The 72,089-nt window shown below is 44.1% G+C and overlaps 1 protein-coding gene across 2 annotated transcripts; it reads left to right on the top strand.

Annotated features, from left to right (window-relative positions):
• Positions 1–27,545: 27,545 nt before the first annotated feature.
• Positions 27,546–57,266, top strand: BUB3 (BUB3 mitotic checkpoint protein). 2 transcript variants are annotated; one of them, XM_082268487.1, is made up of 7 exons: positions 27,546–27,659; positions 47,202–47,396; positions 47,522–47,591; positions 50,363–50,514; positions 54,219–54,377; positions 54,821–54,998; positions 56,595–57,265. In XM_082268487.1, the coding sequence occupies exons 2-7, from the start codon at positions 47,202–47,204 to the stop codon at positions 56,813–56,815; spliced, it is 975 nt and encodes a 324-aa protein (XP_082124613.1). In that variant the 5' UTR covers positions 27,546–27,659; the 3' UTR covers positions 56,816–57,265. The 2 variants fall into 2 exon arrangements, with proteins under 2 accessions (XP_082124613.1, XP_082124614.1); XM_082268488.1 differs by having other exon boundaries at positions 27,649–27,668; positions 56,595–57,266.
• Positions 57,267–72,089: the final 14,823 nt, after the last annotated feature.

Here is a 72,089-nt window from a genome sequence, read left to right as displayed (position 1 = left end):
CAGAGGTTGTCTTTGGGAAATAGACGTATGAGTGCGGCCAGTATTGCTGCAGAGGTTGAAAGGGTGGGGGGTCAGCCTGTCAGTGCTCAGACCACACACTGCATTAAATTTGCCTGCATGGCTGTCATCCCAGAAGGAAGCCTCTTCTAAAGATGATGCACAAGAAAGCCCGCAAACAGTTTGCTGAAGACAAGCAGACTAAGACATGGATTACTGGAACCATCTCATGTGGTCTGATGAGACCAAGATAAACTTATTTGGTTTAGATGGTGCAAGAGTGTGTGGCGGCAACCAGGTGAGGAGTACAAAGACAAGTGTGTCTTGCCTACAGTCAAGAATGATGGTGGGAGTGTCTTGGTCTGGGGCTGTATGAGTGCTGCGGGCAATGGGGAGCTACAGTTCATTGAGGGAACCATGAATGCCAACATGTACTGTGACATACTGAAGTAGAGCATGATCGCCCTCCCTTCGGAGACTGGGCTGCAGGGCAGTGTTCCAACATGATATTGACTCCAAACACATCTACAAGACAACCACTGCCTTGCAAAAGAAGTTGAGGGTAAAGGTGATGGACTGGCCAAGCATGTCTCCAGACCTAAACCCTATTGAGCATCTGTGGGAAGGAGCGTAAGGTCTCTAACATTCACCAGCTCTGTGATGTCGTCATGGAGGAGCGGAAGAGAACTCCAGTGGCAACCTGTGAAGCTCTGGTGAACTCCATGCCCAAGAGCGTTAAGGCGGTGCTGGAAAATAATGGTGGCCACACAAAATATTGACACTTTGGGCCCAATTTAGACATTTCTACTAAGGGGTGTACTCACTTTTGTTGCCAGCGGTTTAAGCATTAATGGCTGTGTGTTGAGTTATTTTGAGGGGACAGCAAATATGCACTGTTATACAAGTTATACACTCACTACTTTACATTGTAGCAAAGTGTCATTTCTTCAGTGTTGTCACATGAAAAGATATAATAAAATATTTACAAAAAGGTGAGGGGTGTACTCACTTTTGTGAGATACTGTAGGTCTAGAATCCTGTAATGCAGGGATGTCAAACTCTATTTCACTGCGTGCCACATCAGCATTATGGTTAAGCTCAAAAGACTGGTTGTATATGTAAGTGTAGCAAGGTTTCCAGGCCTGTGGCCTGATGTGGGTCTGCCATTAGAACCGGTACTCTCTCCAGCCCATGTGAGCTGTGACCCTGGGTGTGACAACTGAAGTAGCGACAACTCCGGCATCTTTGTTTGTGGTTTTAATTTGATTTAAAGGGGATGGGAGAAAGGAATGTGTGGGATACTCCTTGCGGCTCAAACTAATTACACGTGGGACTTTGTTTCTGAAAAATGCCCGTTGGCGCTTCCTTGACGTCAGCCGGTGCCAGCCAACGCTCACTAACTCTTAGAACTCTCTGTGTATCCTAAGACGTGTTGAAACGTAAGACTGAGAGCTGTAGACTGCAAACACAAAAAAGGTGAACCAGCCTAGCGCATTATCCTCAGTTAGGCCTCTTTCACACGGCCGCTCCGCTGTTTTTGTCCGCTGCGGGACTTTTTTTTTTTTTTTCACGGAGCGGATGACACTTGTGTCATCCGCTCCGTATGTCCGCATATCATCCCATCCGTTTGTGATGATATGCGGACATAATTTAAGTCTATGGGCATTGCGGATGTCAGCGGATGACACGGCTGACATCCGATTTTGCTTCCTTTCCGTTTTTTGAACGGAGGAAAAATAGGGTTCTGTTCCGTTCCAAAAAACGGAACAGAACTGAAAGGAAGAAAATCGGATGTCAGCGGATGGAATTCCGCTGACATCCGCAATGCCATTGACTTACATTATGTCTGTAAATCATCCGCAAAAAAATAGGATGATTTGAGGACATACGGAGCGCCCGTGTGAAAGGGCCCTTAGGCTTTTATTTGTAACAAATTTGTGTTTGTGTTTGCAGTGTTGTGTCGATCACCCCTGTCGTAGAGGGCAGCAAGGTTTAGCCATTGGGGATGCCAAGTATGAGCCCCGTGACAGGAGTAGTCTGAGAGCCTTGTCTCTGAGCGCAGGAGTAAGGTGCCAAGCATCGTAAATTTCTTTTGGAGCAGATGAGAACTGTAGACTCCTGACACTGCTGTGCTGTGGAAGTCACTAAATACTTGGTACAGCTTGAGGTAGTATCTTGTAGAACTTTGTGTAACTGTCGCTTCACTGACACTTTCTGTACAATTCAGGGCCCAGACTGCCGGTACCCCCTTTACAACTTCAGGGTCCTCTATCTAGGCACCCCTTTACAGCTAGCTGACACTGGATTCCAGAACCTCTTCCGGAGTGGTCCCCTCTAACACTTCAGGTGAACCCCAGGGGCAATCCTCAGTACTCACGACCTGTGTAGGCTTTCCTGGGACTGGACCCCTCTCTCTCTCTCTCCACAGGTTCTCGGCACACCGGATCCCCTCAGCTCAACTCAGCACTCTCTGGATACTCAGGCGACACCCCGAGACATCCACCTTCCTCAGACAGGAGGAGAGACAGCCACACTCTCCTTCCTGGGACTCTGCTCCCGCCAAAGACAACCTGTCACGCACTTCCCCCAGACTTATACCCACTCCCAGAATCCTTTGCAGCCTAATCTGCCTTCTGGGGTAGTTACAAGTTGGGATGTGTCCCCTGATTGGGCTTCCCATACTGCCCTATGAGAAACCTCTCACAGGAGCCAGTGGGGATACTTCTCCCCTCAGCAGGCACATCTGGAAGTCCTGACACCCTACCTAACAAATCACAGCCCTGCAGTTAGGCAGACAAGGTCCAATATACATTTTACCTAGCACCTACCTGTAGGGTGCTACATAAGACTATAAATATACACATTTATCCAGGGCTTTTTAACCCAGAGAATAGGTGCAGGAACTCAACCACTCCCCCCCCCGGCCTGCATCGAACAGTGGTGTGGCCAAATTGAGCTAACAATGGGAGGATCTTAAAGGGGCAATAATTACCAGGATTGCTTTATGTGCAGAGTTTAGGTGTGCACTGTGTACAGAGTGCAGGGTTTAGGTGTGCACTGTGTACAGAGTGCAGGGTTTAGGTGTGCACTGTGTACATAGTGCAGGGTTTAGGGGTGCACTGTGTCCAGAGTGCAGGGTTTAGGGGTGCACTGTGTGCAGAGTGCAGGGTTTAGGGGTGCACTGTGTCCAGAGTGCAGGGTTGAGGGGTACACTGTGTAAAGAGTGCAGGGTTTAGGGGTGCACTGTGTCCAGAGTGCAGGGTTTCGGGGTGCACTGTGTACTGATTGCAGAGTTTAGGGGTGCACTGTGTACAGAGTGCAGGGTTTAGGGGTGCACTGTGTACTGAGTGCAGGCTTTAGGGGTACACTGTGTACAGAGTGCAGGGTTTAGGTGTGCACTGTGTCCAGAGTGCAGGGTTTAGGGGTGCACTGTGTACTGAGTGCATAGTTTAGGGGTGCACTGTGTACAGAGTGCAGGGTTTAGGGGTGCACTGTGTACTGAGTGCATCGTTTAGGGGTGCAGTGTGTACAGAGTGCAGGGTTTAGGGGTGCACTGTGTACAGAATGCAGGGTTTAGGGGTGCACTGTGTACTGAGTACAGAGTTTAGGGGTGCACTGTGTACAGAGTGCAGGGTTTAGGGGTGTGCTAAATACAGTGTGCAGGATTCAGCTCTCTTTCACAGGCTATTCATATCTCAGTTTAATTTTTTAATTTGACTGGAGCATGTCCTAAAGCATATCTAAACTCTGTGATACTTACCCATCCATCAATGGTCCAACGTCCCTTGCCGATGCTGGCTTCTTCTTCCGGGTGTCGGGCTGTGGCGGTGTTGATTGCCCGGTGCAGAATGACGTCACTCCTGTGCACATGGAGAAGTACAGTCGTCCCGGCACACAGGCGCTGTGCCGGAAGGTAAGCTGAGCTGCACAAGGCCACAAGCAGGCAGGTAGGTTTATTTTAGTGCAGAAAAAAACAATGCATGTCTCTTCTGCAATAAAGAGCTTGCCTGCTCACAGTTTTTCAAAGCAGGACTTTAGTTCCCAAAAAACATGAAAATCTCAGCATGAGTTCTTCACACTGAACTGATATGGGCAATGTTTCCTCTGGATAGTCTTCAATGGACATCACCTTCGCCTTGCTATTGTAACATAGTTACATAGTTACATAGTAGGTGGGGTTGAATAAAGACAATAGTCCATCCAGTGCAACCTGTGTAGGTGTGTGTGGACCTATTCATTTCTCATACCCCTGAATGTTTCGATCCTTGAGATGTATGTCCAAGAGTCTTTTAAAAGTAGCCATACTCTCCGCAGTTACTACCATTTGTGGCAGGGAATTCCACAGTCTTGTAGCCCTTACAGTAAAGAACCCCCTGCGTAGCCTGAGGTTAAATCTCTTCTCCTCTAAACGCATTGTATGACCTTGTGTCCTCATGCATTCCTTGTGACTGAATAGTTTTTTTTCTATGCTCTGATCACCGTTGAGGTATTTGTAAATTGCTATCATGTCCCCTCTCAGGCATCTCTTCTCCAGGGAGAATAAATCTAGTGCTTCTAAACGCGCTTCGTAATTAAGGTCTTCTAATCCCCTAATAAGTTTTGTTGCCCTTCTCTGTACTCTCTCAAGCTCCAATACATCCCTTCTGAGGACTGGCGACCAGAACTGGGCAGAATACCCCAAATGCGGTCGGACCAGAGTTTTATAAAGTGGTAGGATTATAGTTTTATCTCTGGAATACATCCCCTTCCTTATGCATGCCAAAATTTTGCCGGCTTTGGCAGCTGCAGCTTGACATTGCATGCTATTGCCTAATCTATCTTCCACTAAGACCCCCTGATCTTTCTCCATTTTTGATACCCTCAGAGGTTTCCCCCCCCCCCCTAGCTTGTATATTGCTTTTATGTTATTGGTCCCTAAGTGCAAAACCTTGCACTTATCCACATTAAACCTGATGTGATTATCAGTAAGAGCCATATTCTAATTATTCGTTCTTTTTATTTTAATCTCCAAGTTAAGATAAAATGTTTACAAACATAGTTTTATCTCTTTAATTATGTAGAATGTGTCAGAAGTATGGTACTTAATATGCTGAATGTGAAAAAGAGTTGGTGTGAGCAGCTCTATGTGACTGGTAAACCCATTTATAAGACTGATTGTGGATGCTATTGTAGTGCTGTTAGGTTAACATGATCAGTTTTGATTATTTACTTTGTATTCCGATGTTACAGTTTATGGATTTTGGTTTCCGCCTTTAGCTCACATGTGTGAAATGAGGGCACCCCCCCCCCCTCCTCTCTGCCTCCACCTTGTCTCAGGAGTCAGCAGCAGAGAGGAGGAGAGATGTCCTCTGCCGGATCCTGCATTTCTCTGTGTAGCCGTACCAGCCCTTCAACTCTGCCTCCCCTGGTCTCAGCATTCAGCAGGCTCCAGCCCTTCTCTGGTCCTCCTCCAGACCCTGCACTTTCTGATTCCCAGTTTTGCCCCCAGCTTCCTTCCGGGAGCATCACATGATAAGGGGGGTGCACTGTGAAGTGTAAGGGAGGGTGGATGAGTCTTGACTTTTGATGAAGAGGGGGGCTCTTGACACCTGATGTAAGGGATGGTGGGGGTGCTCTAGCCATCTAGTCTTACAGATACAAACGGCCCTTTGAGGGCGACCATAATGTTGATGTGGCCCGTGATGAAATTGAGTTTGACACCCCTGCTTTAGCTGGCTAAAGCATTACCAAAGTACAGTGCCTTGAAAAAGTATTCATACCCCTTGAAATTTTCCACATTTTGTCATGTTACAACCAAATAGATACAGGATGAGCCTCTAGGGTCAAAAAGTAGGTGGTACCATCATCCAAATAGTAATACAAAACTAAAAGAGGAGACAGTTTCCCCAAAACAGTCTCCAAAGAGAAGGGAGGGGGAGAAAAAAAACTGGATTTTCTCAGTACCTGAAGCTGGATACACACTGGATAAAAATAAAAATATAATTTTTATTTATATTACAACATAATAAAATCACATATCTCAACAGATTTTTCAAAAAAGTACAAATAGTGTATAAAACAACGGACTACGTCTAACAGTGTCCTACTAATACTTGGTGCACTCCAATAAGGAGGCAAAATTAGTAATGGATCCTCACTGGGCACATACTCTTCTACATGTTTTGCGGTTGAAACCCACTTCTTCGGGAGGAAATGATGTACAAACACTCTGAAACATAACATTATGATACAGATAATATACACGAGACAATATACAGTACATGGCATCAGTGCTGTATCTTGGCCTAGGCCAACAAGGCCCAGGCCTAGGGCAGCACTTTGCAGGGGGGCAGCAAAAAAGCTGCACCACACACGAGAAAAAAACAGCCTCCTCCCGCCTCCCCCACTAAAAAGAGTCCCTGACGGCTTGCGCTACACACTTTTAGTATAGTGCCAGTCTTAAAGGGCGAATTGGGCTAGAGGGCAGGGTCCAGGAGGCAAATCAGTCTGGCACCCCCATAAAACGGTCATACTGCTACCTCCTGGTATGATATTGTATGATATGATGGTATGATGATGGGCACTGTTGAGGCTGACCTTATGGGAACTGATGAGGCTACACTAATGGGCACTGATAGACTGTGGTTGTGGTTTACAGATGACAGGGCGGGTCATAAACAGGAAGAGGTGTGGCCTTTACAGGAAGGGGTGGGTCATATTTAAATTAGGGGGTGCACAAGTTTAGTCAGACCTAGGGCAGCACAAAACCTAAATATACCACTGCATGGCATGTACAACAGTAAAAGGGACACAGTACAGAGGGGAAAAAGGGGACAATGGTGCTTACCATAGAAGACATACACCACCAAGATTAGACAATGGCTCAGCCAAAAAACACAAAGTTGGCTGAGCCATTGTCTATACATTTATACACTATTTGTACTTTTTTGAAAAATCTGTTCAGATATGTGATTTTATCTTGTTGTATAAATAAAAATTATATTTTTATTTTTATCTGGTGTGTATCAAGCTTCAGGTACCGAGAAAGTCCAATTTCTTCTCCCCTCCTCTCTCTTTGGAGACTGTTTTGGGGAAATTGTCTCCTCTTCTAGTTTTATGTTACAACCAAAAACAAAAATGTATTTTATTGGGATTTTATGTTATAAATAGACCAACACAAAGTGGCACATAATTGTGAAGTGGAAGGAAAATGATAAATGGTTTTCAATGTTTTTACAAATAAATATCTGAAAAGTGTGGCATGCATTTGTAATCAGCCCCCTTTACTCTGATACCCCTAACTAAAATACAGTGGAACCAATCACCTTCAGAAGTCACCCAATCAGTAAATTGAGTCCACCTGTGTGTAATTAAATCTTAGTATAAATACAGCTGTTCTGTGAAGCCCTCAGAGATTTGTTAGAGAACTTAAGTGAACAAACAGCATCATGAATGCCAAGGAACACACCAGACAGCTCAGGGATAAAATTGTGGAGAAGTTTAAAGCAGGGTTAGGTTATAAAAAAATATCCCAAGCTTTGAACATCTTACGGAGCACTGTTCAATCCATCATCTGACAATGGAAAGACTATGGCACAACTGCAACCCTACCAAGATATGGCCGTCCACCTAAACTGACAGGCTGTGCAAGAAGAGCAATAATCAGAGAAGCAGCCAAGAGGCCCATAGTAACTCTGGAGGAGCTGCAGAGATCCAAAGCTCAGGTTGGAGAACCTGTCCACAGGACAACTATTAGTCTTGCACTCCAGAGTTGCAAGAAGAAAGTCATTGTTGAAAGAAAGCCATAAGAAGTCCCGTTTTCCGTTTGTTAAAGCCCTGTTGGGGACACAGTAAACATGTGAAAGAAGGTGCCCTGGTCAGATGAGGCCAAAATTGAACTTTTTGGCCTAAAAGCAAAGCGCTATATGTGGCGGAAAACGAACACTGCACATCTCCCTGAACACACCATCCCCATTGTGAAACATGGTGGTGGCAGCATCATGTTGTGGGATGATTTTCTACAGCAGGGACAATGAAGCTGGTCAGAGTTGATGAGAAGATGGATAGAGCCAAATATCCAATTACAGGGCAATCTTTGAAGAAAATCTGTTATAGTCGGCAAAAGACTTGAGACTGGGGCAGAGGTTCACCTTCCAGCAAGACAATGACCATATGCATACAGCCAGAGCTACAATGGAATGGTTTAGATCAAAGCACATTCATGTGTTAGAATGGCCCAGTCAAAGTCCAGACCTAAATCCAATATAGAATATGTGGCAGGACTTGAAAATTGATGTTCACGGACATTATCCATCCAATCTGACAGAGCTTGAGCTATTTTGCAAAGAAGAATGGGCATATTTCACTCTCTAGATGAGCAAAGCTGGTAGAGACATCCCCAAAAAGACCTGCAACTGTAATTGCAGGGAAAGGTGGTTCTACAAAGTATTGATCAGGGGGACTGAATACAAATGTCTGCCACACTTTTTAGATATATATTTGCAAAAATTTTGAAAATCATTTATCATTTTCCCTACACTTCACAATGATCTGCCACTTTGTGTTGGTCCATCACATAAAATCCCAATAAAATACATTTAAGTTTTTGGTTGTAACATGACAAAATGTGTAAAATTTCAAGGGGTATGAATACTTTTTCTAGGAACTGTAAATATAGTCTTGAGTTCCATCATCTCCCTTAACTAACATGGCCGTGTTTCTGTGCATGCTGGGAAATTTAGAATATTCACTAATTTCCCCAGCTGCAACAATAGTGATTTGAGACAGGCCCTGCAGCTGGCCATTAGTTGGAGTGACTGGCAGTTAATTTGCTTTGCCTTCCAACTGACTACCCAGTGGTAAAATATCTCCTGCAGGTCATTTTTAGATAACTTTGGATGTTGTCAATAACCTATGCAAAAAGGAAAGAGAGATGTGCAATAGGTGGTAACCCATTGAACCAATTTCGACTTCAGTTTAACCACTTGCCGACCGCCGCAAGTACACATACTGCGCCGGTCAGCCCCTCACAGGCAGAGTGACGTATATATACGTCACTAGCCTGTGAGGCTCTGGGGAGCGAGCACGCGCCGCCGGCGGTGCACTCCCGCTCACGCGCGGTCACGGGCCCCCCCCATGCTTGTGACCGGCGGACCCGATGTCCGCCGGTCACTCTGCGATCGTCGATTCAGAGGGAGAAAGGCAGGCGGCTAGTGTAAATTCTCCCCTGTGTAGAAACAATGATCATACGGTTCTACTATGTAGGACCGTTGATCACTGTTCCTACAGCTCAAGCCACAGCCAATCACAGTTAGAATCACGCCCCTAGGGACACACACAGCCCCTCCCTCTCAAATAAAGTTAACCCCTTCACTGCCAGTGTAATTTTACAGTAACAGTGCATATGTATTGCACTCATTACTGCAGTAATGTCACTGGTAATCCCAAAAGTGTAAAAAATGTCAGTCAAGGGTCCGATCTGTCCGCCGCAATGTCGCAGTACCGCAAAAAAAATCGCAGATCGCCGCCATTACGCGTTAACAACAAAAATTACAGAAATCTTTCCCTTTGTTAGTAAACGCGATAACTTTTGCGCAAACCAATCAAAATACGCTTTTTGCGATTTTTTTTACCAAACATATGTAGCATAAAACAAATTGGCCGAAAATGTTAAAAAATGTTGATTTTTACTTTTTTTTTTGGGGGGAATTTCATATAAAAAAATGTGAAAAATATTGTTATTTTTGCAAAATTGACGCTCTTTTTTTGTTTATAGCGCATGATCAAAAAATCGCACAGGTGATCAAATACCACCAAAAGAAAGCTCTGTTTGTGGGAAAAAAAGGACGTCAAATTCGTTTAGGTACAGCGTCGCACAACCGCACAATTGTCCGTTAAAGTCACGCAGTGCCGAATCGCAAAATACCCCCTGGTCAGGAAGGGGGTAAAATCTTCCGGGGCTTAAGTGGTTAATAGCATCAGATCAGCTAGGAAGTGATTTAATTTCTGTTTACTTTAAATTAATACACTTTGTATCATGGCTGGGATGGTTATGTCATGAACATCGCTGGGACAATTCAACAGGGATAATGAAAGTGATAATTCCAGGGGCAATTGGGTAGTGAAGGGGGTGTATTAGCAGAGGCAATGGTAAGTCAGGGATTTCTGGGAGTGGAGAAACAAAGACATTTCCAGGAACATTCAACTGGGTTTGAGGGATATCGGAGGTGGGGGGGGGGGTAATGGTATTTGCAGGGGAACTGTTGAACTGGGGGACATAGAGATTTCAAGGTACAGTGTGTGGCTAAATTAATGATGGAGAAACACGGACATGGGTACCCTGAGGCTCCATTCACATTACCGCGACTTGTCAGGCGACTTGTCGCGGTCCCTCGCGGTCCATTGACTGCTACAGGACCCGTACTAATCTTACTACTTCGGGGCGACCTCGGAGCGACTTGCATAGACATTCATTATATGAAGTCCATGCAAGTCGCACCGAAGTCGCGGTTCACCGGTCGTCCCCCGAAGTCGTGCAGGAGTCGTGCCGCTTCAGTGTGAATGCGGTCTAAGGCTGATCAGGAAAATTGTAGAAGAAAAACAAAGGTTTAAAATAAAGTGTATAGGTAATTTTCCCTCCATTTTACCATTCAGTGAACTGGTACACTTATGCTAAATGTAAAAAAAAAAACGTCCTTAGCAGCCAGATCGTGCAAGAACAACCCAAGAACAAAACAATACTTTTTTTAGCAACATCTGTAAGTATGTATTTGGGGGTTTTGTCATTTGTACAGAGTCCAGCCAATCTCCTTTGTACAATGTACAGCCACAAACAGCCATCATCCCTGCAATCAGGTGCAGACACTACAATCCCCTCCCTCCTTCATTGTATGAGCTCAAACAGTATACCACCAAGCCACCTTTTACAGACACCAATAGCCCACAAATCCACCCAGACCACGGTATCGCACACATTAATATATCTCGGTGTTAATTTTGGCAGCAAATTTCGATTTCGTTTTAGTTATAGTCTTTTGACTAAAATGCCATTTTAGTTTTAGTCGTATTTTAGTCTTTTGACTGAAATGGGATTTTTAGTTTTAGTCGCATTTTAGTCATCTGAGTTGTTTTAGTTTTAGTCATATTTTAGTCGACTAAAATCTCTAGTACATTTTAGTCGACTAAAATCTCATACATTTTAGTCAACTACAAATCGAACGGGTTTAGGTTAATTGTAATGCATTATTTAAAATTTTTTTTAGCATTTCCAAATGAATTGTATACTCCTGGAGTAAAAATCTAATAATATATTATTATAAGGTTTGAACACGCACTACAGACACAGATTTAGCCATTGTGATATATAACGTCTTTATAAATAAAACTAAGTTTCATAAACAAACCGAAATATTGCTTTTTGACAAACCGAAGTGCAACTTTAACCACTTTACCACCGGAGGATTTTGCTGTCTTACGTCCAGGCCACTTTTTGCGATTCGGCACTGTGCGACTTTAACTGGCAATTGCGCGGTCGTGCGACGCCGTACCCAAACTAAATTTATGTCCTTTTTTTCCCCACAAACAGAGCTTTCTTTTGGTGGTATTTGATCACCTGTGCAATTTTTTATTTTTGCGCTATAAACAAAAAAAGAGCGTAAATTTTGAAAAAATAACAATATTTTTCACATTTTTTTATATGAAATTCCCCCAAAAAAATGTAAAAATCAAAATTTTTTACAATTTTTGGCCAATTTGTTTTCTGCTACCTAACAAAAGTTATTGCGTTTACTAACTAAGGGAAAGATTTTTGTCATTTTTGGTGTTTTTTTTTTTTAACGAGTAATGGCGGCGATCTGCGTTTTTTTTTTGCGTGACTGCGACATTGCGGCAGACAAATCGGACCTTTGACTGACATTTTTGACACTTTTGGGGATACCAGTGACATTACTACAGTAATCAGTGCTATACATGTGCACTGTTACTGTAAAAATGACACTGCCAGGGAAGGGGTTAATTTTATTGGAGAGGGAGGGGTTAATGTATGCCTGGTGCTTACTGACGTGTGTGGGGGGAGGTGACTGAGTGACACAGGGACAGATCGCATGTTCAGCTATGCTGAACCCTGCAATCTGTCACGGTCTGTCACTTAGGAGATCCGCCCGCTTTGTTTACACAAGCGGGCGGATCTCCAGACTCGATTCCCCGATGATCGGGGAAGAGCAGCGGCGATCGCCGCCGCTCCTCCCCTGGCCCGACTCCCGCTCTGACTGAATACAGCAGGAGCGAGCCTCCGGCGGCGCGCGAGCGCCCCCCACAAGCGGAGGAGTCCAGCGACGTAGGTCTAAGTGGCTGGACGGGAACTAACCACTTTGCCGCAGTAGAGCTCGAGTGAGCGGTCGGCAAGTGGTTAAAATACAAAAATCCCAAAAAAACTGTAAACTCCATTGGCTGTAATGTCATTGCACTTCTTACCTGAATATATTACTAACATTAAATATTAGGGAAAAATATAAGAAAAGCCTTTTTCTTAATTTTTTTGTTTTCAACAGCTTAGTAGATACCCCTTACTTATGCTTATTCCGGTGGAGCAATACATGTTTAAACTTTGTGTTGCCGATTTAGAAATGGCCAGCAGAGGAGTGTTAATTTTGATGATGTCAATTTTCAATTTCGTTTTAGTTATAGTCTTATGACTAAAATGCCATTTTAGCTTTAGTCGTATTTTAGTCTTTTGACTAAAATGCAATTTTAGTTTTAGTCGTATTTTAGTCATCTGAATTGTTTTAGTTTTAGTCGTATTTTAGTCGACTAAAATTGTGTTAATTTAGTCGACGAAATCATTTTAGTCGACAAAATTAACACTGCTCGGCTCTCTCCTCCCTCTGCTGGCACTTCCGTGACCCCCAGCTGTCAGAGGGGGAGAAGAGAAGGACAGCAGTGCGGGAGATTAGCTGAGCGGCGCTGTACCGAAGATACAGATTTCGGATCATTTGGTATGGTTTCTTAAACGGAAACAAAGATCAGAAGATATGATCAAGTTCATGTCGCCCCGACAGGCTCTGTAATTCATCTTCGATCCTTGGAGTGGTGAATTGGTCAGGGGTGATTCTCCTGTTGAGCTTTCGGTAGTCGATGCACAACCTCAGGGATTTGTTCTTCTTCTGCACCACCACTATGGGAGAGGGATAGGGACTCTGTGACTCTCAAATGATGCCCGCTTTCATCAGTGGCAGTTGTTCACAGAGATCTTCCAGATCACCCAGTGTGATCCGTCATGTTTTTTCCCTGAATGACTTGTCTTCCTAAAGACAAATGTCATTATTGGGCCCTCTTTGCACACCCCACACCAAATTCACTCTTTTAAAACATCTCTAACTGTCTCCGAAGCTGGGCTTTTGTTTTCCATTCAGAAGTGAGCAGGGCGGAACATCTCTACCCAAATCTCGTCTTTTGCTCCCCCCCCCCCCCCACCAAATCAGGGGGTGAGACTGAGGTAGATGGATTCAAATGTCCTTCCAGAATTCAGGCCCGTATTTTCACTGGCACATCAGTAAGGTTGTGAACACTGGCAGAAATCTTCCCATGACTTTGCAGAGCCCTTGTTGACACTACTTCTGGGATCAACTCTACAGATGTGTCTTTTCCCCAAGAAAAGGCAAAGGGCCCAGGTTGATCCCAACTGAACTTAACTGAAGCTCATAGACATGCCATTTCTCCTGGCTGTAGTATCTTCTTGCCTCTGTTAAGTTACCACAACCTCCTAGCTTCTTTCACTGGGGCTTTCTGTTCTTGTACCATACACTGATATGCTTGCCAAAGTGTGGATACCTTAAGCTGTTGAGTCATCTCTTGCTGCAAGAGGAGTAAGCAATATCCTTACAAGATCTGTGTTTGTTCCCACTAACAAGGAGTTTGATTTTGAGGGCACATCACAGCTAGGGTATGAAATATCTTGAATTGCCAAACTATGGAAGAACCAAATGTTAACCCAATTGGCAGGTATCCATCGTAGGGCAACTTCTGCGTCACAAAACTCCAAAACTCTAGCTCTTCCAATTTCTGGACAAGTAGGTATTTGAGATGTTTGTCGTAAAAGTTCCAATATAGCATGGTCGCCTGTGCCCCTGTATCTAGAAGGGCCTTTGTATAAATGCCTTCTACTTGGACTGGTGCGATACCAACTAATTTGTCAGGGATATTGCTTAGAGTAGCTAGGGCAGCAGGTCCCACTATCTGTATTTGTGACCCCTTCTTGGTTGTCTTTTGGTTTTTCTGGTGTCTCAGTGGAGCTTTTAATAGATTGGTTTGCATTGTTTTTATGGGACTGCCTACCTGAAGTCAAGGTTGGCATGGTGCGTTGGATGGTTGCTCAGTAACAGCAAGGGAGCCCCCTGTGAGGCTTTGGACCTCCACTGTTGTTTCCTCAGGCCTTTAGAGTTGGAGCTAGCTGTAGTAGATAGGTACCCAGTTTGCTCCCTCACTGGGTCCCGCTGAAGTTTCCCATTCGCTTTCTGAATAGAAGCTTCTGCAGCGCCTTTAGAAGCTCTTCTGCGACATTTTGTGGCGCTCTTCCCCTTGGGCATTCTGCTCTGAAGTGCCCAACTTCTACACAGCCATACTATTTATTTCCAGAAGAAGACATGGCATTGTCTAATTCAGCCTCCCCGATGCCTTCCCTCCAGAGGCCAAAGCAACCACTGTCCATTGCAGTTCAATAGGAGACTTTTGCATCTCCACTTGAGTCTGTACCACCTGTCTGACAGTCTTCTGGATTTCAGAGAAGGTTTGCTGTTGGGAGGACATCTGGATTGTGGCCTGGGTCAAAGCCTCAACAGTTGTGGATAGCCTATTCTCAATGTCTGTCTCTACACTGGTACTAGCTTGAGTAGTGTAGGCCACGGTGCTTGGCTTATGCCCCTTTGGAGTTTCAGACTTCTGGGTCTTGGGGATGATCAAGGCTTCCTCCTCCTGAAATGTCTTCATCAGTTGGGAGCAGGTTAGAGGGTCGTTTTGGTCTCTTAGCCGAAGCTTGAGCATTATCGGATATAAAGGTTGTGCTCCTTTCAGGACTTGAGTGAGTAAAGCCTTGCTCACGGCCTGCCCTTTCACTCCACACTTCATGATGACCTGATGAAGGATCTTATCTCGACATGTGAGAAAGGACGAAAGTTTCTCTTCCTCTTCTTGATAAGTGTGCTCAAAGCGGTAAATCAGCTCACCATGGTTCCCCACCCTCCAAAAGATTTCTCTGAGAGCTTCCAAACATTCTGCCGCGGTGCATCCAGTCTTGCCTAGCTTCAAGTTCTGGATAATAGCTGAAGCTGGAGCTCACAGACTTTCAATTGCCCTGTCTCTTTAGAGCATCCGCCACGTCCCATTCTTCAAATGCTTGCACAGCTTGGTCTATCTAGGTGTCAAAGTCATCTTCCCCTGATTGTATGGAGGTCATCCCCAAAAAAAAAAAAAAAAACAAGAAGTTTTCTGTACCTGTTGTTGACTGTCACAGATGCAACCTTTACAAAGTTCTCTACCAGTTTTCCCCCATCGGTAAAGAAAGAACCCTAGGGTTTTTCAGGTGCTGTGGTAACCACCTCAGATTCTGGAGATGCCTGGCTGAAACTCTCTGGGTTGTTGTCCAGTGCTTTAGCTGGACCAGGCAGATTTCAGTCTCATTGGAAACAGACAGGGACTTCTCTGCTCCACTCTAGCAGCACATACGTGCAAGAGGTCTCTTGGTCTGTTTTCAAGTACAGAATGAACACTCTCTGCTAAGGGACTAGTATTGTCACTGCTTGATAGGTCTTTTCTTTAGTCCAGGTCTCTCCAGAAATGTCCATCACTGTGCTTGACTCTCGATGCCTGTTTGCTCCTCACACCACTGGGCTGCCGCAGCAGAGTCCATGGCAAACTTGTGCAGTGGTAAAGTCCAGGCTGAGGGTCAAACACGGGAAGTCAAACCGAGGGGCTTGTAGGAAAAACAGGAACTGGCCGAGGTCTTTAGGCAGTAGAAGGTAGAAAAATCTGTAGTGTGAGCTGGGGTCATACACAGGAGTAATGACAAGAGAATGTAGAGGAGTCCTTGAAGCAAGCCGGGGTCATACACGGTAGATCAGCAGGAGAAAGGTTGGTAGAGTAAGCCAGAGGGTCAAAGCCAGGAGGAGAAGATCAAGCAGAGTCAGGAGCAAGCCGGGTCACAAGCTTGTCAAAAGCTGCCTGGGCTTCTGGAGACCATTGGAATCTGGCTTGCTGGCGAGTCACCTGAGTAATGGGCGTAATGATAGCAGAGACGCCATTCACAAATCTCCGGTAGAAATTGGCAAAACCCACAAATCGTTGAATGCCTTTCTTGTCTGAAGAGGCTGGCCACTCTAGGATTGCCTTCACCTTTTGTGGGTCCATTGCAATTCCCTTGGTAGAGATAATGAGACCCAAAAACTGGAAGGAAAGAAGGAAGGAAAAGATCAAGCAAAGTCAGGAGCAAGCCGGGTCACAACAGGAAATCCAACAGAAGAATACAGGAACTCAGAACACAGGGAAGCTGACGATTATCCAGCAGTGAGAAGGATTCCACAGCAGTCTTTTATAGGCCAGCAAGTGGCTGCTTCTATCACGCATTGCGAATGCGTGTTCGCCAATTTGCGCCTTCGCACCGCTGCGTATGCCTGCTTGCTGTTCTCATGCCAGGGAGTACAGGGATGCGCCGGATGCGCCGGGTGTGCCCATTTGTACTACTGGCAACATTGCCAGCTCTCCTACAGCCATTTCCCTGACATCAGTTTAAAAGATGGGTCCTTGTAAGCACAATATCCTTACAAACCCCAATAGCAGGTGGGCGTACTCATTCCTAATGTAGGGGTACCCCCGAAGATGTCTGAAGGTACCTGGTGCCTAATTGTCAATGCTTGCTAACTTACGTTGGGCCCTTCTGTAAATGGAGCACAGTTTGTTTAAGAGTGTGGGTGATGCGTGGCAGAAAAACTCAGTTACTTGCAGACAGCAGGTCTGGTCCCAGGCACTTGGCAGTTAACTGTCTCCAAAGTTTTGGTCCTCACGAATGGTCCCTATCTGGCTCTCCCTGGTTGTAGGCACTCAAGTCAATGGTTCTCTCCAGCTTTGGGTTCAAGTACGGCAGGAGAAATCTTGGTGTCTTAATCCATTGGCCCCTGGAGTGTGGCAGACACCCTAGCAATGGGTCTGCACTGCTCCAGGTCCCCGCACACAGGCGGCTTGCAGCAACTTAGTCTCTAGATTTGTCTGGGAAATGTAGTCCTGCTTCTCCGCTAATCTGCACGGGTTTATATCTCCTGTAGTTTGGTAGCCATTCACTTCCATTGTACAGCCTCCATAGGGAACTACAAGTCACAGAGTCCTTTGCAGGAGACATCATCCTCCTCTGCATTGCTGCTGTACTGGCCCTGACTTCCCTGCTTTCTGATTGGCTCTTCACTGTGGGGGGTGGCAGAACGAGCTGGGGATTTTACACAGATCCCGCTCCTGCAGCAGCTAAGATGGAAGAGAGAGACACTGGCTGCCCAGACACACACACACACACAGCCAAGTGCTCTGACATGGTGTACTGCTCTGCAGACAGCTGCGGCACCAGCAGAAGGTGGGGCTACACAAAAAATTTAAAAAACTCCCCTAGACTGAGTTACTGGAGTGCATGGACTGGTGCTTGTGGTGTACTATTAGCGAAGAATTAGCCATTACCATCAGCCATGGGCGTCCGCAGAACTTTTTTTAGGGGGGGCAACATTTTAAGGTCACCCATGCTCCGCCCCTTTTCAACAATGTCATGAAGGGGGGGGGCTTAATCATATTGTTCTGTTCCCTTAATCATAGTATACAGCACAGTGCTTTGCTGTGTAATTTGGCCCCTTCTATTACCTAAAATACCTGGCTGATCCTGCCTGGCTATGTCCTCCCCTCTGTAAACTGACCACGGTATACCATGGCTTCTGAGCCCTGACACTGTTTATGTACCTCTGTCATTCGCAGCCCTCCTGTTCTCCTCTGTTCTCTCTCCCCTCTCTCGGCCCTGCTTGTCTGCTCCTGTGTCAGTGCCCCCCCCCCCCCCCGGCTGCTGTATTTTTATTTAAAGTTTCATATCCTGTCTACAGTCTGTTTAATAATCCTGTGTGCCCCTGTGTCTGTTTTATAAAAATAAGCCATTCTTTACAAGTTTTCAGAGCACCACTTGCCACTCACATGACCCGCTGCCTCTCTCCTCCTCTACTCCTCCCCTTCTCCTCCCCTCCCGACTGACATCAGTGAGGAATCCTCAGCCCCACCGGCTGCAGGCAGCTGTCAGATGTGGAGAGGAGAGAGCCGACGGGTCACGTGAGCGGCGCTCGGCCCTCTGAAAACAGGTAAAGAACGACTTATTTTTTTAAAACACATACACAGACACAATGACACGGGCACACAGGATTATTAAACAGACTAGACAGGATGGTATAAAGTGGCTTAACAACCACTTGAAAGGGGAAGTTGAGATTCCAGGGGGGGGGCATTTTCCCCCCTTGCCCCTATCTGCGGATGCCCATGCCATCAGCCCCTGTGGGGTAACGCTACAAATATGTTAGGGCTTGAAAAAGAATGTCAAATCTTGACTGCAGTGTAAACTTAAAGCGGAGTTCCGGGCACAGATCTCATTTTTTGATGAACATACCCCCGGGACAGTCAGGGCTAGCACATTCCACAATGGATAGCCTCTGATCTGTCCCGGTTCGCACTTACCTGCAAGAAGAAATACTTACTTTGAAAATTTCTTCCACAGCGTTTCCATCTCTCTTGTGGGCAGCTGAAGCCGGCGCGGTCCTCTTCGGTGTCTTCTTCCGCGTCTTCTTCTCCCAGAATGCGCCGCACCGGCCCCTCTCGTCACTTCCGGTGCGGCGCCGCATTCCTAAACAGCTTCTGGGCATGCCCAGAAGCTGTTTAGCAGGGGAATGCGGCATCGCCCGGAAGTGACGTGCGGGGCCGGTGCCGTCGCATTGATTCCTGGGAGCGATGACGTTCAGCTCCCAGGAATCATCGCGAGGCAGGAAGTGACGGGGTGAGCCGCGGCGCTGGAGGAGGAAGTACCCTGAGGTGAGTATTTACGATCTTCGATTACAAGGTGAGTGTACAAAAAAAAAAAAAATAACTATCCAATTCCCTTTCAGGTTATGTGTAGCTAGCGGAGGGGCACAAAAAAAAAATACAGATTTTGTGCCCAGAACTCCGCTTTAAAACCCAACCAGCAGTTGATAGTGCCATTACCATTTTCGAGTCAGAAGAGGTTTTGCATTTCTTTTCTGCCGAAAACTTCCACCTTCTAGAAATGTTGTTGTTTCTTGTGTTTGGTTCCACTTTAAGGTCAAATTATAGGCAGCCTCCTGCACCAAAAATGACACTGGCACAGAGTGCTGCTTGGCAAAAGGAATCCCAAGTTCACTGTTCACTGTCATACAATACTGGGACTCATTGTTTAGTTATATAAAGGCAGAATGCACAACATGAAAATCTAGAGGACAGAAGTAGCTAAGGAACAGCAAAACTTTTTCTAAAGCCTTTCATATAGTTGACCTAGAAGGTTTTTTACTCCCAGCAAAACTCATGTTTTACTTTTTATCAAAGTCTACAGATAACGCCAGTTTGAGTAACATCTAGGCCTGATTGAATCTATCTATCTGTCTTCTGTTTGCAGCTTGTTCCAGAAAGGAATGTGCTCTCATTCATGTACTGATTCATTTGCTGGATTTTCCCTTGTTGAGAAGTGCTCAACTGCTCATGAATGTTTCTAACTTTTCAGAGAAAAAATGCATGGCCCATTGAGCTTACATTGGAGTAGTTTAAGAATAAGCTCAGCCTCAGCTGCTCTAGTTTTGGTAAAGTGAATAGAGAAATAGTGATTTTGAAGTGCTTTTTTTCTTCTTTTATCCATGACGAATTAACTATAGTTTTAGTCTATGCAGTGAAAGCATTAGTACCATTCAGTGTGTGGAAGCAGGTCTTTCTGAACAACTTCTACATCTATTCCGTGCATTAAAGGCTAAGTTCACCATTTGTAAAAGAAAAAATGAAATGCAGATGTCTTTGCAGGTAAAAAAAAAAAATGTGTATTTATTATTTTTTATAATGGAGCCAGCAGAGCATTGCACCCGCAATCAATATGTGAGCAGGGTCATTGGGTTCATCACATCGCCCATGTTTTCCTCTTCATTGGGCGCCAAGCAAGGGTCACATGAGAGGCTTACCCCAGGGTGGGTTCTTCAGGGCTACGCTAGGCACCTGTAACAGGATCACTTTATTACACATGGGGTACCTTTACTTCTGTGCTGTTCTCATCAATGCTCTGAGATAAGGCTGAGGCCGCTGCCGGGGAATACTCGACCTTAAGTTGGGCCTCCACTGTTAGAGACGTGTACAACTGCACCATAAGACCGCATTCACACTGAAGTGGCACGACTTCTGCACGACTTAGGGGGCTGACAAGTCGCCTGACAAGTCGCGGTAGTGTGAATGGAGCCTAACTGTTCTCCTGTTAACTCTCGGGTCCCTGTGACAATGTACACCCTCACTGTTACTTGCATTCAAAAGGGACACGCTGAGCGTTGTCCACTTCCACCTGTCCAACGTATCACTGCTACCTCACTCCCAGCAACGGTATGTGGTCCTGCCGTACACCTAGTGCGGACTCCATGCATGCGCTTCCCCGTTTCTTGCTCTTCTGCACCTGTGTACAGGCTGGAGACCTCTGCATCGTAAGTCTGCTCCCCTTGCTAAGGAAGATGGACTTCTCATGAAGAGAGTGCCGACAACATCTCCCGCGATGTGAGAGGCTGTACCACCTGTCAACGGTATATGCTTTACGACGGGCTGCTTGGGAACTTGGTAACCACCAAGGAAATGTGCTGGTTACTTGCATTACACCCCTTTAGTAACTTCAGACCAGGTGGGACCTGCAGACCTTGTTACTTGAACAAGTGCAAAAACATCACAAAGTCCAACGTACGTGAACAGTCCTTTCCCTACATCCCTAATCCTAACTCAGGCTACATGCTGCCCCAGCATAACTACAAAGGTAGAGTCCTTGTATAATAAAAGGGGTTCTATAGGTGGCATTTTCCGGTGGCTGGTGTCTTCAGAACGAAGCTGAAGTTCAAGTGACCTCCTACATCATGGCAGTTAGTGGCATTCTCTTGCTCTTCATTAGTGCAGGTTTCCAACTCTCTCTCATTCGGGCTCTCTGCTCCAGACCACTTTCTCCCTGTTATATTCACAGGATCAGTGGGTTGGACCCAAATGAAAACCCGCCAAAACAAAAGAACCTGGAAAAACATTAACCCTCACCCTCCCGTCGGGAGCAGCACCTAACTAGCTCAATTGCAACCCACTTACAAGTAGGTACAATGTCTGTCTTCTGCATACACTCAGTACAGCTGTCTGCCTGTACCTGTTTCTGCGCAGGAAAAATCTATGAACTATGAGGACGCTCTCCAATGTCCTCAAAGTTCAATGTGAAGTACAAACCATCTGCCGTGGTGGCAGACAGGACTGGAAGTTCGTTCATTCACAGAACTCTGTGAATAAATGATGTGGCTGTGTGGGCCCAGAACATCCTCGCTGTTTTTAGATTGTGACAACATGTACAGGGAGAGGATCCCCTGCCCGCTGTCACCATTGGGAATTGATTACTGCATTAATAACATGTTACCTGTTACACCTGAACTTACCCTTTAACTGGCTCTGACATATACTGTATGAACATTTGGTAGAAGCAGCATTCCCAAACCTTCCTCACCCTATCCAAGACAAAATATTTTTTTAATGGAGTTCCATGTTCCTTTTTCTCTTCTGGTGTCAAGAAAACTTAAAAAGTCTGTCCCCTGGGGCAGACATACATTAAGTGATCTAAAAGTCTTTTTTTTTTTTTTTGCTTAAAAGTAACAAACATGTCATACTTACCTGCTCTGTGCAGTGGTTTTGCACAGAGCAGCCCGGATCCTCTTCTTCTTGAGTCCCTTGCTGGCTCTCCTGGCCCCTCCCTCCTGCCGAGTGCCCCCACAGCAAGCAACTTTCTATGGGTGCACCCGAGCCACGCTGTGTCGCTGCTCTTTGTGTCCATTCAGACACAGAATGGCCCCGCCTCCTCTCTCTTCTTATTGGCTCACTGACTTTGATTGACAGAAGCCGGAGCCAATAGCTCCTGTTGCTGCATCTCAGTCAAGGAGCGAGAGACCTGGGAGAGCGCACATCGCTGGATGGAGATCATACTTAGGTAAGTATTAGGGGGGCTGAAAGGGGGAGCTGCACACTGGAGGATTTTTACCTTCACGCGTAAAAAACCTTCAGCCTTTACAACCACTTTAAATGTTAAAAAATACATTCTTCGGACCTCTTTTAGCTGTCGGAGACTGAAGGAAACAAAAAGGAGAATACGGAAAAAGGAGTGAGACTTGCTCTGCTGAAGCATAATGAAACTTCACTGGGGTTTCACGGCTGCGAATTGTGATCTTAATGTTAGAATAACCAGGAAATAAGAAGCCAGTGGGGGATTGAGCCCACCTGAGTTCATAAATATGTCACAAGGAGTCCTGGTTAAGTTTCAGTTGTTACGCTCATTCATGGGGACTACCCACATGGGGAATGTGTTATACTGTTCACAATTCTGTAATCAATGTATAAGTGAAAGGAGACCATGCCAGCAGTTGTGACTGTTTTGTTTAAGTTATTTTTTAATAAAGCAAACATATTACACCTTTTTCAAAATAGCTATTTTTTAAAATTCTCTTGCCATTGACAGTGGGGTTAACCCTGCTTGGGGTGGTTGGGAGTCAACAGGGCCAGCTACATTCCCTTCACCTGAACTGGAGGCCAAACTCTTGGAGGAGTCCAATGAATCAGCAGGACTGGCAGTCTCTGGTAACAGTACTTCAGGAGTTTTCGCAGATGCATTGGCGATACTCTCCTCGGGATCAGCTGGGGCCAAATGCCTGTATTCAGTGGGAGTAAAATACCACTCAAAGGGGACTTACTGGATTGACACAACATACTCAGGGTCATTGTCCTTTCTATCTGCTGCAGGCTTGGCAGAACAGTCCCCACTCAACATGCAGGGTCTTAGCAGATTGCGATGGAGCCACTTTTTGAGTAGTTCAGGGCCTTGTAAGACCTCATCGTACACAGGGGTTGGTGGGAAAGGTTTTTCTTACCACTCGATAGGAGGTGTGTTCCCACTTTGGCTCCAACTTGCTGCCTCTTTCACATTTCAGGTTCTTTACCAGCAGCTGGTCCCCCAGTTGCAGTGGCAGTTCATCCACAAAATTATCCTCTGCCAAATCCTTATGCCTGTCCAGGACTATTTGTTTATCTTTCCCCAACCAATTCCACTGCTCCTGCATCCACTCACTGGGAGTGTGGGAAGTGGGAGGCTCTGGGGAATCGAGCAGAAGGTCTACTGGCAGGCGACCATAGTGTCTGAACATAGTGTCTGAACATGCTCAGTAGCCCTATGCACCGTAATATTGTAGGCCCATTCCACAGCCCCCACACGCTGGTTCAAATGGTCTTGGTGGACTCGTTCTAGAGTCTGTAACATTCCAAACAGCGTACAGTTGAAACATTCATAGGCCTCATTACCCTGAGGGTGGTAAAGTGTGGTATGCAACTTCCGAATACCACTCATACTGCATAGCTCAGACAGTATCTGTGACTCAAAGTTTGAGCCCTGGTCTAAGTGTATGCGTTTGGAACAGCCATATGGTTGAACCACATGTTCCTAAAACAGTTTAGCGGTAATCACTGCTGTCTGATCCTGGGTGGGCACTACCACCATAGTGAACTTTGTGAAGTGATGCACAAAAAATCCATTGTCACCAGCTCAAAGGGCTCCGAGGTAGTGATAGTCATTGGAGTAGTCTTGTCTTGGGGGGCTTTGTGTATGCTGCAATCTACATATTCCCGGCAAGATCGTTGCACCAATTTCGCCAGTCACGGACAAAAGAAATTACTGCTGACCAGGGCCTTGGTACGATCTGCCAGAAATGTCATGGCTAACTTGACAGACCTGTAAGATGTGTGACTGGGGGACCACAATATTTTAAATGTCCTGTTGTTTAGTGGGGATGCGTGCATGCCAGTACAAGACATAGCACTGGGACTCAAGCCGGTCCCACTGCCTCAAGAGTGCTCTCACTGTGTGGGGTAATTTATGACATTCCTAAAAAAACGGTTCATGCTGCCAGTAAAGGAAATATTTTACCTGCACAAGATCGGGGTCCTTGATTGGGATCAGGGTCCACTCCTCAAGTGTGTGGATCTCAGTGACCCCTGCCTGGGAGTTCAGTTGCTACTTCTGGAGTGATTTGGAAGAGGCACCCACAAGCAACACTGATGCCACCTCCAAATCCTCTAGACCAGTAAAGTCGAACTAATGGCACGCGTGCCACAGCTGGCAAGCAGAGCCCTCTCTGTGGGCACGCAAGCAGTCCAGTGATTGCAGGTAGATGGAGATCCATGGAGAGTCCAGGTTTGTGGCTGTGGGAGCGTGGCAGCAAACAACGGTGAAGTTGAGGTGCAGAAATCTATCTGCACATTATGAGTGAGTGGGCGGCCCCGCAACCTCTGCGGGGAAGGTGAACAGGTAGACCTAAGAGCCTGGGAGGGAGAAAAGAGCTTCCCCACCTCCTTGACCCCCGAAGAGGTGAGTAGCGGGTGCAGCATCCCCGGAACCCTCCAGAGCCTGGACTCCTCAAACCTCCTCTCCCCTAAAAACATCAACAGTGAGGCCCGGAGAACAGGCTGACTGCGGGCCTGGAAGACGAGGACAGGTGGTAAGAGCAGGCTATGAGGGAGCCGCTGGAAGAAACAGAGCAGAGAGCACATGGAGACTGGCATGGAAGATATCGGGCATGATCATACACAGACCTACCTGCAGACAGAGACTGGGACAGGGGGGGCAGAGCAGGGACTGCAGATAGGGACAGAGCTAGGGGTCTCTCTCTCATCTATCCCTCACTCTCCTCTCTCAACCCCCTGTCTCTCTCAACGCTCCCTTGCTCTCTCTGCCCCCCATGTCTCTTTCAGCCCCCCTCTTTCTCTCTGTTCCCCTTTTTTTCAGTCCCCCTCTCATCTCTCTCACAACCTCTCTTCTCTCAACCCCCCTTCTCTCAGCCCCCCCCTCTCTCTCTCTCTCAGTCCCACCTCTTTCTCTCTTACACCCCCCTCTCTCTCTCTCTCTCTCTCTCTCTCTTTCTCAGTCCCCCCTCTTTCTCTCTTACACCCCCCTCTCTCTCTCTCTCTTTCTCAGTCCCCCCTCTTTCTCTCACACACCCCTCTGTCACACCCCCCTCTCTCTCCCACCTCCCTCTCTCTCTCTTAACCCCTGAGCAGTCAGAGCAGTGCTGAGTGCCACTGCTGCTCCTGGAGGATGGGGATTTTTGGAGGCTCAGAGCGAGGTGCACAGGTGAGAGGGGAGAGGGCCCTGCACCTGCCAGGGAGGACAGGGACTCCTAGAGGGGCCATTACTGTAGTGGACTGTGTGTGATCTCCTCATAGGGCGGGGTGAGCGGAGTTCTGTCGCCCCCCCTGTATGCAATCACATGATATCTGACACGCCGCTCTGTACACCTGTTGCAGTTTGGGCACTCTGGCTCAAAAATGTTCGCCATCACTGCTCTAGACTCAGGTCCACGTCCTCACCTGGGCTTGCCACCAGATAGTGGGAGAGGGCACCCGTGTGTCTGTTAAATCTCCCAGGTTTGTAATGTATCTTGGTCTGAAAATGAAGTCCTGGTAGATCACTTCAGGATGGCCCCTTCTGCAGCTATAGCCATATAAAACATTAAAAATAAGTGTCTGTACTGTTTAAAATCCAGTAATACACTTGTGTGTAGAGCGCAGTGTGGTGTGTCAGCGAGCAAAGAACGTGTAAAGGCTGAAATGAGATAAAACAATGTATTAAAATAGTTCCAACAATGTACAACTAGGTGTGGTGGGCAGACACAGCCGACTGAAGCCACTTATGAAACTGTAGTAGAGGAGCGTATTCTGGGATAATGCTGACAGCTTCTGCAAGGAGGAGCAGGAATGAGGGCTGGCCAGCCTACACCCATATGGGGGGCTTCCTAAGCGGAGATAGCGTAGTCCTTGCACTTTCCCTACGCCTCTGAAACCTCTCCCAGCCAGATGGGGATCCTGTGCCTACCCTAGCCACTCGCGCAAAGTGGGAGCCACAGTCTTAAAGTGGAACTAAACCTTTCTGTCATTTTCAGCCAAGGAAGCTGCCATCTTGGCCTCTGTTTAATCTTCAACTGCCTTGATGCTGCACATGTGATCAGATATGACACCGGCCAGTGGATGGTCTGACAGTTTGGTTGAGAGCACAACCAACGTGACAGTTACATTCCTGAAACATGGCAGAAATGTAACTGTTTTTTTAAAGAAATGTTAAGCTATGGGTTTACTTACGCTTTAAATAGACCTTGACCCAAGATAGCCATCGAGGTCACGTTACATAGTTACATAGTTAGTGAGGTTGAAAAAAGACATCATTCCATCCAGTTCAACCTATGATGTGTGTGTGTTTGCTTTTAACCGTACATTGTGTACCCCTGTATGTTGTGGTGGCGCCAGTGGCCAATCAGACATCTATCTCTCTGGTGACCACAGAAAGTCATAGAGAAGTTCCTCACAAATTCCTTCCCCTACTGCATTGCCACTTTGGTTGAGCGCCACCTACAGTGGGAAGCACAGACTGCCCCTGCCTACACATTGGGGTTGATTTACTAAAGGCAAATCCACTGTGCACTGGAAGTGCACCTGGAAGTGCAGACATTGTAGATCTGAGGGGAAGATCTGAAATGAGGGGAAGCTCTGCTGATTTCTATCATCCAATCAAATGCAAGGAACAATCCTGTTTTTTATTTTCCTTGCATGTCCCCCTCAGACCTACATTGACTGCACTTCCAAGTGCACTTCTAGCGCACAGTGGATTTGCCTTTAGTAAATAAAACCAAAGATCTCACCCTGCTCTGCTCAGTTGCTCTGTTTTGGGCACTGTGCTGAACATCAGAGACACTAGACAGTCTAAAGATTTACTGCTGCTCAGGGCCTCTGGGCTACAGCAAAATGGCAGCAAGAAACAGAGACAATGCTGGAGACACTTTACAGCACGCTCTAATTTTGGAAGAAATATTAATAATATGGAACGCATGTTAATTGCTAAAGAGCATTATTTTTTATCAAGTTGATATGGGTAAAGTTTTGTTTTAAAAGTGTCAGTAATTTTTTTATTATGTGTTTGAAAAGTAGGAAGCTGCCAAAAGATTATCAGTTTCTGGCAATTGAGTGTGTAGAAATATTTCCTCTATTACAGCTTGTCTGGGAATAACATGATACACGTATGAATGAAATGTTCGCCTGGAATCATTGCTTTTCTCTCCTATGACAAACACACAGCGCCATCCACAACATGGCCGCCTTTTAGCTCTCCCTAAGCGCTACGCCAACCAAGCAGATGCGCAGCTATACTTCCGGCCTTTTAGATCCGCCTTTTCCGGCCAGAAGCCGCTTGGCAACCAATAGGGGAGCGGATAACTTTTCAAACTGTCCTGTTAGGAAGCCGCTTGTTGAGAGGTTCCCGGCTGAGGTGAATGGTGGCGGTTTGAAGTTTGAGTAAAGGGAGAGATATAAGCGGCACGGTGAGTGAGGTGCGGGGTGGAGGAGGACGGGGCGGCGCTGCGGGTGGAGGGGTTATTGTATGTTATAGGAGCCCTCCCCGGTGACTTGGCTTTGCACAATGGCTGTCTACGGGCACATTGTACGTTCCCATTCACATGGCTATGATGGGAGCAGAGAGGTGACCCTTCTAGTCCGAGGCCTCTATGGTCACATGACTGGAGATAAAGCTTAGGTGTGATCTGTCTGTGTTCTATGATGATGGCAGAGAAAGGAGACCTCCTCATTGGTCTGTCCATCCATCCATGTGTATCCGGCTCACCACACTCACATATTCATAACAATGGACTATTACTCCATGCTAAAGTGTCAGCGTAGTGACTGTTCTATCAGAATAGTGCTACCTATCAGATTCTGCAACTGAAAGTGAAGTTCGGATGAGAACCTCTTACTGCGCATGTGCCATGCGCTCCAGCGTGTGCGCTATGGGTTCCAGCGTGTGTGCTATGCTCTCCAGCGTGGGCGCTATGGGTTCCAGCGTGAGCGTATGGGCTCCAGGGTGTGCGCTATGGGTTCCAGCGTGTGTGCTATGCTCTCCAGCGTGGGCGCTATGGGCTCCAGCGTGGGCGCTATGGGCTCCAGCGTGGGCGCTATGGGCTCCAGGGTGGGCGCTATGGGCTCCAGGGTGGGCGCTATGGGCTCCAGGGTGGGCGCTATGGGCTCCAGGGTGGGCGCTATGGGCTCCAGGGTGGGCGCTATGGGCTCAACAGGTTTCCAATTGTGACAGAACGGGAAGCAGCAGCTGACCTATACCCACGCAAGTCTTAAATTTTACATTTATTTTAGCAGTAAACTCCTCTTATATACTCAAATAGACTATTTTACTGCGACCGAGTGATATAGTCTATTATGCTATATAATCAGTTTGTTGCTGAGCAGTCCGGGGTGTACCAAGATGGCCGCCGCCACCTTCTACCTGCAGGTTTATTGCTATATTTGCTATATTGCAATAATAGAAATGCAATACTGTTGTTCAGTATATAAAGTGAGTTTACTGCTAACATGTAAAATTCAAGACTTGCGTGGGTGTAAGAAGATGTCTGCCGCTGCTTCGTGTTCTGTCACATTAGGAAACCTATTGGAACGCATAGCGGCCATGTTGGAACGCATGTGCACTAAGTTGTTCTTATCCGAACGTCCCTTCCGGTTGCTGATTCTGATAGAACTGCCAAAAACTCCAACTTGTCGAGAACTTCAACGACGTCCCTTCTGGTAAGTGTACAGCAGGAATAACTGGAGATTTCGACCACTTGGTGTTTCCACAGAACACCGGCAGCCTTTGCACTCCGGTACACGCTGTAAGGGGAGATTGTTTGTCTGCCCGAAAGTAACCAACAACATGGCCGCCTGTGAGGCAGTGACAATTAGTGGGCGGACTAACAATCTCCCCTTACAGCGTGTACTGGAGTGTAATGGCTGCCGGTGTTCTGTGAAAACGCTAAGTGGTCTAAATCTTCAATTATTCCTGCTGTACACTCACCGGAAGTAACTTCGTTGGAGTTTTTCGGCAGACCCTTGATGTTCTGCCGAAAAACTTCCCGAGAACTCCAAGGACGTTCCTTCCGGTGAGTGTAGAGTAGGAGTAACTGGAGATTTCTACCACTTGGTGTTTTCACAGAACATTGGCAGCCTTTACACTCTGGTACACGCCATAAGTGGAGATTGTTAGTCCGCCCGCTAATTGTCGCCGCCTTGGAGGCGGCCATGTTTTTGGTTACTAGTGGGCAGAATAACAATGTCCGCTCATTATACAGGTGTATTCACTGTCACCTGTTTTGTGAAAACACCGAAATGTCAATCTCCAATTATTCATGATGTACAGTCACCGGAAGTGACATGATTGGAGTTTTCAGCAGAACACTGGTTCACACCATGAATCGCATAGGAATGCACTGTATTTCTGTGCGATTCACACGTGGTACAGTGACATTTCAGCCCATTTATAATTTCTGGATCACACTAGAATGCAATGTGCGATCCCTGCATGTTTCCTGCACAACATTTCTGATCTGCAGCGGGTGTCAGTGCAACATTAATGACGCCCCAAACACGGGTCGCAAATGCAGTGCTTTTGCCATGCATCAGATTGCATGATATAAAATGAAGATGCAATTAGGTTGCAGTCCGCTTCTACAAATGGGGCACACTATTTGGTGAGCTGTGGATGGGCCCAAATTGCACTATGCTGAATCGCAGAGTGAAATGCATAGAGATGTGGTGCGATTCATAGTTTGATCCAGGGTTGAATGGATTGAAAAGCACCCCAGAGTGGGCCAAAAGTAGTGCACTGCAAATGGATCGCATGGTACTACAATCATAACATTTACCCCACGCAATCTGGTGCAGGCAAGTTTGTCACATCTTTAAAGTGGTTGTGATGGTGTGTGACCATGCTGGCCAATAGAATCACACCGATCTGTCCCGTAAGCACTACAGAGATGAGAGCAAGGATTTCAGATCACTGGACCGGCTACGTGGCACTGACAGCTCGGAATCCCCGGGGTTAGGGAAGTCATATGGTGTTTACTTTTTCTTTTTATCTGTAAGGCTGCGTTCCGGCAACAGGAACAGAAATGTTGTGCTTGCAGTACCATTACTTGTTAATGGCACCATAAATGCAGCCAGAAAATGCGTGTTTTGTCATGTGGCAAACGTGGTAAAAACACGCTGAGATCTGCCCCTAAAAAAAGTTGCAGAAGTTTCTTTGGTGTGCATTGAAGAAGAAAATGGTCACACACCTCCACGGAATCCAATGAAGAAAAGTTCCTTTGTTCACATAAGTGGTACAGCAGGGTAGGACAGTAGGCGCGTTTCACAGAACTGCTACATGCTTGTTCACTGCCAGATGAATGGGCTGTTCTATGCGGTCTCATTAAAAATGACCAAAAAAAATGTATTTGCAAAATGTGAAGTGTGAAAAGGGCCTAAAGGTGAACTGACAAATTTAAAGGCATAGTCCATCTTTAGGAAAAAAGTTAATAAATGCACAATGCTAAAGTGCAGTTACTAAATGTTTGCATTCATGCCTTTAGAGCAGTGGACCTCAGGGCCCACTAACAGGCCAGATTTTAAGTATTACCTTGGGGAGAGTCAGACTAGAATACTGCAATCACTGAGCAGCAAATGATATCACCTGGGATGTATTTCAGTTATCTTTCAAATCTGGCCTGTTAGTGGGCCCTGTAGGCCAGGGTTGAGGACCACTGCTTTAGAGCATTACATTGGTGATCAGTGTGTTATGGGTGCTGTGCCCAGGCTCCTGCATTGCTTACCTACAGCCCTGTATGGATCTTTTGTTATGGGTCATACATCTGTGGCTGGGACATTGCCCACCCTGCAGCTGCAGATCTACAAAGGCAAGGAAAGCTCTGGCTGCAGATGATTGGCCCATACAGGTGAGAACATCCTTACAGATTCAGGTCCTGTTCCAAACATGCCCAAGTTTATTACTGGCTGAGCAGGGATGAGCTCAGGTGTGTTCAGACAAGTCCAAACCCACCTGAGATATCCTACCAGGAAGCTGTTACTGGGAACAGCCAATCATAAGTGGCCTAGGAATTCCCTGCCCTACATTTGCAATTATACAAAAGGCGTGTATATGTGCGGCTGTGGGGTGGGAAATGCCTAGGCCACTTATGATTGGCTTTCTGCAGTGACCGCTTCCTGGTGGTGTAGCTCATTTGCATCTGAGACTGAAAACACATCTTGCCATTCATTGTTTGTTGGCACCCCAAACGTGGCAAGCAGATGCAGTATTATTGATGTACTAAGCTCAATGCCCAAATAAGATACTTTGGGGTGCAAAATAGCACCCCAATGTACCTTTTGAAGTTTGATTGTTAGCCTTGAGAGCCACAACAGAGGCAGCCATTCCATAGCACAAACAGGCAGCCTCTTAGTGATTCTGCTGCTGGCGATTTCAGCTCCTCCTTACATCAGCCCTGATGCTGCTGAGCTCCTCCGTCTGCTTTCAGCCACTTCCGGTCCACATGCTCTCTCTCTCTCTCTCCAGTATGCTCAGGGCCAGCTTACCATTCAATCATTTTTTTTTTTTTGTTGAAGTGTATGTATATAGCTAAATCTTATTCTAGTTTTGTATTGAGTGTGAAAGTTTAAAATTCCTGTCAGTTTATCTTATACTTAGTGTATTTTCTCACTTCAGTTTCAACAAGAGAGGAAATCTATAGACAGATGCCATTGGAGCACTGGTCCCCATTTGAAGATTTGTCTTCCCGTCTTGTGGTGACAACGCATTAATTTGGGCCCCATTCACACCTGAGCGTAGAGTGAACATGCGTTCCTGCTTGCAGGCTTTTTATGCATGCTTTTCACACGTTAACGTGCATCACTCCTAGGGCAGCCTATTCACTTGAATGGCCCAAAGTAGCCCCAGAACTGTTTGTCACTGAGTGTTTTCAGTTCGCGTTTATAGCATCTGCTACTCGCGCGTAGGGTGCTATTACTGGCACTGCAAGCACTATATGCGCTTGAAGTGTGTTTCTGAAATGCGCAGTAAAATGCACGTTTTTGTATATTTTGTAGCGCGTTTAGGAAACATACAGGTGTGAATGCAGTCTTAAGAGCTTTGCCTCATTTTTGTCTTGGTGGCAATGGTCAGACAAATGAGGAGTGGATCTCATGTGCAGAGGGACATGGCGGTAAAAACTTGGCAAAAGGTATTCAACTTGAGCTGTAAGCAGTTTTACAGCAGAGAGTAAGGAGGAACTGTAAAATTCAACCTAAGGGCCCATTCACACTGGTGCGCTTAAAAATGCGGTATGTGATTTTCATAAACAAATGTGTTTTTAACGTGCTAAATTTATTGCAACACGTGTTTTTAGATGTGTTTTTACTTCCTTGGTCACCTGAGAAAAAAATGACGTGATTAAACTTACGGATATCGGTCAGACCTCCTCCTCCCTGTCACTCTCTGACAGTCTGTCAGTGGTGCGGCGGGCAGCAGAGAGATGACATCTCTTACTGCCCACCTCGCATCACTGATGTTCTGACCCTCCCTGTAGCAGGGCCGTGAAGGCTGCACTTGACAGAGCTGCTGCTGCGGGCAAGCAGAAAGATAGTTACGTAATCTCTCACCTCCCGCCCGTGTGTAGAAGTTTTCCCGCCTCTGATGCCACTGGGGAAAGGCAGCCAGAAGTAGTGTAAGTAGTGACCAGCTGTGTGTATGGGTGGCGGTTGACCAGCTGTGTGTATGGGTGGCGGTTGACCAGCTGTGTGTATGGGTGGCGGTTGACCAGCTGCGTGTATGGGACAGAATATCCGCATCTGTTATCAGCTATTAGCCGGAAGGGCAGCCGAAACTCGGTATTGGTCGACCCCCTAGTTTTTTGTGCGTCTTTGAAACAGGGTGCCAAAGGTTTAGCATGCAGGGCTTTTTAAGGATCCTTTCACACCAGCTGTTGCGTGTCAAGCACATGGCTCACTGTGAAAAAAGGTGCAGGAGCTACTTAAGTGCATGTAGGGCAGCCCATTCAAGTAAATGGGGTGCCTTATACTGTCAGAGGAAAGACACAAAGTATAAGTGGGAACGGGCCTAATAAAGTGTGATTATTTTTACTGTATTTTATTTTATGGATAGAACAGGCAAGGATTACAATCCCTGTCAGCTTTTTTTCCTGTTGTGGAAATTTAAGGCCCGTACACACGATAAGAAAATCTGTAGGGAAAATTCGTCCGACGACCGATCTGCCGATTTTCGGATTGTTAGTATGGTGTTTTCGACAGCCGACTCCGACTTTTCGGCTGACAAAATCCTGATGTGCAGGCTATAAAACGTTTGTCCGTAATACAACGTCCGATTTTCGTCTCATTAGTACAGATTTAGATGGAAAAAAATCTTAAGAGCAAGACTAGGCATGCTCAGAGTAGAAAGAACACATAGAAAGCAATCCAACACATGACATCACTTCTGAAGTAGAATTCTGTCATACGGGAAAATTCGTATGAAAATAACCTCTTCACTTTCCACATCAGACTAGCATGCCACAAAAAACGGACGACCGATCGTTCGATAATCTGATCCTGTGTACGGGGCTTTACTTGTCAGTTTCCCCCTTGGAAGATCTCTTGTTTAGTTGGAAACTGTCTGAGAGGATTTTCCCCCACTTTGGAAAGCTCTCCTTCTCTATGGGGAGATCATTTCTCTTTACCTTTTGCCTGGATAAATGACATGTAGTGAAGGGTAATCGTCCAAAAAGGGCACAAATGGCAAAAAGAAAATCTAGTCAGACTTTAGCCTTTCCTTGCTTTGGATATGCTTTAAAATTGACCTTCAGTGCAAACAGTCAACTTTTTTTGCAAACCACATCCTTTGCCCTCCCTAAAAAAGGCCAGTTATGAACAGAGTGCCCTGAAAAAAATGACTTGCCTCGTCTCTGCCCTTCAGTTCTGGGAGGCTCGGGTGATGTCACAATGCCACAATCTGCAGAGGTAGGAGCTCAAAATTCAGCAAGAATACACTGCTGCCCATTGCAAGAATGTGTTCTCATGGGATTTTGAGTGTTCCGATATCACAGGGAAGTGGCAGAGAGATTTGGTGCCATATACAGTGGGTACGGAAAGTATTCAGACCCCCTTAAATTTTTCACTCTTTGTTATATTGCAGCCATTTGCTAAAATCATTTAAGTTCATTCTTCTTCCTCATGAATGTACACACAGCACCCCATACTGACAGAAAAACACAGAATTGTTGCAGATTTATTAAAAAAGAAAAACTGAAATATCACATGGTCCTAAGTATTCAGACCCTTTGCTCAGTATTTAGTAGAAGCCCCCTTTGTATCTAATACAGCCAGGAGTCTTTTTGGGAAAGATGCAACAAGTCTTTCACACCTGGATTTGGGGATCCTCTGCCATTCCTCCTTGCAGATCCCCTCCAGTTCTGTCAGGTTGGATGGTAAATGTTGGTGGACAGCCATTTTTAGGTCTCTCCAGAGATACTCAATTGGGTTTAAGTCAGGGCTCTGGCTGGGCCATTCAAGAACAGTCACGGAGTTGTTGTGAAGCCACTCCTTTGTTATTTTAGCTGTGTGCTTAGGGTCATTGTCTTGTTGGAAGGTAAACCTTCGGCCCAGTCTGAGGTCCAGAGCACTCTGGAGAAGGTTTTTGTCCAGGATATCCCTGTACTTGGCCGCATTCATCTTTCCCTTGATTGCAACCAGTCGTCCTGTCCCTGCAGCTGAAAAACACCCCCACAGCATGATGCTGCCACCACCATGCTTCACTGTTGGGACTATATTGGACAGGTGATGAGCAGTGCCTGGTTTTCTCCACACATACCGCTTAGAATTGAGGCCAAAAAGTTCTATTTTGGTCTCATCAGACCAGAGAATCTTATTTCTCACCATCTTGGAGTCCTTCAGGTGTTTTTTAGCAAACTCCATGCGGGCTTTCATGTGTCTTACACTGAGGAGAGGCTTCCGTCGGGCCACTCTGCCATAAAGCCCCGACTGGTGGAGGGCTGCAGTGATGGTTGACTTTCTACAACTTTCTCCCATCTCCTGACTGCATCTCTGGAGCTCAGCCACAGTGATCTTTGGGTTCTGCTTTACCTCTCTCACCAAGGCTCTTCTCCCCCGATAGCTCAGTTTGGCCGGACGGTCAGCTCTAGGAAGGGTTCTGGTCGTCCCAAACGTCTTCCATTTGAGGATTATGGAGGCCACTGTGCTCTTAGGAACCTTAAGTGCAGCAGAAATCTTTTTGTAACCTTGGCCAGATCTGTGCCTTGCCACAATTCTGTCTCTGAGCTCTTCAGGCAGTTCCTTTGACCTCATGATTCTCATTTGCTTTGACATGCATTGTGATCTGGAAGGTCTTATATAGACAGGTGTGTGGCTTTCCTAATCAAGTCCAATCTGTATAATCAAACACAGCTGGACTCAAATGAAGGTGTAGAACGATCTCAAGGATGATCAGAAGAAATGGAAAGCACCTGAGTTAAATATATGAGTGTCACAGCAAAGGGTCTGAATACTTAGGACCATGTGATATTTCAGTTTTTCTTTTTTAATAAATCTGCAACAATGTCAACAATTCTGTGTTTTTCTGTCAGTATGGGGTGCTATGTGTACATTCATGAGGAAGAAGAATGAACCTAAATGATTTTAGCAAATGGCTGCAATATAACAAAGAGTGAAAAATTTAAGGGGGTCTGAATACTTTCCGTACCCACTGTACATCCTGGAAGGGTTACAGGTGGGTGGGTTTTTTTTTTTTTGGGAGTGACCTGTTGATTTACAAATGTCTTTTTAAAGCCTATTGTATTCGGCAGGGCTTGCAAAAAAAAAAAAAACCTTCAATTTAGTTTGCAAAGTAGACTTTCATATATATTTTTTTTGTGGGCGGTGAAATATGTTCACTCCATACAAAATAATAAAGTCGATCCTTTTGTGGTGAGGTAGTTTGTCAGTAACTGGTGCTGTTCATCTCTATAGGAGCTTTTTGTTCCACCAATAATCTATAAATAGTGGAATTTGGTGTCCAGCCTGCTGCCCGCTGACAAGATGCACCTGTGTATTTATGGTAACTGCCCAAAGCCTTTGATATAATGAGGCTGGGCTGCTGTACAGTACAATTACCAGCAGATCTCTGGAACAGAGCAGGGTTAATTGAGATGGGCCTGTTTATGCAGGCTGTTTTGTAGAAGAGAATCTGTGAAATTAAATTTGCTTGAAGCCACTGGCATATTTTTATTTAAACGTCTGTAGTATATAATTACTTTATTGATCTGAGAGGAAATGAGCTGCGTTAGTGGGCCTTTTTTTATTTCATTAGTGCCTTCATAGAGGCCTGAGCTTATTAAAGACATATGTCTTGTTTAAACCAATCTTAGTTTCTCGTAATTTAGGAGGTTAAAATACTTAGTAATTAGTGACAGATCTTGTTACAGGGAAGACATTCCTTGCTCATTTATTAATATAGTTGCCACCAGAACAGGCCTCATTATGAAGATTCACTATGATAGCTTACATCTTTCAGAAAAGGCAATCTGCCGATCCTGGAGCTGATTATTTGCCGGTCTTAGGCCTCATTCACACTGGCACTCCTGCGTTTAGCTTTTCTAAATGCTGCCGAAGTGATTGGTGACGTGTAAACAACGCTTTGTCTCCGATTAATTTTTCCATTCTTTAGATGTTATTGCTTTAAGGTGTCCTTTATGAAACTGAGATGAGCAGTGATCCTGCTGATCACAGCTCATTTCCGATCATTTTCAGTTTATGAAACAGAAATGATCAGTGGAGAACATGTTCTTTGCTGATCATCTCTTCACACGGGAATCTGTCATTGCCTGACACAGAAACAGCCAGGTGATGAAGCTGCGATCCCCGCACTTCACTGGTGATCTGGGCCAGAATTCACACTTGTTGGATTCACCAGCCTGGAGCTTGTGAATCGGGGAGTGAAAACCAAATCGGGGAGAACTGAGGGGGAAGGAGGAAGATTATCGACTTCCTTCTTCCTCGTTCAGACCCCCCAACACAGTAATCATGTCCCCCTGCCATATTTGTATGTGTGTGTGTGTGTGTATGTGTATATATGTATATATATATGTGTGTGTGTGTGTGTGTGTGTGTGTGTGTGTGTGTGTGTGTATATATATATATATATACACACACACACACACACACACACACACACACACACACACACACACACAAAATATATATATATATATATATATATATAAACACACACACACACACAAAATATATATATACACACACACAACATGTATATCTACATGTATGGCTATATATGGATAGAGATATATATATATATATATATATATATATATATATATATATATATATATATATATATATATATATATTTTTTTTACACACACACATATATGTATATATATATATATATATATATATATATGGTGTGTGTGTGTATATATATATATATATATATATATATATATATATATATATATATATATTTATTATACGTGTGTATGCATATATACAGGGCTCAAAATTTCAAGTCATGAGCTACTAGCCAGCCCTTAAGATTTACTCGCCACTTGTTGCCCCACCCAAACCCTACCCTGCTCTGCCCCTAAACACACCCTCGTAAAATATCTCATAAAACTACACTGTTAAATGCTTTAGCATGTCCCCTTTCATTGCAGAGCGCTCACAGCATGTTCCCTTTCATTGCAGAGCGCTCACAGCATGTCCCCTTTCATTGCAGAGCGATCGGTGTGCAGAGAGACCAGCGTGCACTTACCTGCAGCGGGCGGCTTCTCCTCAATCCTGCGCGTCCTCCGTGTCTCCTGAGTCGTCATCCTCCTCGGCCAGTTACAATCGTTCGCCTTTCGGCCAATCAGGAAACACCTGCCTCCTGATTGGCCAGGAGGAGGATCCCTGTGACAATAGCGAATATTCATTCGCTATTGTCACACAATGAGTGGGCTCAGGGCGCAGTGCTATGCTCCCTGAGCCCATCCGTTTCTAAAGAAGAAAGTAATTGCAGGCTGCTGTGAATGGCGGCGGCAGGCACAGCTCGCCATCCTCAAAATTCCACTCGCAAAATGCAAGTAGGCGAGTGGAATTTTTGAGGGATATATATATATATAATTAGAGCTGCACGATTCCGGCCAAAATGAGAATCACAATTTTTTTGCTTGGAATAAAGATCACGATTTTCTGTGTAACATCTTTTACATTATAAAAAAAATTGGGGTAACTTAACGGTTGTTTTATTTTTTTTATTCATTAAAGTGTATTAATTGCATTTGAAAGACTGCTGCGCAAATGCAGTGTGACATAAAAATTTACAACAATCACCATTTTATTCTGCAGGGTCTCTGCTAAAAAAAAAAAATATAAATGTTTGGGGGCTCTAACTACTTTTCTAGGAAAAATAAACTGATTTAACTTGCAAGCAACAAGTGTAGGAAACAGGTTTAGGGCTCTTTCACACGGTCCGCCTCCTTAGGCGGAACCGTGTTGCTCAGCGGGGATCGATCCGTGATCCCCGCTGAGCCGGCGGATGACAGCTCCGTCTCCGCTTGCAGAGCGGAGAGGGAGGTGTCTCAGCACCCGCTGCCCTCTATGGGGGATCGGATGAGAGCGGACCGCTTGTCCGCTCTCATCAGATCCGCTCCGCTCCGATTACTGAACGGCTGGAAAAATAGGGTTTCCATCCGTCCAGATTTCAGCACAGGATCGGATATGGATGGCAGTGGGTGTCAGCGGAGGCGTCTCCGCTGACACCCGCTGCCCCATAGAGCTGCATGGAGGATCCGATCAGATCCGCCAAAAAAACTGACAGGCGGATCTGATCGGACCGCCCGTGTGAAAGAGCCCTTAGTCTTTAAGAGGTTAAACTTCCTTCCGGCAGAGGGAAAGAAAAGATACAATGTAATCATTTGTGTTTACCGTTCAGTGGGAGACTAGGGTCCTTTCACACGGCTGCTCCGTGTGTCCGCAACTCATCCTATTTTTTTGCGGATGATTTGCGGACTTTAATGTAAGTGAATGGCACTGTGGATGTCAGCGGAATACCATCCGCTGACATCCGATTTTCCTCCTTTCAGTTCTGTTCCGTTTTTTGGAATGGAACAGAACCCTATTTTTTCATCCGTGTAAAAAACGGAAAGGAAGCAAAATCGGATGTCAGCGGTGTCATCCTCTGACAACCGCAATGCCATATACTTACATTATGTCCGCATATCATCCACAAACAGATGGGATGATATGCGGGCACACGGAGCGGATGACACAAATGTCGTCCGCTCCGTGGAAAAAAAAAAAGTCCCGCAGCGGACTAAAGCAGCGGAGCGGCCGTGTGAAAGAAGCCTAATGCTGATAGGCTTTTGCGGGAGGCTTTTTTTTTTTTGACAGCTGCTCCCTCACAGCAATGTAAAGAATCGAGCAAGTGTCATGTTAAGATCGTCAGGGGGAGTGAATCGCGATCTCGATTCTGTTACGATTAATCGTGCAGCTCTAATATATATATATATATATATATATATATATATATATATATATATATATATATATAGGGACTATTATTAACATTAGTGGGGATTGGAATCTATCACTGCTTATTAAAGAGCTCCAGTGATTTTTATAGTACGTAATCTCGCTTTGTCTCACGAGATTACAGGCGCTCCCATTCATTTGTATAGAGATCTCGGCCGTTCGCCGAGGAAACAGTTTCTCCTCTGATCACCCTGGGAGAACTGAAGTTCTCCGCTTCATAAAAAGGGTGCCAGAGGAGATAATTTTCCCCGGAGAACTGCAGAGGAGCGAACAGAGAAAAAAATTCACCCTTTCATAAACGTACACCTTAAGCAGGTGGAGGGAAGTTTACATCTTACAAGCTTAATGTGTCTGATTGGATCTTGGATGGACAGAATTTTTTTTGCTAAATGATACTAAAATGACCACACCTAAACGTGGAGAAACAGTATAAATGGTAGCATTAGCCATTACCTGCATTTAGAATGTTCTCTACATGCATACAAGCATAAGTCTTACTGTGCCAGTGTAAATAAGAACTAAGGTGAGGGGTAAAAAGGCCCAGTAAACCATGATTTTATTTCCCCTTAAAGTGGATAATGCGAGCAGGTGCATTTTATTGCAGAAGAGACCTGATATATCTCTTCTGCATAAACGCACTGCCTGCTTACAGTTGTCTTTTGAATGCATACGGAGCTGCCTCATTGCTGGAATGAGGGGAGTATTTCTTGTGAGTTTAGGCAAAGCTTGGTAAATGTGGCAAAGCTAAGTGGTTCTGCATAATCCCCCCCCCCCCCCTTTATAAAAAAAGAAAAATCTACCTCGGCAAAACCCCTTTCAAATAACCCAGTTTTAGCTATCCAAAAACACACAAAGTAATTTAGGAGATGACCTTGTCACATCCAAAAATGCCTATTAGTTGTGCCTCTCTCTGAAAACCGATCCCTTGTGGATCACTTTTCAGAGGACTCGCAGGTGTAAACAAGCCCTAAGGCTAGTTTTGGTAGGAGAGGCTTAAACTATTTTGTACCTGTAGATAAAACAATGTAGTTGGGGAACAAGATTAATTCCAAGCCAACATTTACAATAACCCAGGGCTCAAAATTTCAAGTCCTGGGCTACTCGCCACTAGTTGCCCCACCCTACCCCTAATTCCGCCCTTAAACACACCCTCATAAATTGTCTTGTAAAATTACTGTTAAATGTTTTTGCATTATTGCAGAAGTTATTAAAAATAACAACTTTCTGTGCCCGTTTCTATGTAACCTGACCAGTGCAGAGGAAGAGGAAAGCCGGCCGGATAATCAAAGAGCCTGAATCTCCCCGCTGTAACAGCTTTCATTTGAATTGCCAGGCGCTCGCAGTCACACAGTCCTGCCTCTTGGAATAGCGCCTATGATAGACGTCACACATCCTGGCATTGGACCGGTGTTCTGCCAGAGGAGCCGGTGCTGTGTGAGATAGCGAGGGCCCAGGATTTCAAATTAAAACTGTTACTGTGGGGCGATCCCCGCTCTGTGATGATCCGGCCGGGTTTCCTCTTCCTCTCCTCTCTCTTCCCCTGGGCGATCGCTGGGAGAAAGGCTCCTGAGGCAGCACCACACTCACCCTCAATCATTTTCCACTCGTAAAATGCGAGCAGGCCAGTGGAAAATCGGAGGGCTACAATAAAACCTTTTTGGTAGGCTCACCTTTTTTCTTCAAAGTGATGCGTATGAATCCCCTATTGCTCCATATCTACATTCTCCCTGTGACCCAATCTGCACCCAGACACCATCCTTTCCCAGCCACTCAGTTGAAAACCCTCCTTTCTCTATCGTTCTTCAACAGACGCAGCTGCGTATCTTCTTGGACCATTGGGTTATGCTCCTCCAGTAAGGAATTAGCCAGGCTGACTTGTATCTTAACCACTTCAGCCTCAAGCCCATTTTTGACACTTTTTGGTTACAAGTTAAAATCAGTATTTTTTTGCTAGAAAACTACTTAGAATCCCCAAACATATATATATTTTTTTAGCAAAGACTCTGGAGATTAACATGGCGTCATTGCAATATTTTTTGTCACACGGTATTTGTGCAGCGGTCTTTCAAACGCCATTTTTTTTTTTTTTTTTTGAAAGATTACGAAAAATCACATTTCACTGCATTTAAAAAAAATTTTTTTTTTGTATATTGTGAAAGATGTCACAATAATGTCACAGTAAATAGATACCAAACATGTTACGGTTTAAAATTACGCATACCCGCGGAATGGAGACAAACTACGGTCAATAGAAATCTCCATAGGCGATGCTTTAAACATTTTTAACAGTTTCCAGTTTAGAGTTAGTGTAGCTCTTCTTTTTTTTTTTTTTTTTTTTTTTTTTTTTAAATTATTGCTCACTCTCTGGCGATCGCAGCGATACCTCACGTGTGTGATTTGAACAGCGATTTCATTTGCGGCCCGTCTTCCCGTATACTTTTTTGTGCGTGAGCTCACGGCACAGGTTTTTTAAAGAAAAAAAAAAAATCCCTTTTTTATTGCTGTCACAAGCAATGTAAACATCCCTGACAGTAATATGCAGTGATGGGTACTCTTTATGGAGGGATCGAGGGTCTAAAAGACCCTCGACCCCTCCACTACACTTCCATGTATTCAAAACGCAGAGAACTACGTCATCTGAGACCCAAACGAAGCCGCTTCCGGCTTTGATCAGGACTCCATCCAGCCGGCTTGAGGTCTCGGCTGGTTGCTTGGGTTTCCTGGTGGGACGGGAGACCCGGGACGGAGCCGCGAAAGGCGGCGGGAGGCGGGGCGTCCCCTTCCGCTCGCCGGGGTAACGATCGAGCGGGTCCTGAGCTGCATCGGTCGTTACCGCCGGAAAGCCGACCGCTGTCTCTAAAAAACTGTATTGGGAGGATGCCTCTAGCTAGAGTCATCATCCCGGTACAACCACTTAGTCAGCCGACGTAGGGATAGTTTGCGTTAGGTGGTTAAACAGTCTTCTGGTTAAAATTTCTGAGCCAATCCCACAAGCAGGAAATGATGTATCTGGGGTGTGGTCAGTAGGGATGTAACGATATCAAAATCTCACGGTACGATACAATTTCGATATTGACCTCACGGTACGATATTTATTGCGATATTGTGGAAAAGCTCATGGCATTGTTAAATAGCTCATGATAGTGTTTGTGATGATAATCGCGAAAAAATACCGACATTTATTCTGCTTTTGCCAGTCAACAGGCAATTGTTGTATTTATGGATCCATGACAACGTAAAACACTGATCACATAGTGCTTTTAAAGTGCAAGTTGTAGTCAGGAACATCAATATTCTGTATAGTAATATTTGGTTGCATAACTGATTCTTCTATGCAATGTTCAAGTTAAGAAGCAGCTAGAACAATTGTAAACAAAAGGCAATTCCCTTAAGTGCAAACAAAGATCAAGTTAAGTCAGGTTTAAATGTGCAAGGCAAATAAAGGCAGCTTTTTAAAACTGGTATTTAGGATGGACACTGGACAGCGTGCAGCGTGCAATCCTATTGGCTTAACAACGGTTGTTGTGACGACGCAGCGCAAAGGATCATGGTCTATGTAGTTAACAATAATTTGTTCCGCGGGACTGTGTTTATTCCTCTTGCTTTTTGACGGACACCTGTCCTTTTAATATTGTAACCCAACCACGACGATATCGGGACACGACCACGACGATACGATATTGCGATATCGTCAATATCGTTACATCCTTAGTGGTCAGTATACATTCTGTGTACAGAACAACTCCAGGTAGCCATATTGCATTGCATTTTCAGAAAATTACAAGAGCTGCAGATTGAAAAGGAAAGGTAGTTTTACATTCCATTACAATATGATTTGTGTTGCAATTGTATATGCTATATTGTATTTCTTTTTTCCCCACGAAAGTGGAGTTACCTTTTAAACATCAATGTTTAATAACTGAAGTGCATAAACAAAATATCTTTGAAAAAACAAAAGAACTTAAACTGAATAGATCAGCTGGGTCCACATAAGAAAAAAAAAACATTCAACCACGGTCCTTTTATCGCAGCACATCTTCTCATGATGTTTCATTTGGGCCACCAGGCCTTGCATACCTTTGTTCCATTGCTTGCATTTTGTATGCATACTTTCTTTACCCATAGGTAGAGGAACTTCATTAAAATATTCTCAAACTGGGTCTCTTTTTACGACCTCAAGGGAAGAATAAAGCACTTCAAGGCATGTGCAGGGAGATCACAAGGTTTATAAGCTGCTTAGATTTCACTTTTACTGCTTGCCCTTCCTCCTCACGCTTAGAGCCTGGTACAGATGAATTTCTCTTCAAACAATCATACAGTTTTTAGTGTACATAGATTTGCAAAACAATGGGATAAAGGAATATTCCTGAACTTTTATCTCATATTTGTTTCATCCTATGGTTACTGGGAAATTGTGTGAATGCATCAATGCAGTTCATGTTCTCTCAGCTTGCAGAGCGTTGATTGATTGAATGCGTTTACCAAAAATGTATATATTGCAGAATATACAGCCTCATGCTATATAACTAAGCTCCATTTCATGCTGAATAAAATAAATTGTTAATGCATCTTAACCACTTGCCGACCGCCGCAAGTACATATATTGCAGCGGTCAGCCCCGGCCAGGCAAAGTGACGTATGGGTACGTCACTAGCCTGTGAGCCAATAGCGAGGCGTGCTCCCGCCCCGGCGCGTTCCCTAACAAGTCCGCACGTCCGCCGGTCACTCGCGATCATCCGCCGTGAAGGGAGAAAGGCAGGCGGCTAATGTAAACAAAGCCGCCTGTCATTTTTCCCTGTGTAAAAGCAGAGATCTAACGGTCCTGCTATGTAGGACCGTGGATCTCTGCTGTTACATGTAAAGCCACATCCCTGCACAGTAAGAAGCACGCCCCTAGGAACACACTTAACCCCTCCCTCTCCAATAAAATTAACCCCTTCCCTGCCAGTGTCATTTTTACAGTAACAGTGCATATGTATAGCACTGATTACTGTAGTAATGTCACTGGTACCCCCAAAAGTGTCAAATGTCAGTCAAGGGTCCGATCTGTCCGTCGCAATGTCGCAGTCCCGTAAAAAAAATCGCAGATCGCCGCCATTACTCGTTAAAAAAAAATGACAAAAATCTTTCCCTTAGTAAACGCAATAACTTTTGCGCAAACCAATCAAAATACGTTTGATTTTTTTTTTTTTTTTACCAAACATATGTAGCAGAAAACAAATTGGCCAAAAATGTTAAAAAATTTTGATTTTTACATTTTTGTTTGGGGGGGATTTCAAATAAAAAAAATTTGAAAAATATTATTATTTTTGCAAAATTGTCGCTCTTTTTTTGTTTATAGCGCATGATCAAAAAATCGCACAGGTGATCAAATACCACCAAAAGAAAGCTCTGTTTGTGAGGACATCAAATTCGTTTAGGTACAGCGTCGCACGACCGCGCAATTGTCCGTTAAAGTAACGCAGTGCCGAATCGCAAAATAGGCCCTGGTCTAGAAGGGGGTAAAATTTTCCGGGGCTTAAGTGGTTTAATAGAAAATTCTTTTAGATGGATTTTTATTAAAAAAAAAAATAGAAAATCTGATTTGAATACATTTTTTATATATATATATATTATCATCGATTTTTATCCACCCTGACAGATGTATGCACCAAATGCACTGTGCAGGATGTGATGCAACATGTATGTTAGTAAGCTGCTTTTAAAAAAAAACCAATTGCTAGGTTGGCTGGATTTTGTACATTTTTTATTCATTTTATATTGATCTGCTTTGTCTGGAGACACAAGTCCCTCTGTCTTTGCTCAGGGAGCAGATTAGCATTGAACTTTGTAATTCATGTATCCAAATTTAAAACTGGACTCCAGGGAAGTGGGAAAAAAAAGCACAACTGAAATGCATATAGAAGAGCTTTCTTATCTGCAAAAAGATCTATATATCTGTCCATCCAGTCCTGAGATTTAACCTGATTTCTCTCTGCTGCAGTTCAATAACACTGTCTGTAGATCCCATGCTGTGTTGAGTGGCCAGATGACAGGTCTGTGTCCGCTCCGCTTAATGCAGAATGGACACATCCGACTGCCCATAGATAAGAATGAAGGGTCTAATTGTGTCTGCCTGAAAAACGTACAGCTGACCCGATTGGACCTTTCGTGTGAAAAGGGCTTGTCCCTTCCCCACTATGTGCTTAAATGCTGAAACCGCAGACTGGTGAGCTTCTCTATCTACCCCTCTGCAATTTGCACTGCGGCACAACCGGTTGGCAGCTTGTGCTGCTTTTTTCTCCCACAGTCTGAATTCTGTTATACCTCTATCTTGCTTCTGTAGTTGGGAATCTTTCTGTATAATGTGTTTTTTTTTTTTGGTCAGCCCTTTGGCTGATCAAAAAAGAAAATCAAGGCATTTATGGCCAGCTAAATTCCCACTGTTCACACTGAATTTATCAGTTACAGAGATGAGGCACGCCTTTTTAATGGATAAGTTCACTTTTGTGCATTTTTTTTATTTTTTTCGGAGCCTGCAGAGTATTGCACCTGCGATCAGCAGATTGTAATACATTCAAGTAAATGGGGAAGCGCTGTAAACACCCCCCAACTTCATGAAATACACACAGTTGTGATGTGTTTGTTGGCAAATGGGGTTAAAACAGGCGGTGAGGAGGTGAACCTACCCTTTAACACCTAGATGTGCAAGTGTGAAAGGGGTGTTTTTATTTATGTAAAGCCTTTATCTCCCCCCCCCCCCCCAAAAAAAAAAAAAAAAAGTTGCTGTAACTGCTTATAAAGTGTTGATGTTTGGCTTCAATTCATTAGTGTATTTAAATCTCCTAGTTCATCTAACACCCCCCCCCCCCCCCCAATACTGACAGTGCTGCTGTCCTAAAGTGGGGGCTCTACTAGAGGAAGTGTGTTACTGGCCAGATCGCCAGGTGAAAACAAAGGGGTAAAAACCCTAATACAGCCACCACTTCTATTGATTGGTACGCTGCTATATATTACATTTTCTACTTTGGGTTTAATACCACTTTAAAGCAGAACTCTGTGGTGTTTATATCTAACATGGTTTAGAACTGTGGTATGCAGCCTCGGCACTCAAGGGGTTTAAAAACCACAAATCCCATCATGCTTCTGGAAGTCATACCTGTAGCTGTCAGTTTTTCAATGACTTGTAGTTACCAAACAGCCGGAGTGCTGAGGATGCCTCCCCCACTTCAGAATTACTCCATGCCTTTACCCAGGCTGCTAGCCACCTGGAGCACATGAACAACATTTTTTTAAAAATCTTCTTTCTTCTTTCTTCTTTCTTCTTTCTTCTTTCTTCTTTCTTCTTTCTTCTTCTTCCCCCCTGGTAAAGAAAACTGATCAAGAATGCTGGTGGATTTGGAAGTACCACATTTCTAGGGATCAGTAAGAGCTGTAAATATTTATTATGAGCATATTATTCTTTGAATAATCTTTTAATTTTTCCCTCTTTTTTTTTTTTTTTTTTTTTGCAGATGACTGGTTCCAATGAATTTAAGCTAAGCCAAGCCCCTGAAGATGGGATATCCGCTGTAAAGTTCAGCCCAAACACCTCCCAGTTCTTATTGGTCTCTTCCTGGGATTCCTCAGTCCGCCTCTATGATGTTCCTGCTAACACTATGAGGCTGAAATACCAGCATGCTGGTCCTGTCCTAGACTGTGCTTTCTATGTAAGTATTTCAACCGCTCTTCTTCTCTTTAATAGCTCAGCTTGATTCAGCATCTGTTTCATTCAACACAAACTCATTCTAATTCTTACCAGTGACACCACTGAAAATCCCTTTTTGTATTGCAGGATCCTACTCATTCTTGGAGTGGAGGTTTGGATCATCAGCTAAAGATGCATGACTTGAATACTGATGGAGGTAACTGTACCAATGGATGTTAAGAGGCCCCACATAATTCCTAAATGTATGATATTGCTAGTAGCATACTTTTTTTGGCTCATAAATGGCTTTCCCCTTCTAACCTGTGGACCGTGCACTCCACAGAGGGTATCCAGGAAGACTGGTAAAATATAGTGCCCAGCCTCTCGTTAATAGATCGGTGAAAGGGAATTATCATACTGTTGGTGTCACTGACTGTCAGAGGGTTTAACACTGACTTGTTCCACCCACAATTTATAAACGTTTCTTTAACCACTTATCCCTGGGCGGACGTCATATGACGGCGGTAGCTTTGCGGTAGTGTACCGGGATGATGCCTCTAGCTAGAGGCATCATCCCGGTACCGTTGTTTAGAGCCGACGGTTGGCTTTCCGTCGGTACCGACCGATGCGGCTCGGGAGCCGCTCGATCGTTACCCGGGGGAGCGGGAGGGGTCGTCGCCTATTGAGATCTCTATTGACTGTAGTTTGTCGCCATCCCACGGGGGGGGGGGGGGGGGGGGCGCAATTTTAAACCGTAACATGTTGGGTATCTATTTACTCGGCGTGACATCATCTTTCACTATATAGAAAAAAAATGGGCTAACTTTACTGTTTAGTATTTTTTAAATGCAGTGATATGTGATTTTTCAAAATTTTTCCCAAAAAATTGCGTTTTAAAGACCGCTGCGCAAATACCGCGTGACAGAAAATATTGCAACGACCGACATTTTATTCTCCAGAGTCTTTGCTAAAAAATATATATAATGTTTGGGGGTTCTAAGTAGTTTTCTAGGAAAAAATACTGGTTTTAACTTGTGAACAAAAAGTGTCCGAAATAGGGCTGGGGCTTAAGTGGTTAAAGTCATGTTATACTATACAGTTGTCTCTTGGTAAGCAATACTAAAGGTCATTTATTTTTTTTCATCTGTTTTGGTTTTTGTATTGGTTATGGCACGGCTCAAAATTTCAAGTCCTGAGCTACTAGCCAGGCCTTAAGGGTTACTCACCACCAGTTTCCCCACCCAACCCCTACACTGTCCCTCCCCTAATTCCGCCCCTAAACACGCCCTCCTAAATTATCTCATAAAACGACACTGTTAAACTACAAAAATATTTTTGCAGCATCATCAATGAAGCTGGTCAGTGTACCCAAAGCTGATTTTCCTATTGGCTCTCGGGTGCTGCCGCAACCATTCAGGGTAATGGAACCCGGCAGTGAATTGTGGCTTTACAGCTGGTTCCCTACTGCGCATGCTCTCTGCTCTTTCTAATTGGCCCGGCGGCAGAGGAAGAGGTAAGGGGGCCGAACTTCTGAGTAATAGCAGAGCGGCACTGTCTCCTGGAAGTGGGGAAGGATACCGGTCAAAAACAGGTACCCTCCCCTCCCCCCTGAAAGGTGCCAAATGTGGCACCAGAGGGGGGAGTAAGCATATAAGCGGAACTTCCACTTTTGGGTGGAACTCAGCGTTAAGTGTTCAGTATAGAGATAAAAGGTATCCATGTACAGAGAGCAGAACTGATTCAGTGTGCAGTAAGGCTTTTAGAATGGATCTTTCGTTATTACAGAGGACATTTTGAATCCGATGCCCAATGTTTTTTTTTGTATTTACCGTTTCTTAACGTGTACCTGTCAGCCCAGGGGACCTAGTTGGGTGACACTTAAAGTATAATAACTAAAGGTAAAATTTTGTTTTTTAACTTTTGGCTAGAGTGGAGAGGGATTAGAACACCTGTCAGTCTTTTTTTGCTGTCTGACACCTGTAGGGAGATTCGCCCTCTTTATCTGTCTTAACTGTTATGTTTAAGTGAAAGTAAAAGAATTTCCAAAGGGGACACTAGTTCTAGTGACCTGGGGGGGTCTCTAAAAGATTCACTTAATTTGCAGGGATTTCCCCTCACTTTCTGTTTTGGCTAAGGCACAGAAAGTAAAGGTAAAGCTCCCTAATGGGACAAAAGGCAAAAATAAACCTTATTTTGGTTATAACCTCCCATACTCTATCCAAAATGAATAAGAAAGTTTTGCCTAAAATTCTACTTTAAATTGTACATTAATGGGAGCCTTCATGTGTCTTCTAGTTGGCTCTGCTTCATTGCACAATCTGGAAGCCCTGAAAGCAGGATCACTTGTTCCGGCTTGCTCCTCATTCATCTTGTTTCTCACTATTCGCTCATCACCCTAATATCTGGCCTCCATAACCAACAGTGAGGTCTGGTGAAGGGCTGGCCAGAGCTACATTAGTATATTAGACTTTTTACTACAGAGTTCCCTAGGTTTTGAGTGAGTAGGAGAAACGTAGAAAATGTGCTATGGCCCGGTACATAATACAAATATTACTTTAGTCAGTATATTTTGTCCACATATTTGGATTTGGGCTATAGACAGTTGTTATGCATGTGTTTTAGCTGTACTTTGTGTGCTTATTACACGGCTTACCATGTGAGTTTTAAATCGGAACACCGTTTATCCTGCATGTGCAGCTTGATTTTCCACAATATATTTGCTGTCACCGGTGCCTTCATATTTATTGTGGTTGTGCCTTTTGTATAGACTTCTTATTTGAAGCCAAGAAAAAATAAAATCTAGAAAGTTGAAAATGAGTTAGATGTGTCTTGTGGACATACATGGACCAAATGAAAAGCATTTTAAGAGTGTTTAATATTGTGCAGTTTCTTCTGTATCTGAATAATTTGTTACAACTGCAGCAGTGTGAGTAGTCTGCATCGCTCTGGGCTCTATATTGATTTGTCTTTTGTTATGACTGTTTTCAGAGAATGTGGTTGGGACGCATGACGCCCCCATTCGTTGTGTTGAGTTCTGCCCCGAGGTAAACGTTATGGTTACTGGGAGTTGGGACCAAACGGTGAAATTATGGGACCCGCGGACTCCATGCAATGCCGGAACCTTCTCTCAGCCAGATAAGGTATGTACCAATTGTATGTAACCATAAGGCAACACAAAACTTGCCAGCATTGTCTGAGTTGTACACAGGGCGTCACCCTACGCTAACCTTGTCTGTGAAGTTGTACTGCACAGCGATGTCCCCTCCACGTTATGAAGTGCAGTTCAGAGCACGGCTAAAAGCAATTGTTTCTTGTGCGGACCTCACATAAGATTATAGTGCTAGCATTTAAGTTATTACATCCTTTTCTCCTTCATATTTTCCACTAAGTTCCCGTGTCAAGATGAAGCAGGAAAGCTTTTCCTTCCAGTAAATCAACACAGCACTTCTGTGCCTGTGCTTCCCCTTAAATATACCGGCCAGTTTGGAGGCATCATTACCAGCTCGGCACTCCATCGAAATGGCCGTCATTTTTACCCCATCACGACTGAATCTACTTCTGGCGAGACCTTTGTGCAGAGCAGAATAATTGCATTGTTTCTCGGTTTGATTTATGGGTGTATGTGGCCAGTAAAAGCCTGTGATGAATAGCTGACAGGACAGCACATAATAGACAGCCACTGGGAAGCCGCCTACCTATTGGCGCAGACAGCTTGGCATGTCAGTTTTTCGTAGGGATTTTTTTTTTCTCCATACTGATAAATGTGTCCACCCACTCGGTTGCTTGACATGCCGGTTTGGGGTGATTGATGAGCCCGCTGACCAGAAAGACTACTTCCAATCCAGGTGTGACACCAGTTTGTAAAGAAGATTTAGGATTCTCAGCAAGATTGTTTCATTAGGCCTGCTTTTTTTTTTTTTTCTCTCCTCCTCCATGCGTGCTTTAGCTGCAGTATGTCTTGGTAATGGCAGCAGAAGTCGTACCTGTAGCATTAGTGTAAAGCGGCTGCCGCAGCTGCCTTCATTTATAATTTTACTCCAATTCTCTGTGGTGCTGGGCCAGCCTAACTTTTCACTTTTTTTCTTTATGCAGTTTGTGTATGAGATTCTGTAGCAGGGGAGCCTCAGTACAAGTATTCTGTATCCCTTCATTTGCTCAATATTGCCAGCCTTTTCCTAAACTGCCTGGCTGATCTGACAATAAAAGTTAACCTGTCTTCACTTTAAAGTGGAGCTAACCCCACCAGTTTCCCAAAAGAAAGCTCAAGTTGGAAAAGTTCAATACATTTTATTTAATACTTAATCAAACCTAATGTGGTTTTCTGCAGTGTTTTATTTTCCAACAGACAGTAGTCGATTCTGAGAGATCGGCTTCTCTACAACCAGCCTGCTCATAGATGGATGAAAATTTGTTCAGTTCCTGCTGAACCAGCTGAATTTGGATCCACCTATGACCATCTTAAGTCATTGGTTTTGTTTTTGATTTAGGGATTCAGCTGCTCCTGAGTTTAAACCATGCCCTAGTTTCCATTTTCAGGTTGGGCCAGTTGGTAGCCCCCCTCCCCACATTTCTTCATTTTTTTTCCCTCTACTCCCCCTCCCCCATCCCATCCCTACAGTGCCCCTACACTGACCGAAACACCACCCGTCCCATATTTTGAGTATCTGAATCTGGCCATTGATGGATCTAATCTTGGCTGGTTCACAGGCAGGGCAGTCTGATTGTGCCCAAGTTGATCCATTGATCGACTTGGGTGCAACCAGCCTGTGGGATTTTTATTTATTTTTCACATGCAATTACTGCCGGTAGAACACAATATCACTGCCTGAGGTATTTCCCCCATCAACACAATGTTGATGAGGGAATTGAGGGCTGCCTATGTTGACACCCCAACATTGCTACAGATGACATCCCTTTACCTTTGTTCCCATTAAACATTTAGGCAAAATAAAGAAACCTCAGATCAGGTATTACGATAAAGTGTTTATAGTACTTTATTACTGAATGTTGATGACAATGTACATTCTTTTGGAGAACGAAAAAAGGAGTAAAAGGCAGAGTCTATTTGTTCATATAGGACTTGTAAGGATGTGTATTTGTCACCCTGAGGAAGCAGATCAAGTCTGTGAAACGCGATGGAAGTGATTATCAGAAATCCTCCAATATCAACTTTCATCAAATCAACAATTACGATATTTGTTTGTATGCACAGTGTGATATTTTTAGTCTGTGTAGTCCTATGCTTTTATCAAATTGTAATAAAGATTTTTTTAATTTTATTATAAATTTATCTTTCGTTCATTGACGGACACGGCTCCTGATCTTCATAACCAGTGGGTTATACTGCCCCCTTCATGAGTAGGACACTAGGCAAAAAAAGAATCTGGCTATGCCTATGGGCAGTCCCAGGGGGTATACTCCCTTGCCTTGCTATAGGTACTCAGTTTTTTTTCTGCCTAGTCAGGAGTAAGGACTTAATTCCTTGCTGGGATCTCTGGTCCTGGCACATTTTTTTTAGATATAATTTTTTTCTTCTGTTTTTTTTTTTTCCCTGTGAAATCTACAATTAACTGCCGGACTGGATGATGAACTGGATAATCTTGATCCGGTAGACAACCCAGTCTGGCTAGTGAGCGCGTGCAGACATCTGCTTTGCGCTAGTCAGCTCGTGATATAGCCCCAGTGGACGGGGGCTGGCCTGCAAGTTAAAAGCCTTGTGAGGTCACATACGACTGGGTCTCGGCCTGAATCTTTTAGGAAGTTAGACTCTCGCTTTGTGCTCACGGATGGCCTCGGAAAGGTTTTTCAACTTCCTATGCGACCCATTTCTAGAGGGATCAGACAGAAGGTGATTCCATCAAGGGCCCGGTTCCTCCTTTTTGCTGTCAAGGCACACTCTTCTTGGACGCTTATTGCCTCCTGGGCCTTCCGTCATCAGGCGTCAGTGAGGCAAGCTTGCAAGGCGGCCACCTGGTCGTCGGTGCACACTTTCACAAAGTTTTATAAAGTGGATGTGTTGGCATCTGCAAATGTTTCTTTTAGCTGCAAGGTTTTGCAGGCTGCTGTTTAGATAACCTGAGCCTCTTCCAGGGTGTATTCCTTTTTTTTTTTTTTTCTCTTTTTTTTTTTCAGACTGTCTCCAGTTGTTTTGGTTGAGCTCCTGTTGCCTGCTTGGCTACTTTTTAGCCTGGGGGGAATTTTTTTGCTGTTTCCACCCTTCATGTTTAACACTGCTTTGGGATGTTCCAATGGTTATGAAGTTCAGGAGCTGTGTCCGTCAATGAACGAAAGAGAAAATGGGATTTTTTACTTACCGTAAAATCCATTTCTCTTTCGTTCATTGACGGACACAGCACCCACCCCTCTGTGGAGTTGTAACTCTTCTGACACTGCTTGCAACAAAACAGAGTACCTATAGCAGGGAGAAGGGAGTATACCCCATGGGACTGCCCAGAGGTACCCAGATTTTCTGCCTAGTGTCCTACTCCTGTAGGGGGCAGTATAACCCAATGGTTATGAAGATCAGGAGCTGTGTCCGTCAATGAACATCAGAGAAATTGATTTTACGATAAGTCAAAAATCCCATTATTTCCTTTTCTGCCTTAGACATGAGCAGAATAGAGCCCTCCTAAAACAGAAGGTATCTGCATGTTTTACATCTGCCAAAAATCTAATAAATAAGGGGTTTACTTATAGTTGTTGCATAGTACAGAGATGCAGCTTATTTGTATGATGTTGATTTTATTCCAACCTAGATTTCAGTGACTAGAATCCCACTGACATTGTAGTGGCTTTTATGACAATTTGTAAAAGTAACTTTTTTTTCCCCCCTTCCTTCTACTAGGTGTATACACTGTCTGTGTCTGGAGACAGGCTAATTGTGGGCACAGCTGGCCGAAGGGTGCTGGTTTGGGATCTGAGGAACATGGGCTACGTACAACAGAGGCGTGAATCAAGTCTTAAGTACCAAACACGCTGTATCAGAGCTTTCCCAAATAAACAGGTAATTCAGACACTTCACTAACAATTCAGGTGCAGCACTTGTACCATGGTCAAGATGCAGGCAAGTGAAAAGCATTTTGACTGCCAGCTTAAGCGGCTCACTGATAAACGGGTTCCTTTTACCAAACCAAGGCTGTCTTTGTTTCACAATAGAACTTCACTTGAAACATCCAACACAGGGTTTTCCTCTCCCTACATATAAGACTTTTTGTTCTTTATTATTGCCCCAGGCAGGGAAAACAGATCGATGTGGTCACCTCACCGATTGGCTTTGTGCAGTGAGATTCTTCTCTTCATTACAACTTGTTAATTAAATGGCTCAGACATGAAAGTGAATACAACTGTGGCTTTATTATTAAGCAAATCCTTGAAGACAGTTTAGCAGTGATAACTTCCTGAGTGAAATAAACGCTGATGGGTCTAATTGCCACCTTGTCACACTAGGGCTATGTGCTGAGCTCCATTGAAGGAAGAGTTGCCGTTGAATATTTGGACCCAAGCTTGGAAGTTCAGAAGAAGAAATACGCCTTCAAATGTCATCGGCTAAAAGAGAACAACATTGAGCAGATCTATCCTGTCAATGCAGTGTCCTTCCATAATTTACACAACACCTTTGCCACAGGTTAGTTGTTAGTCTGTGTTAAAATGGCAAAAGAAATGTGCTTCAAGCGGAACTCCAGATATAAAAATGTATTTAAAATGCCGTTGTGTATTCCTTCACTGGAGGTATGTTTGTAGGTGTTTCAGTGAATAATTTTATGGATGTAAATACTTTTTATTGGCCTTTTCCTACTTTTGTGTTGCTCCCTGTAATTCTAATGTTTGAGTTAAATTTTATAGTTAAACTGTGATAGGGACTGGCAGTGACTGAAGCTTGTGGATTGTATCAGGCTTTTTCATTTTACACGAGTACTCAGTCTGTCCAATCAGATGCCGCTTCAGATCTTAACTCTAGACCGCTAAATACACAGTTGAAAAGAATTAATGTGAACGGGTTTTACTTAGTAAAGTGATTAGAGTATTGTTCCGTCAGTCTTTTAATGCAGACCACACAGCCAGGTCCTGCTCTTACCTCTATCTGCTACAGTGCATTTCTGCAGTACAGTCTGGTCTTGGACTCACCCCAGACGTGAGAGGGAGCAGAAGCACATTATGTCCCGTCTTTGCTGCTCTCCTTTCCTGTGAGCTTACCTGTGCAGTGCAAAAGACCTCTTGTTGGGATCCCCAAGGGATTCCTTTAATTTTCAGGGATTTCCTCTCTCACTTTGGCTGTGGGACAGGAAGTGAAGGGAAATCTCCCCAATGGGACACCGATGGCAAAAAATAATCGGACAGGGGTTAGTTAGAACCCTCCCATACTCTATCCAAAGTGGGGAAAAAAATAAGGTTTTGCCTCTAGTTCTACTTAAGTCATTTTTTTTTTTTCTGCAATGAAGGTCCTTGTACAGGCACCACTTCTTTTATAGGGTAAAAGGGTTTTGCTCCTGTCTCCAGATTGTTCTCCTGTGTTGTCACCATGTGTCACATGATCTGCCAAAAGGAGACCACATGTGACTGTAGTGACACGTTAAATAGGCATTTTCTGATTCACCATCAAGAAACGCACCCTGAGAAATTGCATGTAATAGTTGCTGGAGTACATGTGGCCATGAAGTAGCAGCAAATAAGCCACAGAAGACCAGCAGTGTTTATGTGCAACAAAGGATGAAATAAAGTGGAAAATGGCTTTTTTTGTTTTTTAAAAAAAGGCCGTCATTTGATACAGTGTTAAACAATGTTTTAGGACACTAAATGTCATGTTTGTCATTTTTAATTGGGCTCCAGGAAGAAACAAAAAAGCAATTGACCCCAAGTGTCACTGCGACCAGAGTAGTGATGAGGGGTTGCTAACTAATGCACTACCTCTGCAGGGGTGTCTGCTGGTGATGCTGCCTTTTGATTACTATGTCAGGATAGAGGGGTGCCTCCTTCTGTAGTAAAGTGGAAATTGATGGTCTCCTATATGATACTTCTAAGCCATGCCAGGCAGGTAGACTTCTGGTCAGATTGTGGATTTGAGAGAAAAAAAATGTATTCTGGCCAAAATGTGTGGTAAGCCAGTGTGTTCAGTGAAGAATCCATTGTTCTATGTTATCTATGTACCTCAGTCCTTTTCACTCTGGTACGTCCAGTAAAAGGCCTTTCCTACAAGTGATTGCATTTTCTCTTCACCCTGCAGGTGGCTCAGATGGCTTTGTCAATATTTGGGATCCTTTCAACAAAAAGCGCCTGTGCCAATTCCACCGATACCCGACCAGCATAGCTTCCCTGGCCTTCAGCAACGACGGCAGCACTCTGGCAATTGCTGCCTCCTACATGTACGAAATGGATGACATTGAACACCCTGAAGATGCTATCTTCATACGGCAAGTGACAGACGCTGAGACAAAGCCCAAGTGAGGCAGCGTCACCTGCCTTCCCTCCCCCTGCACCAAGATTTTTTATTAATTTTCCTTTGCCTCATGAATAGCGTTATTGATGGTAAAAGAAGATAAGTATGGCTGACTGTAGGGCTGGGGGAGATTTTATCACATCCTCCCAAGCTTTCAATATCCGTCAGTTGATAGACGTCTGACAGATAAAATTATACTCAGTTGTTTTATACAGAAGCGTGTCGACCTCCTCTGCATTTCTTGCCCTTCATTATCAGAGGACTTCTTACTGTTGACTTTGCTTCAAATGTATTGAGGAGACGGCTGTTGGTTAGTCCTGATATTGCCTTGTGTTTGTCACTTTCTTTGTTCCTATGTCTTATATTTGTACATGAAGTTACTTTCTCTATCAGGATTCTGTTTTTTTTTATTTTTTTTATTTTATGTAAATAAGCGTTTTCACCCAAATAATAAATACAAGTCAGAACCTTTTTGTGCTGAATTTTTAACCTGTGTGTTTTGTGTTTGTGTATATAGCAGTATCTTCTGCACTGTGAAGTAAAGGGATGATATCCTCAGTGTCTATTTTTTGGATTTTAAAGTCGCTGAAAGAAAAAAAAAAAATGGAGGAACATTATCGCTGTAACAGGCTTTATTACAAAGGGCACATAGACATTTGCTCCAACCAGCTGTATTAGAGGGTACATAAATGAACACTGACTCCAAAAGGCTATTGTACAGATGGCACATAAACACTAACCTAACAGTAGAATAAAAGATTTAATACTATGGCTTTGAAATGCGTTTTTTTTTTTTTTTTTTTCTAATTTAAAATGTGCCTGCAATTTGGACATTTAGGTTTTTACATTTTTTTTAAGTGTAACAAAATAGTTTTTTCAAAACAACAAAAAAAGAGTGGAGATGGATACCTGCCATTTTTTTTTTTTTTTACTGACTGTTTCTCTGTTAGGGAGATTCATCCTCTCCATTTGTCTTGTTTACCAATATCTCCAAAGTAAAATAAAATGCCAAATTTTGGAATGACATCCGAACAGTAATAGCAGGGAAATCTTCAAATGGGGACAGTGGTTTTGGTGACCCTGGTAATACCCCAGGATTCTCACTTTGGGGGGGGGGGGTCATTTCACCCATCTGTTTAGCGATTAGATCGGAAGTGAAGGGAAATCTCCCTCCTGCGAGGCCTGTACAGCAGAGGTGTGTGCTCCTAAGAAGAGCTGAGGTGCAGAGTCTAAGAAGCCACTCGATATTCGCCAGTGAACCCAAGAAGGGGGTAAGGCTTTGCTGCAGGACAGCTGCCAGGTTGCAGCCCTGTGACTCACCTGTTCAAGTGGCAGACCTGAAAAAAGGAGAGCAGGGTCCAAAAATGATAAACTGCCTTGTAGATCAGGGCTGACGGCAAAGGTGCACGGTCAGATATGAGGCTGTGGTCAAAAACTAGTGAGACAGGAACATGGGGTCACGAGTGCACAGGAGTGCCTATATTTAAAAAGGGATCAAAGTCTGTGCCAAGTAACTATAGACCTGTTTAACTTCTATAGTTGGGAAGATATTGGAGTGTTTAATAAAAGACCACATAGAGGAGTTCTTGTTGGAAAAAATATTTTAAGCAACAGACAGCATGGATTCATGAAAGACAGAAGTTGTCAAACAAACCTGATTTCTTTTTATGAGGAGGTAAGTAAAGCCTTGGACAGAGGGGTGGCTGTGGACGTAGTATACTTGGATTTTGCAAAAGCGTTTGACACAGTTCCCCACACACGGCTAATGTGTAAGGTAAAGTCTACAGGCTAGGAAAGATCAGTTTGTAATTGGATAGAAAATTGTCTAAAAGATATAGAATTCAGAGAGTATTGGTTAATGAGTCTTACTCTGAATGGTCTAAGGTTATCAGTGGTGTACCCCAAGGTTCAGTGTTGGGACCCTTACTTTTTAATATCTTTATAAATGATATAGGGTCTGAGATTAAAAGTACCACTTTCAGTCTTTGCAGATGACACCAAGCTATGCATTGGAATAACTTCCTTGCAGGATGTCTCCAATTTACAAGCTCACCTCAATGCACTTCATTGGGCAACTATGTGGCAAATGAGGTTTAATGTTGATAAATGTAAAGTTATGCACTTGGGGGCTAAGAATATGCATGCATCATACATACTAGGTGGGAGTAGAACTGGGGGAATCCATAACGGAGAAGGAGCTGGGTGTTCTTGTAGAGCCTAAGCCTAATGGCATACAATGCCAAGCTGCTGTTTCCAAAGCAAGCAAAGTCCTTTCTTGTATTAACAGAGGCATGGACTCCAGAGAGAGAGAGATATAATTTTGCCCCTGTACGAAGCAATAGTAAGACCTCATCTGGAATATGCAGTTCAGTTTTGGGCACCAGTTCCTAAAAAGGATATCGGGGAACTGGAGAGAGTGCAGAGAAGGGCAACAAAACTGATGAGGCATGGAGGAGCTCAGCTATGAGGAAAAATTAGAGGAACTGAATTTATTCTCTCTTGAGAAGAGTAGGGATGTAACGATATCAAAATCTCACGGTACGATACGATTTCGATATTGACCTCACGGTATGATATTTATTGCGATATAGTGGGTGGGGATGAGGATGATGGAGTTTCATTGTGAGAATGGCTGGGGATAATTCTGGGTGGGGATCTTTTCTCCACCCAGAATCAACCCCAGCCATTTTCACAATGCAACTCCATTATGGCAGCTTGTCTGGTGTCCGTGTCCCATTAGAGGAGTCCAATCAAAAGTACAGGCAGCACAGCAGCAGCACCTTGCTGCACACCCATAACTGTCAGTGACTTCCCTCCACACTGCTATCTCGATTCTACTTCATGCACCTGCAAGGCTGGGGCCACTTCCCCCATTGAGCAACTGACTACACCCCCATGCCTGAGTGCTGCCCAATCAGATAATACTTAACTATCTTTGAAAAGCAGGCTCTGCCTCAGCAGGGAACTAAATGGAGCGGAGCAAGTGTCCAGGTTTTACTTGTGGGGAGCAGTGTTGTAACTTGTAGGCGAGCTGGACTGGTGAAAGATGCTTTTGTCTCACTTGCAGGTGCCACACGGGGGAAAGCTGGTGACATGTATCACTATCACGGCGGCTCTCTCTGTCTCTCCCACAAACCCTGCCAACACAACACCAAAACAGCAACCCCCCTGGCACCATGCGGGGGGGGGGGGGGTAAGCTCAGGCCCCTTACACACTGCCTGTACCCACCTGATGGTGGCCCTGTTTACAAATTACTCACCGGCGGTCCGGTGTCACTGGTTTGCCATGGTGCATGGCTCTGCTCCACCGAGTCCGCCGCTCTCCGGCGCTGGCTGCGCCTCCGCCCCACAAGCTCGCCCACCCACACTGCTCCAAACCAACTGGCAGCCGCTCGTCTCGGCTCGGCCAGTAAGCACTGCAGCAAAGAGGTGAGTGACAGACAGGAGCCGACGAGACACAGAGACAGCGGCAGACCGTGCACCCACCACGATGATATCGGGCCATGTGAACCACCGTGATAGCTGCAATATCGTAACATCCCTAGAGAAGAGGAGATTAAGGGGGATATGATCAACATGTATAAATACATAAGGGGTCCATATAGTGAACTTGGTGTTGAGTTATTCAGTTTAAGGACAACACCGAGGACAAGGGGGCACCCTTCACGTCTAGAGGAAAAGAGATTTCGTCTCCAAATACGGAAAGGTTTCTTCACCGTAAGAGCTGTGACATTGTGGAATAGACTCCCTCCGGAGGTGGTTCTGGCCAGCTCACTAGATTGCTTTAAAAAAAAAAAAAAGGCCTGGATTCTTTCCTGGGAGGGCAGAATATAAATGGGTACTAATATTTATAGGTAAAGTTAATCCAGGGAATATCCGATTACCTCTTGGGGGATCAGGAAGGAATTTTTTCCCCTGCTGTAGCAAATTGGATCAGGCTTTGCTGGGGTTTTTCTGCCTTCCTCTGGATCAACTGCGGGTATAGGATTGTATGGTTAGGTATTCTTTACTGTGGTTTTTTTTTTTTTTTTTTTTCAACCTCACTATGAGTGTAGGGCTTAATGGAGTACAGGAGTCTATGGAGACCTGAGGACATGTCAGGAGTTTATTTTGTAGAACTACAAGTAACAGGTTAGCTTTGCATGTTTTGTAAATGACAAGTAACAGATCAGCACTCCTGAGACTAGCATTCCTGGGGAAGCAGTGTCCTCTCTGAATAGGTCTTACACACACCATCCTGAGACAGACCTTTTAGCTCTGCAGTCAGCAAAGCTTATGTTCTCAGGCTCTGATCCAGAAAAATACACATTAGACCTTTGAAATGAGATCACTGCTTCCCCCAGGGGAAACTTTCACACTGGCTTTGTTTTTTGAAAATGGCCCGCTTGTCCGTTTTAATCCAATCCTCCTGACATATGGAAAATAGGGTTTCCATGCATCTGGATTTCAGGGACAGGATCAGATCGGAGAGCAGCGGGTGTCAGCTGACATGTCACCACTGACATCCGCTACCCTATAGGGGTGAATGGAGCATCCGATCAGGCCCATCTGAAAAACTGACAGGTGGACCTGATCAGAAAGCCCGTGTGACAGGGGCCTCAAGGTTTCACTCTGCAGCACACTGACAGGTACTAGGCCGAGGTTAATGTCTAAAGAAAACAAGACTTTGGCCACCTTTTTTTTTGTTTTGATGGCCCTAGAATGTATTTAATTGTTTGCTGCCACGAACGTCAGAGTGTGAGCAATAATTCTAGCACCATAACTAATGTTTAACTCCAAACTGATAACCTGTAAAGGCTTTTAAAGCGTTGCCTGTGGACCATTTTGGATGTGGTCGTTTATCAGCAATTTACAATTGTGCACAATTTTAAATCTTGACCTAAAGATCCTAATTCATATTGTACCAAAAATGAAGTAGCACTCTTGGTTGTGAGAGAATCACGCCTGTACCCTCACCTGCAGCTGAAACGTGCTACTGCTTAATGCATGGTGCTTCTATTCATTCATAGTGTCTAACCCATGTATCCTAAACACAGTGTGGATGCAGGAATCGCCAGAAATTGTGTGGTGCAAAAGCACCATGCGATTCCCAGCTCCAGCATTTTGAAAATGGTGCAAGAACCCTTTTACTGCATGAAAGCAGGCACAGCAGGCCAATCGGTCTGCAGACCTACAATAGTGTGAACTAGGCCTTATATTGTGTTTTGTGTGCATTGAAATTCATTTGCGTGTATTTATTTTTTGTTTTTCTGAAAATGTATGTTTGATAACTGGTTGCACAAATATGTAACATAAAACCTCAGCCACCATTTTCATTCTCAAGGGCCTTTGCTTTCAGAAAAATATATGGGTTGGAAGTAATTTTATAGCAGAAAAAGGGAGATATCTGCTTGTGAAAAATGTAAAAACATTGCCCTAGTAGGCGACCAATTAAACTGAAACTTCAATTGGACTTTATTGTAAACTCTGGAATGAAGTTGGAACTGCCCCATTAGTGTGTGTGGTCCATTAAAACACTGCTCCAATGTTTAATTTACTAAAGCAGTCTCTTACATATTGACTAGTCTAAAAGTACAAATACATAGTATTTTTTTCATTCAGGTTTTTTTTTTTTTTTTCTCTTCTTCCTCCTAAACCTGACTGGACGAGAGAATACAGGTGAAAATAAAAAATATTCTGTTATACTGTATATCAGCCCTTTTCAAGCAGATTGCCTTGTTGGTTCATCAAGGGTGTCTTGGCGTAATGCCTAAAAATTGTCAACAAGCTGGCATGTGGATCAAGCCTGACTTTTTGTTACACAAAGCCAAAAGCTTTTATTGTGCAGCATTCCAACCTTGGGCACTGTGCAGGTCAGCCACTGGCATGCTCACAACTAATGATGTCATCAGGTGATAAGAAAGATTTTGGGTGCCTGCACAGTGTCCTTGTTTGCCCATCCCTGCCCCTCTCTGTCAGCACTGGGTCACATTAGCCGAGAGAGGGAGAGAAACTGAGGGAAGAAAGGAAAAGCTCCAGAATACCAATCGGTACCAGTTTGTAAAGGTGAAGGGTAAAATCGCCTCCGTTGTTGGGTGGCCCATGTGTGTGGATTCATACAAACCTATTTATTGTATTGAAGAATGGGGTGCCTTGACTGCAAAAAGGGTTGAGAAACTTTGATGTATAGGAAGTACACCATAGAGCTAAGCCACTTCTTAACTTGCCTTTGCTGTTTGTGAATATTGTAATCTGACAAACTAGGGATCTGAAACCTTACAAGCATTTTGATACAGATCCTGGGCTTGTTTTTTAAAATACTGTTTAACATGTAAGAAATTAATCTCTAACATATCTGCTTGTAATGGTTGGCCATGTTGTTTTCTAAAAAAAAAAATATATATATATATATATATATATATATATATATATATAAAATGTGTGTGTATATAATATATATATATATTTTTTTCCCATTATTTATTTTCATATAACCATCTTCATTGCCCATAATACCATATTTATTCTTTTATCTTTAAATTGGTACTATACGCACACAATTTGTTATATTGTCCCTTCTCTTTCTGTATATGGATGATGGCAGTGTAATAATTTTAATTACAAAAAAAAATTTCTAAGTACCTTTTTTCCTAATCAATGTATGGCTGTCACGTGACCCAGATCTTTCTCAGCCTGTCTGCAGGGAATCATAAGCTGGAGGAATTTCTAGTCCCTAAAACCAATAAACTGTTTTAAATTGTCATACAATGATTTATTTGAAACCAAATCGTTATTTTTTTTTTTGGAAATAACCTGGTGCAGGTGGTTTTCTGCCAGTTAGTGTCTCACACCCTTCCAGCCTGTGTCTTCGAATAAGAGGGAGTTGAAGCCTCCATCAATCTACATATCCCACACCCATTGTGTTTAGCTGGTTAGTGGGCATGGATGGAGTGGGCTGTCATTTACCACTGTAATATAGTCACATGAGCTGCTGAAATGTGATAGGGAGGAAATACTCAGCATAGAAACTCACTGAAAACTGAGCATGTGCAGTGCTCCCACTACAGCTGCAAAGTCCCTAGCTGAGTTGGGGACATGAGCAGAAGGTGGAGATACAGAACAGCAGGATTTACCAGGTGTTTTTTTTTTTTTTTTTTTTCTGCAGAATACAGAAAATGAATCTCCCAGTGACTGAGTATGAACAGCATGTAATACACCATTTATTGATAGTTTTTTTTTTTTTTTTTTTATGATGTGGGTTTAGTGAAACTTTAAGTATATGTTAACCTTAACAAAGTTCCCTTTCTGGTATGTTAAATATTACTTTAAAAGAGATTTGTAATCTCTGTTTAATAGATGCAAAGATGTATTGATCCTGTCAGACATCTAGTGAGCTTAAAACTTTTTTGTACTCTTTATCAGCATTGTTCCCAGCTATCTCTTTGAATTACAGAACACCTCTCCTGCAATATGGAGATGACTCTTCCTTTCCTTGTGTGACAACTCTGCCCCACAGATACAAGACAGTGAATGAGCGTTGTCACCCTAGGACAGGAAATGATACTGGCAGATTCATACAGCCTGATAAAAAGTAATTGAATGCAGCCACCACATCTAAGGACTGGTAAGCTGTAATATATAAAATGTTTGTTGGTTTTTGTTCCCTTTTGATCCTGTGCTATATGCACCACAGTAGTTTGAGAAGTAAAGCCCATTGTGCTTGGTATGTCTATAGACTACTATCAGTAGCCCTCAGTGGAATTCCAGTGTTCTGATGAGCTCCCTCCCCATGACTAGACTGAAAATGCCAGTTGCCTTTTGTTGGGAAGGTGATTAAGGAAATGTCCATTTCTACTCCATTACCCCACCAAGATGCCTCGATCAGCTTAGCTGCGCAGCAGTGCGATTTCACCCTTTGCCCTTTTGATCCTTGGTGGCGATAACCATCACAAGGACATCAGAGAATCAGAGGTAACATCGGAAGTGCCGATAAAGGTGAGGATATGGCCAGGTAATTACCTCATGAGCATGGACCATGGCCATGAGACCTCAAACAAGCTGCCATTGTCCTGAAGACCTCTGTAACAGGGGGAAGAGAAATATCAGGGAATTGTATTTGGTCAGGTTAAAGGATCGAGTTGCATGGAAACATTTTGTGGCTGCTGATGTGGAGCAGCTCTGTCTGATGCTCTCAAGAGCTCCATTGTAGGGGTTTAAAGAGCTGCTGACAGGTCACAGTGGGGGAAGTCAGCTCCAGTAAGATTTTGGATTTTCTGCATTTCTGACATAGCTGCATCATAACTTTGTTGAATACGACACAAACGTTGCAGACCTACTCTATGGGTGATCCATGCAGTCATAGAAGCAGAAGGTAAAGAGGAGCTCCAGTTGTTTTTCTGAAAGGTAAAAACCAGCAGCTACAAAAACTGTAGCTGCTGACTTTTAATAAACACTTATTTGTCCCAGGATCCGGAGCTGTGTTCACCTGAGGGGGTGCCAGGGACCGTCTTGGGTCCCCGGCAGCAGCATCCTAACTGCAAACCGTACTGTTCATTGTGAATGGTCACATATTCTTCTGGGGCAAGTGACGTGTCCCACAAGATTGCGAGGAGGGATGCAGGAAGGAGAACTTCCGCTCAGTGCACCCAATGGGAGCAGGTTCATGTCAAAACCAGTCATCCCCCTCCCCGCCAAAAAAATTGCCAGATTTGATAGAGGAGCCGGGGAGGAGGCCTTAAAGTGGAGCTTTCCCTTTCGGGTGACATTCTGCTTTAATACAAAGTTTAGAGATGTAAAGTAGTGTAAACAAACTAGAATATTATTCATTGTACTTCATAGCAGCCATTTTATTAAGGCCACACCTGCGTTGTCACAGATGACCCCCTGGGTTTCAGTTGTTTCATATATTATCAGTGCTAACTAATGCCATTCAATGTTCAAAGCTGTTTAAAAGAATAGTTCACCTTTCTGACCATGTGTCACATGAAACCCATATTTAGGTTGTAACATGAAATATGGTCACGTTTCTCAGACCCCCCCCCCCCCCCCCCACTTACCTGAATCATGGGGTGGTTCTACCTGGTCCATCCTGTTTTCATTTGAATTTAGTGTGGCTGTGCATGACTCCACCTGCACGGCCGCGTCATTCGTTCACAAGATCCGTAAATGGAAAGATTACAAATCCCATCTGCTTACCGTGGCACAGGGACTCGTAGATCTCAATGGGACACAAGTGTGGTGACGTCGCTGCACTTGTATTCTGTTGCTTATTTCCTCAAGCCCCACAACTGAAGGTCTGTACCAGGGCTTGAAAAATTTGCTTTCAATGTAGGAGCCAGCTAAAAAAGTTAGAAAGGTTTTTTATTTTGTGCAGCGTGGGTTATCAGTACCCAGGGTAAGGCAAGTAATTTGCGTCCCCTAACACCAACCTACTTACAGTGGCTAGCCAATAACCCCGACATAATGTGGTCATGTCAGGATTATAGGCTGGTCAGAAAGAATGACAATAAAAACCTGTTATAGGCCCCGTTCACACCTGGATGTTTTGGAATTGTAGCAGAATCACTGCGATTCTGCCCGCAATCTCAAAACGCACTACAATCGCAAAACATAGGTTCAGGTGTCCATTTTTCAATGTCCCCTAAAGTGCGGTTTTGCTGTGATTGTCGAACAATTTACTGTGCAACACTCACCGCAAATTGCATTGCGTGAAGCTTGTCGCCAAAAATGGAGCTTGAGCTTCTTTTGGGCGACAAGCTTGATGTGATTTGATGTTGCGATTTGCCGCCTAAAAATCACAGCAAAATCCCACCATGTTTTAGGTGCACCTGAACCTGCGTTTTGCAATTGCGATTCTGCCGCAATCCCAAAACGCCCTGTGGTGTGAATGGAGCAACATATTTTCACACACATGCAATTCTGGATGCTTTTTCAAACTCAGATTTGCATGATAGGCAAGATATTATGTGTTCCTTTTGAGGCGGTTCACACAGATATGCGATCCACGCGCATTGCGCTTTGAGTGCCATTGTGAAAAGGGTCCTGTGCAAGTTTGTAGAGGTGCATTCCAGACTCGCCAGTGATAGAGTAGAGTGGTATGTGGAGATAAGTGTTCACATAGGATTGCTATTAGGAGGCATTTTTGCATAGAAGTCAGTGGGAGGCATATTTGCATTGAAGTGAATGGGGGACGCAGTTGTGGGGGGAGAGAGACAAAATCACATCTGCACTGAAATCGCATAGAAACCAAAATGGCATTGCGATTTCAGTACATATAAGTGTGAACCCAGGCGCCAGGATGCAATTTCTAGTCGCCATGGCGACCTGACGCCTGGGATTTGTTGAGCTCAGTATTGACCTAGGGCTGAATTAATAGTCTGAAGGGCCCAGTGCACTGCACCCGCGATGCACTAATCATGGTTGCTTTGAAAGTGCCAATGCAAAAAATTAATATGTGCACATTTTTTTTCCCCCACAGGTGGACTATGTCTATAACAATAACTAGGCAGCACAGTGGCTAAGTGGTTAGCACTTCCACCTAGCAGCACTAGGGTTGTTGATTTGAATCCCAACCACAGCACTACCTGCCTGGAGATGGTATGTCCTCCCTGTTCCTGTGTGTGTGGGTTTCCTCCAACACTCCAAAGACATGCTGGTAGGTTAATGGGCCCTAATATACTTATGAATGTGAGTTAGGGTCCTTATATTCTAAGGTCTGTGAGGGCAGGACAGGGGACCACAAGAGTCTGATACCGAGACATATTCAGATACCTAAACTGCTTGCATTTAAAAAAATTTTTAAAAATGACACGTGTTGGTGAATACAGAGCTGTATTCATTTATTTGGGAGTGATTTATGAGTGAAAAGCCCTAGCATGTTAGAGACAGCTAGGCCTTTTTTTTTTTTTTTAATGAAACGACATGTCCTACCTATAACAACCTATCAAATTCAATTTATTTATTTCTTTTTTAACAGTTTTTTACAGTACTCAATACTTTGAGTCACTGAATTAGAACAAGTAAGTAGCAAATGAACAATAAACTCCAGATTTGCATACATGGTTTATGTCTGTGTCGGAAATTATGAAAACTTGCATGACAACCAGAGAACTAGCAGAAGGAAGTCACTAATGGAAGTCACTGTTAATCAATGTTACCCTTGAAACCCAACTGAAGCCCCCCTTTTCCCTTGTTAGACTGCATAAGGTAAAGAATTTGGCTGCACTGTGCCAGCATAGAGAGCCGCAACCTGGGGACTGCCACACAGTGCAACATCAACACCTCCAGTGGCTCTGGTGTGGACCGGGTGGCTCCTTAGACCCTATGACTCTGGGATATCTTTGTTTGCGTACGGTCACACTGCTCCCGCACCCTGCGAGGACCCATACCCGGGTACACCTGTTTACACCTGTTTAGTTGATGCATTGGTTGCTAGATCTTGAGTTACAGTCCCAGGTGATCTTCCCCTTTGGCCGTGACAGTACGGTATACTCAAACCATGAAAGACGAATCCCCATCACCTGCGGTTCTTAATGAGCATCTTCTCCAGAAGATCAGTGCTCAAGAATAAAGTCACATTCAAGTCAGTCATCACCTCCAGACTCTAAGCACTTGTGTGGAGCAACTCCAAACTTTGCTTACAGCACCTGCAGACTTACCTCTCGCGGCCCCCGCACCGCAAATTGCTTTGGTGGTATTGTCTATGCTTCACAGTTTGGACCCGCTGCGATTCTCTGGGGATCGTAAAGTCTGCCGTGGGTTTGTTATCCAAGGTAACATTCATTTTGAATTGCAGCCGCAGAGTTTTCTGGTCGGCCAAGGTCGCATACATGATTTCTTTACTTTCGGGTGAGGCTTTGACATGGGCCCCTCTGCCGTGAACTTAGAACTTGGATGTAGTGGCTGCATTTGTTTTCTTTTTTTTTTTCTGTTTTTTTATATATTTACCTGGTAATACTGCTATTACCAAACTTCAAGTCAGAAGGTGACAGTGCTCACATACCATTTTGTATAAGGATAATAGAAACAAGACAGCACTCTGGTACCCTTTCTCTCTCTTTGTTTCCATAACATTAAGGGGTGTAACTTGTAACTCTGTAATCCTCAGAGATAGCTGAGAATATTGTAATTGGTAACAGCCAGCACAGGCAGAGAGCACAGGAAGTTAAAATGATTGTTACCCCCCCCCCCCCCCCCCCCCCCCCAGGTACAAACTGTAGCATAGTGCTTTTTCTATTTCAACTGCCCCTTTCTATCTTCTACAGTACCTGGTTGACACAAAGATCAGTGCAAGAGACATACAGTAACTTACGGTCAGTTGTATGTGTCCCTTGTGCTAATGCTTGTTTTGTTAAGCCTGTTATAGATGGTTTGAATTTTGGTGGGTTCAGCAAGGACTGGCTAATATTCGATCCATCTATGGCAGGCTGATTGTACCCAAGTCAATTGATGGGTCGACTTGGGTACAACCAACATGTCGGATTTTTGGCGTGCAATTTGTGCTAGCATCTATGACCATGTTCTTCCGGCAGGCATGGCTATTACTTTGACTATGCCTGCGCTTTCTGCCCAGCTGCTCCATTCATAGAAGCTGTGGTACAGCTTATATAAATGGAAAGCAATCTATGAATGGAGGGTGGATGGATGATTGATAGGTCAGGCCCCCTTAATTCATATATCGTGTATCATTCACAGAAGTTGTAGTACGGCTGCTATGAATGGAGGAAGCGAGAGGAAAGGCTGGGCATAGTCGGCCACTCTTGATGAGAGCCTGTGACAGCACCCTAGTTCTATTAACAAGAAAAAGGGGGAAGGTTATGGGACTTTGCATGAGGTCAATGCTGTTTGAAAAAATCCAACCAAAAGCCAGATGATACAAAGAATATATTTATTGCTACATGATGAGATGCAAATATGCAGCATATGTCACAAAAATGAGACCAAGTAATCAACAATAAAAAAGGATGACCAATAAGGACACGAGCATGAATCAAGAAATAAAAAATACATATATCAAAACATGCATACATCTAAATCATACTTAAATAATTATATATAGGCAGATAAAAACTATATCATACTAAGGCACATATATATATATATCAGTTTAAAGATGCATGGTTAAAATACAAGTCAAAAAAAACCATATGAGAGTGTACAGGTTCTGTGTAACCAATAGATCATCCTTATTCCCATACATATTCCATGGTTCGTGTCCTGATCAGTATAAACAGTACATAGCTCTACGCGTTTCATGGAAATCGCATCCACTCTTCAGGAGCTTTTTAGAGATAATCTATGAATAAAAACTGATTAGTTGACTGAGCATATATCTAATCTGTTTGTGAAAAAATACACCGATGAGTTTGAAAATTAAATCAAAAAGTCTAGAGGTCTAGTACTTACATATGGATAGGTAGAAAATTATTTTCCTTACAAGATTGGCAAGCAACAACCAGGTCTTTACTCAAAAGAGTCTGGGATTTGATAATATAGCTTGAGTGGTAATCCATTACTAGGATGCACGGTGTGGGTGTATGCCTGATCCGGGGCTGAGGCGGGTAAACGCCCAGACGGTCCAACAGGAGATAACAAGGAAGGGGTAAGCAATCCCAAAGGAGACGATGAATATTTGGTCAAAAGTATCAGCAAAATATATGACCATATGTGCTGTGCAAGAAAAAATATTTATTATATATATAAACCATATATCTAAATATATTGAACGTATATTAGATGTGTATAATCTTGAAACGACTAGATCAAAATATTGAAGATACATGAAAAAGACCAGTGGGGGGGGGGGGGGGGGAGTTGTAAAAAAACCCCCAGAGCCACATGTGAACCAAATCTGGTGATAGGATGCAAGATAGAGGAGCCAACAAAAGAAAAGAAAAACGAACAACCGTGAAAATATTGAATGAAATGTGAGGATACCAAAGGTAGGGGGGGTAACCAACGACCAAAAGAGAGGAGAGACACACGTCTTAAACCAAACGTGCAGCCATTAGAGAGTACAAACATATGGTGCATGTAAAGAGAATCTTACCGATTGTGTTGTGAAAAGAAAAAAAAAAAAAAAAAAAAACAGGCACAGGAAGTGCTAACCACAAAGCATGTCAGGTGAGGAAAAGACATAACGAGGATAGAGTGAGGGTGTGAATCAATTTATATCCTGGAGGACCGGGGCGGATCACCGCCAGCGCCATACAGACGCCGAAGGAAGAGGTGGAACAGAGTGAACCTGGTATCCGGTATTTGCCAGAAACCGTTCACTCCAGAGACTCCCCCCAACGGCTCAGATGGAAAAAACACCAACACATCCAATGATCCATATAGACGGACCATGGATTGGGTGGAATGGTATGACGCCGATGCTAAACGTGACAAGCCCCACCCCCTTGCCCATGCAAGTGAAGCAGGGGGTTGAGCAGCAGATCGAGCATCGCAGCCCCGGAACCGGAAGCCCACACTTGGCACATCCTTCCTAATAGGGGGCGATGGCACGAACACAATATTGTAGAAGAAAAAAAAAAAAAAAAAGGGGGGAGGGGAGAAAAAACGAATGTAAAAAATTGATACTAAAAAATGAAAAAGGGAAATCGGTGTATTAATCAATAGGTTGATGCAAGCGGATCAGAGGGGGACGGGTGTCTGCCACCCAAAAATTGTATGCAAAATATGGGATTGATCCGCAGCATCACAGCAGAGACCTCCATCCCTGAAGCTATTTGCAAGAAAAAGGGGGAAGGTTATGGGACTTTGCATGAGGTCAATGCTGTTTGAAAAAATCCAACCAAAAGCCAGATGATACAAAGAATATATTTATTGCTACATGATGAGATGCAAATATGCAGCATATGTCACAAAAAATGAGACCAAGTAATCAACAATAAAAAAGGATGACCAATAAGGACACGAGCATGAATCAAGAAATAAAAAATACATATATCAAAACATGCATACATCTAAATCATACTTAAATAATTATATATAGGCAGATAAAAACTATATCATACTAAGGCACATATATATATATCAGTTTAAAGATGCATGGTTAAAATACAAGTCAAAAAAAACATATGAGAGTGTACAGGTTCTGTGTAACCAATAGATCATCCTTATTCCCATACATATTCCATGGTTCGTGTCCTGATCAGTATAAACAGTACATAGCTCTACGCGTTTCATGGAAATCGCATCCACTCTTCAGGAGCTTTTTAGAGATAATCTATGAATAAAAACTGATTAGTTGACTGAGCATATATCTAATCTGTTTGTGAAAAAATACACCGATGAGTTTGA

This window comes from Pelophylax lessonae (genome assembly GCF_965119305.1).
Source record: "Pelophylax lessonae genome assembly, chromosome: 9".
NCBI classification, from domain to species: Eukaryota; Metazoa; Chordata; class Amphibia; order Anura; family Ranidae; genus Pelophylax; species Pelophylax lessonae.
This window is presented reverse-complemented; position numbering and strand designations above follow the sequence as displayed.

What these genes read in the sequence shown, in the direction of transcription:
- BUB3 (XM_082268488.1), top strand. Translation starts at nt 47,202, where the DNA reads ATGACTGGTTCCAATGAATTTAAGCTAAGCCAAGCCCCTGAAGATGGG. An exon ending in GAGCTTTCCCAAATAAACAG is followed by an intron (nt 54,378 to 54,820) that starts GTAATTCAGACA and finishes TTGTCACACTAG; the next exon opens with GGCTATGTGCTGAGCTCCAT. An exon ending in ACACAACACCTTTGCCACAG is followed by an intron (nt 54,999 to 56,594) that starts GTTAGTTGTTAG and finishes TTCACCCTGCAG; the next exon opens with GTGGCTCAGATGGCTTTGTC.